The sequence below is a fragment of the Magnolia sinica genome, chromosome 2 (assembly GCF_029962835.1).
Source record: "Magnolia sinica isolate HGM2019 chromosome 2, MsV1, whole genome shotgun sequence".
Lineage (NCBI taxonomy): Eukaryota > Viridiplantae > Streptophyta > Magnoliopsida > Magnoliales > Magnoliaceae > Magnolia > Magnolia sinica.
In genome coordinates, this window is record NC_080574.1 from 111,767,671 (window position 1) to 111,839,759 (window position 72,089).

The 72,089-nt window shown below is 39.0% G+C and overlaps 2 protein-coding genes across 2 annotated transcripts; one reads left to right on the top strand and one right to left on the bottom strand.

Annotated features, from left to right (window-relative positions):
- Positions 1-17,320: 17,320 nt before the first annotated feature.
- On the bottom strand, positions 17,321-42,922 carry LOC131237386 (putative disease resistance protein RGA3). The gene is made up of 2 exons (XM_058235117.1): positions 39,634-42,922; positions 17,321-17,902 (listed from the first exon to the last, which is right to left on the bottom strand). Exon 1 carries the CDS (start codon positions 42,893-42,895, stop codon positions 39,680-39,682), a length of 3,216 nt encoding a protein of 1,071 aa, XP_058091100.1. The 5' UTR covers positions 42,896-42,922; the 3' UTR covers positions 17,321-17,902; positions 39,634-39,679.
- Positions 42,923-46,709: 3,787 nt separating this feature from the next.
- LOC131230202 (uncharacterized) lies at positions 46,710-50,316 on the top strand. The gene is made up of 2 exons (XM_058226016.1): positions 46,710-46,917; positions 48,827-50,316. The coding sequence occupies exons 1-2, from the start codon at positions 46,767-46,769 to the stop codon at positions 50,074-50,076; spliced, it is 1,401 nt and encodes a 466-aa protein (XP_058081999.1). The 5' UTR covers positions 46,710-46,766; the 3' UTR covers positions 50,077-50,316.
- The last annotated feature ends 21,773 nt before the right edge of the window (positions 50,317-72,089 follow it).

Sequence of the window (72,089 nt, forward strand, 5' to 3'; positions counted from 1 at the left end):
GTGTACATACCTTTCTTTGGGTGACTGGTTAACCCTTATTAAGGTAGCATTGCCAAATCTCCCTCTCTATTTCATGTATTTGTTCAAATGTCCAATGCCGATTTTGGCAACTCCAAAAAGACTTAGATGGGATTTCCTGTGGCATGGGATGAAAGATAAGAAAAAATTTCACTTGGTTAGTTGAAAGGAGGTTTGCAAGCATATTGATCAAGGATAGGTGAATATAAAAGATCTCAAAACCATGAATCGAGCTCTCCTAGGCAAATGGATGTGGAGACTTGGTACCGAAAGCGGGTCTCTTTGGAACAATCTAGTCAAAAGCAAGAATGGTTATTCGGAGAGGGGATGGTGGACAGAGGACTCTTCTAACTATAAAGCTCCGGCTCTTTGGAAAGGAATTCTATCAATGAAAGAGGAGGTTCTAAAGGTACTCGTATTGCAATTGGTAATGAAAATCACACCCATTTCTGGGATGATATCTGGGTGGGAGATGATGCACTTAGAGTTGCATTCCCACATATTTATAGTCTCGCCTTTAATAAGGACATCTCGGTGAAGGGGTGCTACTCAGTTATTGGGGAAGTGGTGGTGTGGAACCCAGAGTGTAGATGAAATCTTTGAGATAGGGAGATTGAAGAATTCGTAGTGCTTCCGAATCGTATCCAAAACAATAATCTGGATCAACTCAGGGCTGATAGTCTTTTTTGGCATTCCGACAAATTAGGTCACTTTTCGGTAAAGTCTTTATACAACATCCTTTTCAGCCTTTCCCTGTCAGTGGAAGAGGATTCGTTTTCCCATGTTTGGAAACTCCATGTTCCTCCCAAGATAGCGGCATTTGGCTGGTTGGTGGGCAAAAACAAGGTGCTCATGGTGGATGACTTGAAAAAAGGGGAATGTATATCACAAACATCTGTTTGTGTTGTATGGCAGATGAAGAAACAGTGAATCATCTTTTTATCCACTGTTCTTTCTCTTATCAGATCTAGACTCACATCCTTTCTTGGTTTTAAATGTCCTGGGCTTTTCCAGATTTAGCCTGTAGTCTTCTCCAAGCATGGTATGGCTCAAGGTGTGGAAAACAAAGATCCATAATTTGGAGAATTTCTCTCATGGCAGTCTGGTGGTCCATGTGGGAAGAAAGGAACGGAAGATGTTTTAATGGTACCTCAAATTCGATTGAGTGTATCGTGCAAAGGGTGATCTATTTCATAGTGGAATGGGGTTCTTCCATTGAAAAGATTCGAAGTTGTAATTTTTCTTTTTTTGGGTTCTTAGTTGATCTGCTTTCTCAGCGGATTTTCTTTCCCGCTTAGTTTATGTATTTCTCTTTTCTCTAATAAAGTTAACGTTACCTTTCCAAAAAGAGAGAGAGAGAGAGAGTAAACTAACCAATCGATAAAATGCTCGAAAGTACATCCGTATAGGTTAGACGTTCGATAAAATATACATGCGTCGGATGCCTATCATCAACCACAAATCACCTAAGATACGGTAACTAACCCATTCTGACTCTAAGTTGGAGATGCACATCCCGACAGCATGCGACGCGTATAGTTGCCAAGTAGCTGGTAAAATACAAAGAAAGGTACGCCTATATTAGTTAGGTACCCGGTAAAATCTTCATACCCATGATGCATTTCTCCAACTGACTTGCTCTAAGCTACCCACATTTAGTCTACTAAGCAATCCATTCATAAGCAACAGATTCAAACGACCTATTATGCAACAATTCATTACCCTAGCCATATCGGGCTGGGGGCTCGCATCAAGCTGATGTGTGACTTCTACAATGTCTAACTAGCTAGTAAAATATAAAGAAAAGTATGCTTGCACCAGTTAGGTGCCCAGTAAAATCTTTACATCTCAGATGCTCGCCTCCAACTGACACCAATCCTAATTACAAGCATCCTAATCTACAACCAATACTAACCTTAACTACAATAATCCAATAATGCAAGGAATTCCTCGTACTAGCAGCCCTTTCAGCACAAAAAGGGATCAACCCAAACGTAACTTAGGCCAATAAACAACAGGTCTCCTAAAGAAAAACGACAATGGGACAAGATGCTAAACAGGAGCCCTCCAATCGAAAAACATGGCTGCTAATCCAAGGCTTCCACCTCATGAATCCTAAGGGTAATGGTTAGATATGCATGAATGAATTTGTAAATATAATAATGAACACGCGTGCAAAATTTATATATATATATATATATATATATATATATATATATATATATATATATATATATATATATTGTCACGCCCCAGACTCGGTAACCGGACTCACAAGGAACCCGATGGCCGGTTCTGGCCGCAATAGCCTCCGTAGTACCCCATTCTCGGCTCCTGAGGTAGGTTCTGATCCTGGGATCCTACAAGAAGGATTTTCGTAACAGTATAATCACTTCCAATGCAAGCATACCCAAGATCACAGCAAGTACATCTGAGAATAACAAAGGCACACATCATAAAATCCACTAAAATTTTGAACTTTTACAATCATCCAAAAGGTCTAAAAGGATATACATGAGAATAAAAAGAAAAGAGAGAGAAATCAGCAACACTGGAGTCCTCATTGCTCAACTCTACTCCACGCTCTGCTGCTACGACGCCTACCTAGAGTCTCCTGCACGCATCAATCGTGCATAAGCTTATGGAAGCTTAGAGGGTGGTGTAAGTGTGTGACAATGATGCATAGAAGAATAGTAGGAGGTATAAGGAGAGAAGCATGATCAATGAACATATCACTAGTCTTACCAAGGCTTACCATGAATGCGATGCAATAAGTAATGGGTGTCATACCAAGGCAATGTATGAAGGGGGGCTTGTACAACCAATGCTAATGCGATGCAAGTAATGTCAGTGCTCATATCCAAACCATAAGTCAAGTACATTTTCAATCATAAGGAAATCACCGGGGTCCATTACACTGCTGAATGACTGCCGCTCTGCAGACCCCGCACAGTCAAACGAGCGTAAGAGACCTCACTACCCGCCTGTGGACAACCAATCACCAACAAGGCCTGAAGGTATCGAACCCATTTACGAGCTGGTCAGACTCAGCCTAGCAATGCCTCCTCACACCAGGCAGGTAAGGCCACACCCCTATCCAACTGACTACACGACAGTGGGAGTCATGGCCTAACGGTATAAGGCCCTCGTGCGCTCATGTATTCCACCCGGTCATGGCGTTGGAGCAGATCCTTGGTACCATGGAAGTTTTGGGAATTTCACCTATGTGCATCCTATACACCCGGTATGCTCAACTAATATTTTCGGTGTCCAGACATATGGCCATCCACGAATACTCCTGTGGAGGTAAGGCCCTGATGAATTAAGGGTGGATACCCACAAGCTATGCAATGCCAAATGCATGAATCACACAATCACCCATGCACCAATCTCAAGCATCCATCTCTCGGGGAGATACCAACATGTCCTACACAATGGCACAACCATGGCCAATCACACCTCAACTAAGCATGCACATGATGCGTATGGGAGTGGGCCATGAAGATGAATAGGGGTGTCAATGAGGTGAAGATGAACTCTCTACCTAACCATGAAGGGTCTAGGTACTTAACCAATTCCTCATAAGGAATACAACCTCTAGTGGGGGCCCATACACCTGGGGTAGCCCATAAGACTAAGGAGAACAATGGTATGGCCTAAATAGATGAAACGGGCCTAGCAAGGGTCTATGGTGGACCTTTAACCACCCATAGAAGCCCGTGGGCCTACCTTAGGGCCACCAATGTGGACATCCAACCACAATTGGTCCCCAAGAGGTAGCCCATCTCTAATTGATCATGGATCAAGGCCCAAGGCCCACGCAACATCAGAAATAAGAAACGGGCAGCCATAATCATATCACAAATACTCATGTTGGGCTTCAGAAAGGCGGCCCAAGGCCTATCTACAACATGGGTCCAAGGGAAACACACATAGCCCAACCCATATATACCGCTATGGGCCCATAGGGGAAAGGTTAGGGCCTAACATAAAGGCTACTAATCCCATATATTGTGGTGGCCTAGTGGGCAGCCCATTGGTCAAACCACATGGGCAAATGTCATGCTCTTAGTCAAGTAAGTTGGGCCTACAACCCGGCCCAAGTATTAAAGTTGATTTGGTGGGCAACCAAGGGCCCATCTACTTGTGTAATCCGGCCCATTAACCCAACACAATAGTATAGTAAAAATGGCCCAAGAGTTCAATGGGCCTATCTGGAAAGTTCTAGCCCAATTAGGCCTAAAGAGTTCAACAACTAGCTACATTCATGGACCCGATTAAATTCAACTGTGGTGGGCCTCAAAAGTGCATTTATCAAGCCCAACATTTAAGGAACCAAAGGTATAAATTATTCTCTCTAAGATCTTCACAATGTGGTGGGCCCCACTCCTCAAAATTTTAGCCTAAAGGCCAATCATAATTATAACAAGTTGCTGAATTTTTTTAACCCAACAGGTTTATGGGCTTATTGGAGTCCAGTAATTGTTTCATTTGATTAGGACATCAGCCCAAGTGGTCCAACTATCAAGTCAAAGGGCCCCACCACATAGGGTTACATCATACTACAGAAGGGAGTAGGTGGGCCACACTGCTAGACCAAAGTCCAGCAGGTAGCCCACATGGGGCGTCCCATATGGGCCTGGGTATTTGGCCCAAACTGACCCAAATTTGCAGGCCGCACCACAATCAGCTCGATTGTCCGTTGGGCCTAAAATTTTGCAGAGTGACACTTCTATAGGTGGGTCACACCTCCACAAAATTTCAGAATTTTTGAACACTTAAAAATATTTTAATTTATTTAAATGAAACAGACTGTCCAAAAAATTGGACTGATCTGGACACCATACTATAATGGGCCGGTCCAGCCACCACCATGGTATGTACATATGTCCATTGGCCCCAAAATTATGTAGGTGGGTCCTACCATGAGTGAACCACCTCTCTACAAAATTTTATGATTTTTGGATACTCATAAATATTTTAATTAAATTAGGAATTTCAATCTGTCTAGGAAGAGATGTTGTTGTCCATGCATTGTTTACCCAATAAGGTGGGCCCAACCTTCATCCAAGAGGGGGAAAATGGAGGTTTAGAAGTGTATGTTTTCCCTCCATACATGTGGGCTGAACAGCCCAACAAAGTGGACCGCCCACTCCTATGGGCCTCCTTTTGGGTACCATTTCATAGGCCATCTGAGGTATGAACCATCACACCTCACGGTGGGGTCCACACCTTCTCATTACACCCCATAATTATAAAGAAAATAATGGCAATCATGATCCTAAAATCCATGCCAAAGATTGAACATGACAGTCCATCAACAGTCCAGGTTTTTGGACAACAATACATGGCTGGACACATCAGCCTATATCTCAATAATCTCAGCCATAAAAAGGGTGTGTGGCCTTCCTCAGTGGGCCCCACATAAGTCCAGATCACATACTAGGACTAGGACACTTGCATGCATTAATTAAGGTGTCCAATGATCATGGAGTTAGGTGGTAAGAGCATCCCACCTTGCTGGATTTTTATTTTTATTTTTATTTATTTTGGGACATCCAAGGCCCACTATAGATGGGCCACACACACATTATCATCCATACATCAGAGAAAAGAGAAGAAAGAAAGAGAGTAATCCGGCCATGGGGGTAGGGCCCCGCCACTAGTGGGCCCTCCTAAGAGTGAATCATACCCATACAACTACATTAATTGTACATGCAACATAAAATCACTACATGCATGATCTATAATTGCTATGGATGGTTGGGATCCCATCCCAACATGATCCTTAGGGTCTAGATGACCTTAAGATGGAGTGGATCATTAAATACATCATGATGGGGTCCATGGAGAATGGCCCCATCATGGATCATGACATGCATATAGGATGGGCTAAAGGGCCACATCCATGGGATCAAATGGGATCCCCACCATGGATTGGTGGGTCCCATATGATCCATCTAGAAAGAAAAATATGATCAAAGGGTAGAAAAGAAGATCAGCAATTATAATCACCCACCTTAATGGATCCCATTCCAAAGTTACATCAATCTTCTCTTTATGCTCCAAGGGACATGTTTCAATGGGTGAGATGGATTATTGAAGGTTAGATGGGAGGGGATTTGAGGGAGAAGGGGCTGGAGAAGAGGGAAAATGGGGCTAGATTTTTTTTTAAGAGAGAAAGAAAGAGAGAAGAGAGTAGAGAGAAATGAGAGGAAGAGTATAGAAATTTGCTAGAAAAGAGAGAGAGGAAAAGTAATCATCACTCTCTCTTAGATAAGAGAAAAATCATCATAGCCTATGGTGATATAAACTATGTTGCTAGGCTAGAGTAGGGATGGGTAGTGTGTGGGTGGTGGGTGGTGTAGGATTTGGGGGTTTAGGTAGTGTATGGGTAGTGTGTGTTGGAATTTGCACAAAAGAGGATGGCCACCTTGAAAAATGTGCCCTCCATACTAGGTGGGCCACATGATCATGCTCAAAGGTTACAAATGAGATGCACATAACTTATGATCCACACATCGGATGAACACACAAGACGCATCGTTGGAACCGCGGCGACGATGTGGTCACAATGGCATAAGTCTCAACTCGATCCGAGTCGGGTCTTCACGACTGGGCTCATGAATGACCACAAACACTATCCAAGGGTTACGGGTCGCCGGGATTCGACCAGTAGGAGCGCGGGATCAAGATGGATGGAATGCAAACTCACACACACATATGCACACCTGCGAACTCGGGTCGGGTCTCACATATATATATATATATATATACACACACAAAGCCACCTAGTTTACATGCGTATAGCTCCTAAAGATGACCATAGGGCATACAATTTATTCCGAAATGGTAGACAACCACATATACATTCATAACTATTAATGGAAACGATCAGACTATATAACAATTCGTAGAATTGACAATTGTACAATTGATTGTTGACTAATCTAATTAATTAATTCCTAACAATCATAATCCATGATGCTTAGTTTACTTATCCAAGAAGAACAATTCACAACACACCACCATCAAAGATCATCAACAAAACATTTACACGCTCAACAAGAAACATACAATCCGTTACATAGGAAATGAACATCAGCTAGAACATCACAGGAAGTTTGAAGGGTAGTTCTTCACCTTATTGCGGTCCGGGTTTCTAGAGCACTACAATCCCGATCTTACTACTGAATGACGCCCCCTACGAATGAAAATTGAGGGTGTGGGGAAAACCAAACCCTAATTTCACAATCCTGAGTTAGAATCAAAATTCATCTATATTAAGCCTAAATTTGAAAGTTAACGAGGGGATTCTATTTACCGATATCCTAGGCTACATTGATTCGGTGTTGTGGCCCCGAATTGGGCCCAAAAGGACAATCCATCGTACGATGCCAACGAAGAACTCAAGCATGCAGCTTGGCAGCAACTATAGATCAGTCTAGCTCCAAAACCCTCACATGCATGCCCTAGATAGGACCTAAATAGCATGCATGCGCCGAAAAGTGCGAGGGGCACATAAGCACGATGACCCGCACCATTTCTCTCTCTCTCTCTCTCTCTCTCTCTCTCTCTCTCTCTCTCTCTCTCTCTCCTCTCTTTCTCTCAAACTCCCTAAAAATGAAAGAAAAGAACGGAAGTGCTATATATAGCTACAGATAAAAGGTTGGTGGGTGGCAAGGGTATTGAAATTCGAGAGCTGCCGGTCAGACCAGTTCTAATCGATTGCTTTGTCGGTCGAACCAACAGAGCACCAATTCCACAGGTTCTCAGGGTACATAGGTCAGTTGGACCGACTTAACTAGGTTTTAGGCATAGTATGGGCTTCCTTATCAGCCTAAGGTTCTGGGTCCTAACCCTAAGCTTTCATGGGTTGACCTAGGGTTCTCAGGTTAGGTTTAACGCGATTGCGAAGGTTACAAAGGTGGAAGGACAATCAAGTGGTCTGAGCGATCTGCGCATGGGTCGGGTACTCAACATGAAGTATTTAGGAGCGGGCTTTTCCTAATCAAACACTCGAGGACTAACAGACAAGATACCATGTGATTTGAGTCCTACAGGGCTCGACATAGTGCAATCAAGAGGGGTGAGGAATCCATTAGGCTTAGAGCTCTGAGACTAGGGCTTACTAGGTTATCCGGGTTCGTTTATGCATGGAGTCAGATCACGCCACAAGTTTCTAAATTGAGGATTCTGCTCCAAAGATCTAGGTTTCCATGGGGAGGACACATGCCCAAGCATGTATGATCACGTGATCAGATGAAAATTTTCCTAGTGATGCCCGAGGACATCTAAACCCGAGTATTGGAGGGTCGGGGCGTTACATTCAGGTTGGTGAAAATGGGTGTAAGAAAAACCAATGTGAACTTTGCCACCAGTGATGTGGATATGATATCAATGATCTTGGTCATAAATCATGATGACCATGGGACTTAGGTAGACATGTGATTATATTAGAGTTAATATGATGGAGTATCATAAACATATATAAACATGGTTAAAGGAGAGGCCTTAGTTGTCCTTAAAGACCTGAGATTGGACACCATGGCCATTAACCAAGAGATAATTGTGGTCAATAGATTTAGTACCCTGATATATTATGATCACCTAGCATGTCATATAACAAAGTTGTGATCATTAGTGTCATTGTGATGATGGATGGAGTCATCTTATGTGAAGGGATTGAGACAAGTAATGATGGAAAGTCTCCACCACTGAGCATGACATGATGAGTTGGTGTGCCTTTACCCTACCTCAAATAAGAGTGTTAGTATGGTATGAATAAAAGACTCCTAGGTGGACCTACTGGGCATTTACATTGGTGGACTTGGGTCAAGTCTCTAAGCAAAGAGGCCCAAATGCCTAGATTATGATCGACATGAAGATTCACGGAATCTGATTATTTCTTAGTCCCAATGATGTATGGGGCTTCAAAGTCATGATTATATGTGATTTGGCTCACTTTACAAGGCCATGATGTGTCCAATAAAAGTGAGTAAATTAGGCGCATCTATCAAGGTCTATTGAAACTCACATGAGTTAACAAGGGATCCATTGGTTTCCTAAAGACTTATTTATAATTTAGATGTCAAAGATTAAGTATCCATCAAGTGATTTTTTCTACTGGGCCTAGTGCTAAAAAGGTATTAAAAGGTTTTAAAATATTTTCAGCTGTTTTTAATCATTAAAAATATTTTGATTGCACTTGATGATAATCTAATGATCTGAATCTAGGGATCTATGGGCATTGGGTGTTTGGTGCATGGCTGTGGCAATGAAATGATTTGATATAGATGCATGGAATAAGATGGGATTAAAGAATTTTCAATGTAGTGTGGCATATGAAAGATGGTAGGGTGATAGCATACTATAATGGGTGATGCATTTTCCTTGGGCGCCACACACACACAGTCATCTCTCATCTCCCTCCCTCATTCCTTCCATCACACGTTTTACACATGTGGGTACACATGTATGAACGGCTCTTAAGACTCCCAGCCCTACTCTTTTTTTTTAACACACACCACGCACGCCGTAGTGGGATTTCACCACCTATGAGTATGGAACCCAAGACCTCGTGTTGAAACTCCTCGGAGCCTACCACTGAGGTAAGGACTCGAACCCTACTTTGAGGGCTCTTACCTCTCCTCTATTTACGATAGACTTGGACAAAGACTTCTTAATTTGGAAGAGCAACCTCAACAAAAATGACAGTTCTCATCATCTTTTATCCAAAAAAAAATAATCCTAAACGTTGGTTACTGAGTTTTTCTTTTCTAAAAAACTTGAATAGATCCATACAAATATTCAGAGTTTAATTTTATAATTTGAACTTTTCTAAAAGTTTTTATTTTTACTATCTTGAATAGATGGACGAACATGTATGCTGCTTGCAAGAATGATAATTCCCTGTCATTTCATCATCATAGAAGCTTACTTTTAACAAGTAATTCTCCTTCTCTATCCTATATTTTGCAAACTACTTCCTTTCCCCCCACAAGCATTGCATATACATCATCCACTAGCCGTTTAAGGGCAGACAAGAATGCGTATCAAGCATTAGGGGTGGAACCCGGGCAGGTTGGCCTGGGTTAAGGGTCAACCCAAGCCCAACCTGACCTAAGGACCCAACCCAAATTCCAACTTGAGGTCCTCTATACTCAACCCAGCCTAACCTCACCTGACCAAACCCGACCCAAAGTTGTTCAACTCAAAACCTAAACGGACCTAAACTCCGGTTGGGTCAGTTGGGTTCGGGTTGACCAGAAACCAATTTGCTGCCCTACCAAGTATTATGGTCAGTAAGGTGTTGAAGCCGCAGTCTTTAAATTTAGAAGTATCTAAGGGCCTGTTTGGCCGGCCGAATTGGACGGGATTAGGAGGGATGGGATCCAGTTTAAGGTTATGATGGCAGTTGTCAGTGGTTGTCTATATTTCCACCCGTTTGGTTTGCCAAATCCCAGGACGATGTTCGAAACCTGTTTGGATGGATCGGATTATCCTGCAGCTCTAACACAGGCAATGTTTGGGAACGCATGGGATTATCCTGTCCGTAGTTCAACCATTTTTTCCGCATAATCCAAGCAATTGGACTAGATTCTTATGATGGGTCTGGCCAATCGCTCCCACCTCTGTCGTCAATTCCTTCTCACCCTCTTCTATAACACTCTCGAGCTTCTTGACCGCAACGAAAGTAGCCATGGAATCTAATTGCATGGTTCCTTTATAAACAGTACCAAAAGCTCCCCTACCCAATTCTTCCTTGAACCCATATGTCGCTTCTTCCAACTATCTGTAAGTAAATGACCGCAAATTTGATCGCAGCATATTTGGATTGCGTTGAACTTTCAGTGATCTCTTATGGTATTTATATCAAACAAACAGAGAGATTGCTGGTGAGAATGCAACGTTGAGAAACATGGAGCTGCCTAGAATCATTGATCCAACAAAGACCGTCGTCGCTTGATCTTTCTCCTTCGAATCCGGAGGAAGTAGTAGTTGTGAATAATTCACCTTCAATACTTTAATGATAGATTTTCCGACAGTTCTAGTACTCGTCCTCCCATTTCAGAGAGGAAGCTTCTTCTTCCAACAGGTCCTGTCCCTGAAGATGGCAATCATACAATGACAATCATCCAAAACAAGCCTCTTTACATTTATCTTCCGTAACGGGTCTCATCTTTTCATAGTCATTCCCAGGAAAATCCACATCCTTCATCTCCTTCAGATCAAACAGATCCCTCTGCATCGACAGATCAAGCTTGCAAGCTTTGAAAATGCAACTGGGAATCCCTCGTCTTAACAACGGACAGGGATGGAGGAAGACGGAATGGGACTTCACTGTTTCCCAGGCGTATTGCTGAATACCACCTTATAACCAGGGGTTATGACGGTTCGGTGCAAATCGACGGTCCAAACACGGGCGTGGGTTACGGGGATGGGATCGCGTGATCCCATCCCTCTTAATCCCGTTCAATCCGGCCGGCCAAACAGGCCCTTAGCCTCAGGCAATTTGGATTGGGGTGGATGACCTGGATATTTCAATAACTAGGTAATAGAATACCTAGAGTATTATGACTGGTAAGAATTATGATTTCTGTGTTCCAGTAAGACCTCAAAGTAGATGAGTGTGATCCCTAGAAGTTGTGATACCTCAAGTTTTGTGTACCAAGGTGATGATTTACTATCAAGGCGTGTTTGGGAACAATGAAAACTTTGGAAAAGAAATTCATTTTGGACTTTTCTCCTCTGTGGAAAAATAAAAATAAAAATGTAGGTATGGAAATTGTTGTCCATCTCCACAGTTTGATTAAAAAGAATGTGGATGTTAATGTTGCTCTCTCTCTCTCTCTCTCTCTCTCTCTCTCTCTCTCTCTCTCTCTCTCTCACACACACACACACACACAAACGGGGTCCAAGCATAGATATATGAGGTTTGAAGAGAATTTTGTTTTGATCGATTACTTTTTAACATTTTCATGAAAAAATCCACTCCAAACCAAAAAATTGAGTTATTTTTGGATTATGGAGTTCCCCATTTCTTGATTCCATATGAACTTCCATGTTGACATATCGAATTTTCTCTATCAAATGGTTTTAATATGTGAAGAATCTTGTCAAGTAGTTCAGCAATTGCATTTAATCCAATCACTTGACCCGTGAATACAACACGTACATGGCATACAAAGAACACCAAGTGAATACAACACGTACATGGCATACAAAGAACACTTAATGAATATCGCTTTTATACTTGGTCATTTGGTAGCTTGTATTTGAAATGTGGTGTATACATGGGGGCCTGGCCACGAGCTAATTTCTGAGGAAACTGGATGGAAACCACTCTCAAAACTTGATTGAATAAGAATATCCAACAACACGTCAATTGGACAATAAAACACGGCAAAACAACTTCAACTATGTGTCATCAAATCAGAATATCCAGCTACATGTCAGCCAGACCACCAAATCACATCGAATCAGTAAGTAAAAACTCACGATTCTCAAACTGAGAACAAATATGAAAAGAGAGAAAAAGAAGTAGAGGAGAACAAAAGAAAAAGAAAGAGGAAGGAAGATCAAGAATGGAAGAAGGAAGAGGAGAAAAAAGGAAGAGGAAGGAAGATCACGAATGGAAGAAGGAAGGGGAGAAGAAAGGAAGATCAAGAATGGAAGGAAGAGGAGAAGAAAAGAAGATCAAGAAAAAGGAAGATCAAGAATGGAAGAAGAAAGAGAGAAACCTAGGGATAGTTTCTGCTCTAATCCCATGTAAAATAAGGAGTCCTAGGGTTGGACATCTAACCCTTGCTTATTTATAAGACTTAAGATATCCAAATTACATGAAATACCCTCGGGCTCGTTTGGGAGCTTATATTTGGAATGCATTAGAATCCAAATCACAATTACACTAGAATCAAGGTGATTTTGAATTCTCAGTTGTGTTTAACAGTTTGTAATTTGAATGCACTGGAATCCAAAAATTGTGTTTGGATGCTTGTAATTGGAATACATTGGAATTATTTAGAATATTCATATGAATTGAATTTGATTAACTAAATCAACTTTAATACCCCAAATTAGTCTCCATATGTGATATTTCATAGAATCAATCGTAATAAGCCCATTGAAATATACAATTTGGCCAAAAATGAAAAAATTCTAAACCTCGGTGGGCCACAAACGTAAGGATCACAAAGGACTCACCAACATTTGGACAGTTAGGATCATTCTACTGATGTGATTTTAGTGTTGTGGCCGATAATTGAATTGTTTTGGGGTATCATCAACGTGCCACAAGTATAGCAGATGGTAGCCTCGTGGCACCTTTGTTAACGTGTGACTCTCTTGCCTTCGAAAAGAGAGCTAGAAAAGGATCCAATTACATCTAAATCACAACAAAGAAGCGAGATTTCAAAACACAACAAAATTGTATTTTAAATATCTTTGATTCCATTTACTTCCAAATATATCGGCACCAAAAACAAAAAACAGTCATGAGGAATTCATTTACACCCAAATACATTCAAAACGGGGCCACCAAATGACCTGTTAAGATAAAAGGGTAAAACATGAGGGGGGGGGAACAGACTAGCCAAGCCCACATATACACTAACACAATGTGTTGCCAATTACAATGGAATCTTTCTGAATTGAAATCACTAGTGTGTTTCGCGGCCTACAATTGGAATCCGGCCAGGTAGAAATCGGAATCACCAATTTTGTGTTTGGCTCCTGCATTTGGGGGAGGGAGGGAGGGAGATGATTGTGACTTGCAAATTAGTGCCAATCAGAATCCATGTGAAATGGAATTACATGTTGTTCTTGTGATTTCGAAAAAAGTGCCTTTTTGTTCATTTAATGTGAATTGGATCCACGCTTCCAAACGACCCCTTAATATAGGAAAAATAGATCAATGTATATATGGATACATTACCTATCTTTGGAGTATCCGGGCATGATCGACTTTAAGATCCTACTATACAACTCCAAAAAAGGCCTTCGAAAGCACTCTTTTCAAATTCCCATAAGAGATGGTCACAACACTGCAACGAAACATAATATAAGCTTTACTAATGGTGGTCTGCTTTATGTGTCCAATCAGACAATAATCAGTAAAAACATAAACTCAAATGATAATACATACATGCAATGATTTTCATCTTCTAAAATTGGATGGGTTACCATTATCATACAAGGGAAATGCTATTACAACGTGTACTTCACAGAAATACTATAAATTACCATCCCCACCATACACGACCAACATGATCATTGGGACCATTGATATGTTAGGACACCGCATGGATTGTTACACTCAAAATCACAGAGAGTAGACAACTCCAACCATCAGAACGTGTGAGTTTTTCTGGTTGAATTTTGGCTGTTGCTCATCTTTTGAGTTAATTGTACCCTACTCAGGCCACTGATCGGATGGCTACAGTCCAATCACCTTCAATTAGCTTATCCACACTGTGTTCAGCAAATTCAATGGTCTGATTCCTGGACACAAGTGCCTTGCATACAATAAAGATGTTTTGATGCACACATAATGAAACTCCACAAAGTTCACACCACGATATTACTCAAAAAGTCTAATGATCAGTCTAAGCTAATGTAATACAGAACAGCCTGCAAATTAATCATCCATTTTCACTTAATGGAAGAATATTATCAAGAAATTGCAGCTTGCCACTCTGAATTTACTCAAATGTACGCATTGTGAAGCATATGGTGTTGATATGGGATAGAGTTCCTACTCAATATTGAAGCATCTCACATGGATACAACATGGATTCATTGCCTATTTTGAAATGTCTAGGTATCATGGACTCCAACAATCAAGATGCTTCTCTACATTCTTAAGGGGAGGTTTGCCAAAATACATCCCAACATATTGCATTAGGGTACCTCAGGACATTAGCCGTTGGATTGGGGTCCATTTCAATGAACCAAAATGTTTATATGATGAGCCTCACCATATATAGGAGGTAACCAAAAAAATAGAAAATTGTCAATTTTAATTATTTTCAATTCTTTGATTATACAGGGTTCATGAAGTCGGTCCATGTTCCAAGGAAATGAATCAGAGGATAAAAAGGGTTAAAATATTCCAAACTTAGAGATTTTATTTCTTGGATTTCCACCATCCAAGGTAAGGCCCATGATATAAGCAGCTTGAATCATTGGAAAATGATCCCAGATACAAAGGCTAAAGGCCTGATATATTCTAATGCAATATTGGGATGAATTCTAGAAAATGTGTTGCCATTCATCAACCATTGTTAGTCTTTCCCATATTTTACAACAACCACATGTGAAAGCCTAACAATATAATGGAAAAAGATCAATTTAATATTAAATCAATGTGAGAGAACACAAAGATTGCCAAAAAGAATGCAATTCAAAAACAAGTGTGGTTTCAAGCATGAAGGTCCCATTGCAATAGAAAGTGACAGCTCTGCAACCCATAAAGTGGAAACAATACTCAATAGATCAAAATTTATTCACAATAGGAAACTGATCAGAGGACTAAATATTAAGATTTCCAACATCTCAAAACCAAACAGGAAAAACCTCATCATTTGCTAGCAAGGCATTCCATAACGGTAACGGTGGTCATCACAGCCACCGCTGTTTACCGTTACAATACTGGCCAAAATAACCATTACGGCTTCTTCTTTTTTCTTTTTTGAAAAACCCTATTTCAGCCCTGTAAGCGATATGATCATTACAGAGGCATTATGGGTCTTCTTTTTTTCCGAAACGGTCATTATGGCCATTACAACCCCAAAATGTGTAACAGTTACCACCATTACCGTTATGTAACGGCCATTACAGCCGTTACATAACAGTTTTGGAATACCCTGGTTGCTAGTCAATACGAGAAACCTTCTTTAGTGAACAATGCATCTCTCTCTCTCTAACATAGGGATGTGTGGTATCTTTGCTTGATCTTTGATTCCTTCAGCACTTGCTTTTGTACAATAAGAGGGAAGTTGAAGCCGGATGCGGCTCACCAGCATCTAGGGACTGTTGACATTGCTTCCATTGGCTCAATGTGTTTGATAAGACCTCATTTGCTGCTCTAGTTGTTTTACTGTCCAAAAGAGCACAAATTTCCATAAAGTAGACAGCATCCAAATTTTGGTTACACTTACACTAATCAAATTCAACCAGAACCCATTCTGGGAAACTAAATATCCTTAGAAGGAGAAGAAAAGCTCAACAAAATGAAGTGACCATGCTCTAAAATAAATGCCAAATATTATCACAGATCCCTTAGATGTGGATGAATCATGAATACACTGCAATGGAATCCAATCAAATGATATATATATATATATATATATATATATATATTATCACAGATCTCTTAGATGTGGATGAATCATGAATACACTGCAATGGAATCCAGTCAAATGATCATACTCATTCTAGAAGAGAAATGGATATACGTACACCAGGGGAGCGATATATATATATCTGTGTGTGTGTGTGTGTGGGGATGGTTGGTTGTGGAATGGTACTATGAGGTCGACCGGTCAAGCTGTGTGGGGCCCACTGTGATGTGCGTCGAACATCTACCCCATCAGTCAGATGCACCATTTCATGGTGGGCCACGGGCTTAAAAGTCAAGTCAATCCATGACTTGCATGGGACACACCACATACAACAGTGGAGAGGGGTTAGCCTCCCATTAAAACATTCATAATCATTTATTGGGCCCACCGAGATGTGGTTCACAAATCTTGCCCATTCATTGTGTGTGTCCCACTTAGATGAGGGGTCAGACCAAGTTTCAGCTGCATCCAAAACTCAAGTGAGCCCCACAAGTGCTTTTATATGTTTTAGGCATTTCTTCACATAGTTTTAGATGGTATGGCTCACCTGAGTTCCGTATACGGCTGATTTTTGGGACATCCCATAATCTAAAGGGGACCCATCAAATGCACGGTGTTGATGTCCAACACACATCACAGTGGGGCCCACATAGCTCGACCTCATGGGAAGTTCCCATGAGGTCAACCTCATAGTACCATTTCCTTATATATAAACCAGGAGATGACCTTTCTAACTTTTCACAGAAATACTAGAGCCTTGCTTCTTTCACCAATTAAAGAAAATGATCGATCTCCCTACTGGGATTTCAACCTGTTACAATTGATGCTTTAAGGTGCACTTCTCCGGTGAGACATCCCATTGATTTTTTCTTAGCCCCTATGAATAAAGCTAGTCCAGCTTAAGATAGACATCACAACATGTATACAAATCATGTTACATGAACAACCAATACAATATGTAAAGATTCAACTTCTAAAACTTTCAATAGGAAAATTTTTCAACATGTCCACTCCATGTTAGATAAACATGTGACTATAATAGAGATCCTTGATGGCTTTTTCACATGCTTTTTCAGCAATTCATTGTATTAAACTGCCATGCCATGAAACAACATAAAAAAGACTAAGGCAATTTAAATGAACACCTCATAAGCTCAAACTAATACTCCATATTCAATTAATAAAGCATATTTAACCTCAAAAGAGAAAACTAATGGCTCTTGCAAAGGCACAAACCTGAGTGGAAACTATATTATATTTACAACAAAGTCATACCCAATAGAAAAGAGTAATTTGGAAGTTGGTCAGAGCTTTTGCATTGTTCATGTCACCTTTAATGTACTGATCTCAGACTAATCATCTTGAAGCTTATCTTCTCGCCCGAGTTTGAAGTTCTCTATATTCAAGATCTTCTAGAAGCTACAAAGAGGACATCTCTTCTTTTCTTCAAATGGAAGATTTTTTTAATGAGAAAAATCCACGCTTGGAATACAAAACTTTTCATAAATTCCCAAAGTAACAAAAGAAATCCAAAAGGCCCCCTGCAAAAAATTTAACCAGATTTGATTTACTGTATAGAAACTCACTTGGATGATAAATAAATGCTCTAACTAGTTTAGGTTGGAAATTCTGTAATGCCAAAAAAAAAAAAAAAAAACTGATTCAAAGAGATATTAACAGAGGGTTTCAAATTCAACACAATAATTATGATGTGAATTAGTGCACCTCCGATAAGGTAATGCAACAATGATCACAAGAAGCATATGATGAAGATGAGACCCCAAAAGCCAATTTGTGGGTAATACGGCCTGTCCGGCGAGCCCCACATGTCAAGTTACACTTACAGAGTTTTAAGAGATTGGGATCCTTTGTGTGGTTCTAGCTTGATATGAAGAAGTCCTTATTTATTAAAGATTTTGAATGGTCTTTAAAGGGGATATTAATGTTGGACGTAGGCCAGTCGGGCCCACTGGTGAGCAATCACTAGTGGGTGGGTCTCATAAGTTTAGGCTTCTTCCGGCCTCTTCCTTTCTATTATATTTCAAATTCAACTTTGAATTTGATTTTGGATGGGATATATGGAGAAGACCGGATAATCTGGTCTCATCCATATTCCATCTTTTCCTATATAAAGGATGAGACTCTCTCTCATAACATGAATCATTAGAAATACCGTGGGTATACAGAGATATATAGCGTGCATTATAATTTGTCCATTTTGGCTTGTCCTTGGGACTATCTAATCCATAGATCGTGATCCGGGGCCATCTATACCGTAGGATCAGAGGTGTGAATAGATCCATCTGCTCCAGTAGTAGATTGGCAGACCGTTGGAGCGTTAATCTTCTGCTTTGTGAGGGTTCCAAAACTCGTGTAGACTATCAGACCTTGAGGGCTCACAAGTTATTTATGTTCCCACTGTAAAATGCCTAAGGTATTTATGACTTATGAGAGTCCAGAGGGCTGGTTTGTAGTAAACACCCCAATACGCTGAAATGGGTGAGATCTAGGCCACTTGTCCAGTGGGTTGAATACATACCAGGAGCATGTCTCACTTAAATGAGCATATGCAGGGCCCAGCCCAAATTTCCATCTGATGGATGGAGGGTTTGGATATAACACATACCCCGTGATTAAAAAAACAAGACTTGTTGATCACTAGCTCTCCAAATAGATGTACGGTTTGAATTGGTCTACATGAATGACACGTGTGCACTTTCAACATGCCTATGTATAAATATGCATGCTCTTTTAAAGTATTTAAAGTTGACCATCCCTAAAAGAATAACCAAGAACAGAAGTGCACCGCATCTCCTCCAAATCTCAAGAAGGGGAATGGAAAGAAGAAGCAGAAAAAGACAAACATAGTCTGCTTTGTCTGTGGAAATTCTGGCCATTATGCTCGGCAGTGTGCCCATAAAAAGACGGTAATTCCTAGGCACATGATACTTTATATGTAGGCGTTTGTTCTGAAATCCTTTCCGTTGATACTATATCTAACAAGTGGATTTTGGATTCAGGCGCAACAAAGCATGTGACACAGAGTCGTCAAAGACTCGAGGAATTTCGACTTGTAGCCAAGGGAAGTTACAAGCTGTACATGGGCAATAACGCTGTTGAAGACGTACTGGGGATTGGCGTTTACCATCTCCGTACGCGCATAGGGTGAACAATAATCCTCCGTGATACTCTTTATGCACCGGGGATGTGTTGGAATTTAATTTCTGTTTCTAGGTTATTATTTAATGGTTTTGATATTCGATTTTTCGGGACGAGTTTTTTTAAGACTAAATAACCTCATCTTTGCATGGGAAAATTTATTTTCAGATTTATTTATTCTAGACATAGATTGTGATAATGCACATCTTGCTTTATCTGCTATGTCGAATGAAATTGTAGTATCTGAATCTCAAAAATGGCACGCAAGGTTAGCTCACATTGGAAAGGATCGTATGACAAGACTAATACGTTCTGGTCTGTTAAACTCCTTATCCAAAGTTGATTTGTCATTTTGTAAACATTGTGTGTTCAAAAAGACTTCAAATAAACTATTTTCTAAAGCGGCTAGGTCTAAGGGCACACTAGAGATAATCCATTCAGATATCTGTGGACCCTTCAATGTACATGCCAGAAATGGATGTCAATACTTTGTCACTTTCATTGACGATTACTCGCACTATGGATATGTGTATCTCATCTCACACAAGTCTGAAGCTTTTGATTGTTTTCTTAAATATAAAGCTGAGGTGGAAAATCAGCTTGAGAAAAAGATTAAAATCCTTTGATCTGATAGAAGTGGCGAGTATACATCTAAAACGTTTAAATCATATTGTGAAAACGTTGGAATTGTTCGGCAGTACACAATGGCTTACACTCCACAACAAAATGGTGTTGCAGAGAGAATGAATAGGATACTATTGGACATGATTAGATCGATGATGGCACAAGCCAATCTCTCTACCACATTCTGGGGAGACGCACTGTTAACAGCCGTCTATGTCCTTAATAAAGTCTCATCCAAATCCATTCCTAAGACCCGATATGAGATGTGGTCTGGGAGGATTCCTTCTCTAGCCAACCTACGCCTTTGGGGATCTTTGGGATATGTTTTGCTACCTACTCCGCATAAAGGTAAACTTGATAGTAAAACCATTGAATGCATGTTAATAAGGTACCCTATGCATTCAAAGGGATACGTTCTAGTTTATGAGGACCATGGACGATGGATTGAGATAGAATACCTTCATTGAAGATAGATACCCCAGCTGAATGCAGCAAAAGGTTCCAATAGAACTTTTTAAAATACCTGATGTGTCTCAGGAGAGTGGGAGTTTTACTTCTCAAGATGATGATGCTCCTATAGTTCGTCAGGACCGTAGGAGGACATCTCAGCAAGCTCCTGAGTTACATCAAAGCGAAAGAGGATTGATTCTCCGAAGATACTTCGATATTGAGGGGCAAACATTTTCTTGCGTTGTGGTTGATGATGATGAACCTGATTCGTATCAGGATGCCCTATTATCTTCTAACTCGGCCGATTGGGTGAATGTTATGGACGAAGAGATCGCTTCCATGGAGAAGAATAAAGTCTAGGAACTTATTAATCTGTCTTCCAATCATAAAGCAATAGGTAACAAGTGGGTACTAAAGATCAAAAGAAAGGCAGATGGTACAGTGGACAAGTATAAAGCACGATTAGTTGCTAAAGGTTTTACACAAAAAGAAGGCATTGATTACGAGGAGACCTTTTCACTTATTGCAAAGTTCTCCTCAATCTGCATGATCTTGTCTATTATCGCAAGTTTAAACTTAGAGTTATATCAGATGGATATAAAGACCACATTCTTAAATGGTGACTTGGATGAAGAGATATACATGCAACAGCCCATAGGTTATGTGGACAAAAAGCATCCAAAGAAAGTCTACAAGTTGTTGAAATCTATCTATGAGCTAAAGCAATCTTCAAGACAATGGTACATGAGGTTCCACTTAGCCATCACCACTTTTGGATTCACGATGAGTACAGAAGATCATTGTGTATACATGAAACGGTCTGAAATATCTTTTCTGATACTATCTCTATATGTAGACGATATCATGTTAGCCGGTAATGACATGCAATTGTTAATATTGACTAAAGGTTGGCTATTCTCGAACTTTGAGATGAAAGACCTCGGTGAAACCAACTTTATTCTTGGGGTAAAAATCATCAGGGATTGCCCTAAGAAATTTTTTGGCTTATCTCAAGTCACCTATATACAAAAGATCTTAGAGCGGTTCAGGATGGAAAATTCAAAAGCTGTTAAAACCCCTATGGATAAAGCTACCAAGCTAGACAGAATATTATGTCCCCAGACTGAAGCCGAGAAATTGGCTATGTCTTCAGTACCTTATGCAAGCGCAGTAGGAAGCTTATGTATGCTATGCTTTGCACCAGACCGGATATTAGTTATGCAGTTGGCATATTCAGCCGCTATCAGAGAAACCCGAGACAGTCTCATTGGCAAGCCGCCAAACGTATATTCCGCTATCTCAAAGGAATAAAAGACTTAATATTGTGTTATGAAGGCACAAGCCTCGAGCTCAAAGGATATTCTGATGCTGCTTGGGGTAATGACGCCGACGAGGGAAAGTCTACTTCAGGATATGTATTCTTACTCGGAGGAGGAGCTATCTCATGGACGAGTAAGAAACAGACATCCACAGCTCTTTTATCTATGGAGGCCGAATATATTGCATGTTGTGTTACAGTTCAGGAGTGTGTATGGGTTCGCAGATTTCTATTGAGCCTGAATGTTGTACCGAGTGTTCGTCAGCCTATATCGCTGAAGATAGACAATACTTCTACCATTGACTTGGCAAAGGACCTTAAACACCACCAGAAATCTAAGCACATTGAGATCAAGTATCATTACGCCCGTGATCAAGTGAGAAATAAGAAGGTCGCCCTCAGCTACATTCCTACTAAGGAGATGATGGCTGATCCCATGACGAAACCTATAGCTAGAGATCTATTTCAGGTTCACGTCAGGCAGATGGGATTGTGAAAAGCTTGAGTGATGCACTTATTTTGTAGTACCTTTGATCTTTCATTAATGAATAACACATTCCATTTATTCAGTATTGAACACTAACATAAACTAAGTAGATCATCAGGATTTCCCTTGAGATCATGTAGGATTTCTATTTTTGTCGGCAGGCCGGTCACCCACTCGCACGGGTTGACCAACCTCGAATGTACAAGAGAGGTACATTTGGGGTCATGTTCATACACTGAATCATGAACTTCTCTTTATTTTGAATAATAAAAGATGAGGATATGAGTGAGTCGTATCCGCCTACAATCTTTTAAGATTGAAGATGAGACTGATAAAGTCGAATAACATAATCGCATCATTCATTTATCATGCAATTAATGTTATGGCCTGAATTTAAAGCTAGGTTATGAGGTTATGAGATGAGTCGTACCTCATGTAGAATGACCTGCGTATTGTAAACCCGACATTCACCTAGTATTGTCTATTTTACGACATGGATTGTAGCCACGTGCTGGGACCTTTTACCTACAGATTGCTTTGATTCGATCTAATCATTACAACGTGCGAGTAGCCAGTCCCGTAGGTGACTCTTTGTGTCCTTAGCTACCCTCCTCTTGTGTATATGAGGATGAGATTGAGTGTCACTACTTTAGTGTACTATGACGAAAGGTCCTTAATTGGTCAGACTAAGTTACGCTAGGAAAGTGGCTTGATTAATTTCAAATTACACATCTGCGTGGGGAAGATCCCGTGATAGCTACACCAAGTTTCTAGAACTATAAATACACAATTGAAGACTTATCTGCAGGCAGTATCAAGTTGTTTTTATTAGACTTTTGTAAACAATATTTTTCTTTAAAATATATATATATATATATATATATATATATATATATATATATATATATATGTATTGCTTGAAATCGATTTTAGTCGAAGTTTGTGAAAAATCAAGTTTTCAGAATAACTCGATAAGTTGGATAAGTGCATATGTTAGCCGAATACTCCAGATCAGGAGTTAACCTCATCCGGTGTGGTCATGTGGACTAGGACAGGCATTGCAAAGCTTGGGTTATTGAGTACTAGTTAGGTGGTCACTTAGTACTTAAGCACCTGTGAGAAGATTACGGTGATCCAGCTGGTCTCACGCTTCTGATTCTTTTGATCACGATGTTTGGTCTTTGATTGTTATTAGGCAAGTTAGATGGACAAATTTTTGTGCCTATCCCACAATGTGATTGAGTGGGAGATGTTGGACGTAGGCCAGTGGGGCCCACTGGTGAGCAATCACTAGTGGGTGAGTCTCATAAGTTTAGGCTTCTTCCGGCCTCTTCCTTTTTGTTATATTTCAAATTCAACTTTGAATTTGATTTTGGATGGGAGATATGGAGAAGACGGGATAATCTGGTCTCATCCATATTCCATCTTTTCCTATATAAAGGATGAGACTCTCTCTCGTAACATGAATCATTAGAAATACCATGGGTATACAGAGATATATAGTGTGCATTATAATTTGTCCATTTTAGCTTGTCCTTGGGACGATCTAATCCATAGATCGTGATCCGGGGCCATCTATACCGTAGGATCAGAGGTGTGAATAGATCCATCTGCTCCAGTAGTAGATAGGCGGACCGTTAGAGCGTTAATCTTCTGCTTTGTGAGGGTTCCAAAACTCGTGTAGACTGTTAGATCTTGAGGGCTCACTTTCCATGCTTCCCAACAATTAACTCATTAATGGTTTTCTATTTTGAGAAATTTGTGTCTTAGAAGATCTTTAAGGGCATGTTTGGATACACGGAATCCAAGGAAAAAATAATAATTATGCAATGATGATTTCCTTGAGAACTATTGAAACAAGGAATCCAGTTTTGATTTCTTGTTCGAATAGCAAGTAGAAATCTCATATTCCATTCACAATACTCGCCTAGTTTCTTGCGCCAAGATTCCAAATTATAGAAAAGTATAATGATTGTTTGGTGGAATCCACCCTCATTTAAATTTATAAAAAATAAATAAATAAATAAATTTAAAAGGTGATGAGATTTTATTAAAAGAAAAGGCCCAAAGGGCCAAAGAAGCTTTACAAAAGCTCAAGCCAGTGCAAGAGAAGGGAGCCCAAACAATCAAGAAACTCACTCCAATTCATAAAATTTCACCCTTCTAAAGACTTCCAAAGATGACCCACTTCGGTTCTGAAAACAACGATTAGTCCTCTCCCGAAAGAGCCCAAAGACCAGCCAACATAGCTAACTTCAGCACGCCCTACCCTTCTTCCTTGGCCCACCTCCATGCCACAGGAGGAAGAAAACCTTGATAATCACAAAGACCGGTGAAAGAACCCCTCTTCTTTGCTATATGTTAACACATGAGAATGCAAACCGTACAGCTGTATAACCCACCTAAATAGATGTGGTTGTGGGTTGTCCGATTGTATGGCACACCTAGCTTCTTTCTCTTTTTATACTTAGTATTTATATTGGATTATGACTTGTTTAGAATATGAACATTCTTAATATGGGTATTTTTTATACTTTCTAGTTTTATTATTAATATAAAGGAGAAGCATGGTGATGTCTAGCTGCAACTCTTTTTCATCTCTTTTCCCAACTTTCTCCTCTCTTTCTTCTCCTCTTCTTCTCTCTTTTATCTATGATTCTACATGGAATCAGAGCATCCTTATTGTTGATCTAATCGATCTTTCTCCCTTCTACCCTATAATTCTTTTTCCTTTTTTATCTCTTTCATCCCTCTTGTTTTAAAAATATTTTAAGAAACCTAGAGTTTCTTTTCTTTTTGTAGTGATGGGCTTTTGTAATGGTTTGTGCATGAGAAAGGGATGAAGTGTTCATGATCATCACCTCTCATGTGTGGGACATGAAAACATGTGGGTTGATTGCCATCATCAGATTTCGTGTTCGTGATCATCAACCCTCGGGATTAGTTGGAATGTGTGGACGTGTGGACTGGTTATTCTCTTTAAGTATGGTGTGCATACCATGTAAAGTGTACAAGTTGAGTGTTCGTTGGTCGCAAAAGGTCAGCTGTGTTCTTATATGAAAGAGAAAAGTGATTCAGGATCTAGATTCATAAATCCATCTAAATTTTAGGAGTTCAAATAACCTCTATTAAATTAAATGTAACGAACAATCTTTAGTTGTCCAAATTCATCCAAGTGTTTCTAATTGCCAACGGAAAATTAAAATACTTGATCACTGAAAAGCCTGGTGAGAGTGTGAGTACGTATGATCAATGGATTTGAGAGAATGCTCAAATTATGTAGTTGTTGAATAGTATGGAACCTTCCATTGGTATGAATACAATGCTTTTGGATATTGCAAAAGAAGTGTGGGATGCATTACGAGAGATATATTCATTCGATAAAAACATCTCTCGGACGTATCAGTTATTTGAGAAAAATATTTGTGCTTTAACAAGGAGATAATATTAGGTGGATATTATTCAAAACAATATGGAATGAGTTGAATGTGTGCCAACCTCTTACTACTAATTTGGAGAAGTGACGTCAACAACAAGAAGAGTTTCGAATGTGAAATTTTTTATCTGGCTTAAAACGTGAATATGAACCGGTTTGTGCACAAATTTTAGGCAACAAGGACATGTCATCTCTAAATGAAGTGTATGCTCACCTTCAACATGTATCTCTTGGCTCTATAAGTGGAGCCAATAACAACTTTGCTTTAGCATCCTTTACTGATCGAGGCCGAGGTGCTGGTTGTGGTAATAGAGGCAATTAAGGTTGTAGACCTAAAAAGTGCACCCATTGTGGGCTTACAAATCATTCTATGGAAAATTGTTATGATCCTCATAGAAAACCATCATGAGCTAATTGGCCATCTCAAATGGAGAGAGAGATGGGTCTTATACAACTAGTTATATGTCTATAACTCAACAATCATGTATGTCTGGAGAGATGGTTACGCTTACTCAAGAAAAGTATTCTAAATTGCTGAAAAAAAAATACAGAATCAGCCCGTTCCTACTACTTCTGCAACTACTTCCATTCCTATGGCTACATTTGTGACCTCAAGTATGGCTTGCTTAGGATCTAAGTTTCCTACTACATAGGTCATTGAATCTAGAGCATCTGACCATATGATAGGTAAGTCCAGTGTGTTTTTCTATTAATACAGTGCCAACAGGTTCATTTGTCACTTTGGCAGATGTTACCTAGTCCAAAGTATGTGTAATATTCTTTCCTTCCATTATCATTTGTCATTTTGTCCATAAATTCCCTTTAAGTGTTTTATTTGTTAGCAAGCCCATCATCACTTAACTGCTTTGTGACTTGTTATCCTTCACATTGTGTTTTCTAAGATCTAAAGGCGAAGAAAAAGATTTGTGAAGGACATGAACATGATGGGTTATACTATCTTAATTGTGGCATTGTTGGTGCAACTGTATAGAAGAACATTTCTCCATATCAGTGGTATTGCCGTCTCAGTCATCCATCCTTAGAGATTTTCAAAGGCATTATTCCATCTTTATTGTTTGTGTCAATTTTAGAGTATGAAGTGTGTGAGTTGTGTAAACATTATCTTGTTAGTTTTCCACCACATGTAGAAAAGACTAGTTCAGTGCCTTTTTCTTTAGGGCATGTTTAGTTTGCCAATTTCCTACGAAATGCAAAGTAAATGAGCCATCATTATCATTTTCAAAGGTTTGTTTAAACATGAATTATGGCGCGTAAATTGAGAGTTAAATACACCTGTAAATGAAGTAGATAAAGTAAATTGTAATCAAGGTATTCAAAATTGGTTACGTATCAGCCGTAACAACCGATACATAATGGTAACGGTTGATACCGTTATGCGATATGGCCCCGAAACGGGGCTCCTCTGTTTTTTGGGTTTGGAACGGCCGTAACGGTAGTTACGGGCCATAACAGCCATTACGGTACCGTAACAATTGTTATGCACGATAACCATTAAAACAAAAAAACAAAACAAAACAAAACAAAACAAAAACATACATTTTTTTTCTTCTCCTCTTCTTCTTCTTTTTCTTCTTTTTGGGCTGCTACGGTTGTGGCACTGCTATAGATGCGGCGGCGGCAGTTGCTGCTACCCTTCGTCTTCTTCTCCCACCCACCCCCCCTCCCTCTTTTCAGTTCCCTCTCTCTTCTTTCCCTCTTTTCTTTTCAATTTCTCTCTCTTTTCTTTTCATTTTCCCTCTCATAGAAAAACGAATGGATTGCGTGGTTGTTTCACAGCCACGCACTTACTTTTTTAAAATACTCTATAGTGCACGCAACGCAGTGCACTTGCACTGTTTTGTTACATGGGGCCCACCTTGATTTATGTGTAGTATATCCATGTCACCCATCAGTTTTTCAGGTTCATTTTAGGGCACAATCCTTGAAATGAAGGGATCCAAATCTCAATTGGACCACACAGTTCGGATTGAATGCCCACTGTTAAAATCTTCCTATGGCCCACTATAATTTTTATTTTCCATCGAACCTGTTGGTAAGGTCACATAGACCTTGATGAAGGGAGAACACAAATAACAGCTTGATCCCCAAAAAAAATGCCTTAATAAAATTTTAATGGTGGAATTAAATCCCTATTTTGTGGTCCACCTAAGATTTGGATCAGCCTCATTATTTGGACCATGCCCTAAAATAAATCAACAAAAAGGGTGGAACACATGGATATACAACAAATGCATTGAGGTGTGCCCCACATTTAAAGGCATACTCACTAGTGGTCCACTAAAGATTTAGATCTACCTGAATTTTTGGACCATGGCTTAAAATGAGTTGGCAAAATGGATTGACAGCATGGATATACAAATACATCGAGGTGGCCTACCTGGCCCACTAGTGGTCCACATGAGATCTGGATTTACCTCATTTTTTTTTTACCATGCCCTTAAATGAGTTGTCAAAATGGATGGATGACATGGATATATAATACATAATCAAGTGGACCCCACATACATGGTCCTAAAAATTTATACATGAGGTATATATCAACTCAAAATTAACCAATTAAACTTTGGGACCATTGTTGCTAAGTCACAATCCCAAAATTAAATTGTTTGAACAATTTTCACCATTAGTTTGCAGACACTTGCTTTTTGAAATAGGACCATTTAATATTTTTCATTTTTCACTGTCTAATAAATGTCCACCAATCCATTAGAGGGATAACTGTCAATAAATTGCATTAATTTGAGGCTAGTTTAGGGCATCGAATGATCCCCAAATCAGCCTCGAATCAACAACACTATTTACCCCAATTTACATTTTTTTTTTTTAAGATCTATGGGGGAAAATGATATCAAATTGTTAGGTATATGAATTACATAATAGGATACAAAAGTCCCTAAACTCTATAGGTTGAAATGAAATGAATGTGAGTCACGAAGTATGCAATGCACTAGCACTATGAATAAAAGTAAAATTTGAAAATATAAGATGTTTTGATATTACATTCATTATAGTAAATTTATATAGATATTATATAGTTAGAAAACTAAATATAAACGGTTTGCAATTAATTTCAGGTTGTCGAGTTCATAAATCCATCAAACAACTCGATATAGCATTCTCACGAAAGATTGGACCGTTACACTAGCATAAACATGTTCAAAATTATAAATGAATGCATATTTGGAATATTTATAATTTTTTGAGTTTTCTAAATATTTGTTCAGATTTTTTGGAGCAACAATTTTTTTTTTTTACCGATACAAGGGCGTATCGCCCGTTACACCAATTCAGTGTATCCTTAACGGTGGACACCGTTACGCCCACCATTACCGCTATGGAACACCTTGATTGTAATCATTAAATTTTCACCTTGTAAAACTACCATTTTTGTAGTAATTTAGGGATGAAACAAATGATGTAACAAAAGATCATTGCAGTCAAATGCAAGTGATGTCACCACACAATTACAAGAGTAAATAATCATTACTCATTTACAGCCACTTACCATTGTAATTGGAAAATCAAACAGGCCCTTAGTCCATTTAGATGTTTAGGGACTGGTTAAAATTTTAGTAAATTAGGGTATAAGTATTTCGTCACATTTGTTGATGATTTTTCACGAATAGCTTGAATTTATTTAATGAAAGACATATATGAGTTACTCTATTTTGAGACTTTTTACATAAAAGTATAAAATCAATTTAACTCAAAAGTGTCTGTGTTTCGTTCTGATAATGCCAAGGAATATATGTCCCAATCCTTTAATTAGTATCTTTTAAAACGAGTATCATACATTAAACATCATGTGCCCACACACTACAACAAAACGATGTCACGGAACGAAAAAAATTGTTACTTACTTGAAGTGACTCATGTTGTATTAATTCACATGAAGGTTCCCAAAAGCTTTTAGAGCAATGAAATACTCACAGTATGTTCTCTAATAATTGAAGACTCTCAACAATTTTAATAGGTCCATCATCTCATGAAGTTTTACTTCCACATACTTCATTGCTTTCTTTGCCTCCCAAAGTTTTTGCATCTGTATGCTTTGTTCACCAATTAGAGTCGAGCCACGATAAGTTAGATCCTAGAACCATTAAATATATTTTTCTTGGGTACTCTCAAGCACAAAGAGGTGACCGTTGTTACAGTCCTTCACTTTGAAAACAATCAATTTGCAGATGTTACATTTTTTTAGTCCACTCCGTTCTTCTCAAAAGGCAGTAAATCTCCTAATGTGGAATTTGTGCATGTACCTCTTGTTGTTGAAGAAGACATCATCCAATCTCCTCTCGATACCGATTCCTCCATTCCCATTGTGCCTCCGCAAAAATTATATTCACGACAAAAATGGGAAGATAGTGCAGCCAATCATGATATGTCATTCGCCATATCTTTTTCCGAACATAGAAATCCAGTGAGTTCTTCAAATAAGTTTAATGTTCATATTGCCTTGAGAAAAAGTAAGCGTGCATGTACTGATTATCTTATCTCGAAATATGTCTCTTTCCAATGCTTAACTCCTACTTTTTGTAGATTTACCCTATCATTGTCCTCTCACTCCATTCTCCAATCATACCATGAAGCACTTTTAAATAAGAGGTGAAAGCAAGCAATGGACAAGGCAATGGCTACTTTTTATCAAAATAACACTTGGAACTAATCAGTATACTTGCTAGTAAATGTGTTGTTAGTTGCAAATGCATGTGCACCATTAAGCTTCATCTTAATGGTACAACTAAACGTTTAAAGGCTCACTTGATTGTTAAGGGGCATACCTAGACCCATAGAGTTGATTATTCTGAGATTCTCTCATGTTGCCAAGTTGAACTCCATTTATGTTATCCTCTTCGTGGCCATTAATCATTGTTGGCCCCTCTTCCAACTTGACATTTTTTTTTAAAAAAAATGCATTTCTTCATGGTGATCTTACTGAGGGGGTCTATATGGAGCAACCACCTAGATTTGTTTCTTAGAGAGAGTGAGACAATGTGTGTAAACTGTGCAAGGCGATTTATAAGTTGAAGTAGTCACCATGTGCATGGTTTGATAAATTTAGTAAAGTTGTGTTGAACTATGGCTTTGTTCAAAGTCATGATAATCATTCCATCTTTGTACAGAAAGAAACCTCAGGTTTTATTGTGTTAGTGGTATATGTTGATGATATTGTTATTACAAGAAGTGACAACGAGAAATTGAGAATCTTAAAAAGCAACTACAAATGCATTTTCTCAAAAGATCTTCATTATCTTTGATACTTTCTTGGTATAAAAGTTGTCAGATCCAAGGAAGGAATTAATGTCTTAGTGGAAATACATTCTAAATTTGCTCATGGAGACAGGTTTCTTAATACTGAGCTAATTGATACACCAATAGATCTGAATCACAAATTTGTTGGCGAACAAGAAGATGTAGTCAAAAAGCTAGGGGGATATAGAAGATTAGTTGGGAAACTTACCTATTTAACTATCACTCCGCCAAACACATCTTATACTGTGAGTGTGGTGAGCCAATTTATGAGCTCTACAAGAGTACCTCACATGGATATGGTCATTTGAATTCTACAATATTTTAAAGGAGCACAAGGATGGGGAATTCTATACAGACGAAACAATCATCTTCAGATGATGGGATAACCTTATGTAGACTGGGTAGGTTCTTTTACAAATAGTTGGCCTGCTATTGAGTATTGCACATTTGTGGGAGGAAATCTAGTAATGTAAAAGAGTAAGAAGCATAGTGTTGTAGCCTGTTCACGCACTGAAGCAAAATATAAAGCAATGGCTCATGCTACTTGTAAGTTAATGTGAATCAAGAAATTGTTACGGGAAATGAGGTTTATGGTGAATCTACCTATGCAGTTGTTTGTGATAATCAGACGACATCCCACATTGCAAACAATCCAGTCTATCATGAAAGAGCTAAACATATTAAAGTCAATCGTCACTTTATATGTGAGAAGGTCCCCGATGGTAAATTCTCTACACCATATGTTTACTCTCAAAATTATGTGCTCACCAAAGCCCTTCCTCACAATCAATCTACATGCATTACACTCCAAGCTTGGTGATGAGGACATCACTTCACGTACACTTTTGTGTACGTATCAAAGGAGGCAGACCGCACCGATTTCCTTGTGGCTAGGCAAGTACCCGTGATCGTGTTGAAGACCTCATGTGCATGTGCGAGCATCTGGAAGACCCCACACTAGGAAGTTGCACATGGGCTGCTTTATGGAGTGATCCAGACCGTTGGATTAGAGGGACGTGACGATCGGGTCGTTGTATCACATGATCGAGCCATTGATCGTAGATCGTTCACATTAGTTTTTCTCAACTTTTATCAGCTTATAGGATTTAGTTTTGTTTATGCTATGTTTGAACACCATTATGAGTGTTTTTAGTTAATTTTATTTAGACTATGGTTATTTTCATCAAAATTTACAAAACAGGGTGTTTATTGTAATTTTTGAATTTTCTTGGAGCTATAAAAGAGGGTGGGCGTGTGACCCTGTCCCTCATTGGATTTTGTGATTTTTTTTATTTTTTTTAAGAGAGAAAAAAAAAACTATTGCTTTCTTCTTATTCCATCTTCATGCGATTTGAAGATACTTCCATGCGATTTGAAAGGAAGATTGGTGTGAGGCTAATCTTATTCAACGGAAGTGTAAGGTCTCCATCTATCCCCACACCATCATCTCTTTTCCCCTCCATCAAGGTATTTTCTTCAAGTTCTTTGATTCTCTCATCCTAAGCCTTCATCTTCACGTAAACCCATCTTTCATTTACCTTCCATTCCCAAAACTATAACCCTAAACCTAAAATCCCTAACTTTCCTACTTTCCCAAATTACCCAAACCCTAATTTTTACCCTAGGTTGTATTAGGCCTTCTACGTTGAAATAGATTATACCCTATGCTAATTGGATGCCCCTACATCCATTAAACCTAGTTTCCTTTTATTTAATGATCTTGTGTTACGATGTTGGTAACTTAGCCTAGGATTATGCATGATGTTCTTTTGGTTTTCATGGTATTCATGATGATTATGGCAATGTTTGTGTTTTTTTGTTAATTGTCTTAATTTTGTTACTCGATCTCACATGTTATTTAGTCCATGCATTTGTCCTACATCACTTGGCATAGACAACATCCATGCTCTAGCCCAAGGGGGAGTGTTAATGCATGGGGATGTGGGTCATACAACTGTATGACCCACTTAATGGATGTAAATGTGGGCCATCCTACTCAACCCACCTAGTTTCTCTCTTTTTATATTTAGTGTTTATATTAGATTAGGACTTGTTTGGAATATAAATATTACTAGTAAGTGTATTTTTGTACTTAAGAATGTATTTTTGGATTAATGCAGGTGCATTTTCACACCAGGTTCGAGTGGGGATGTAGGGGCACACTCGGGGTGGGCGGCTCATGTGAGGCTGGCCCCACCAAGGTGTTCGAAAACGGTTACGTATCGGACATAACGGCCGACACGTAACGGTAACGGCCATGGCCATTATGCGTTACGGGGTCGTAATGGCCACCCCCTCTTTTTTGTGCCCGTAACGGCCGTTACAATCCATAAAATAGGAAAAAAAAAAAACTGTACATTTTTTCTTTTTTTCTTTCTCCTTCTTCCTCTTCTTCTTCTTTTGGACTGTTGCGGCTGCGGCTGCGACCTTCTTCTTCTTCTTCTTCTTCTTCTTCTCTCTCTCTCTCTCTCTCTCTCTCTCTCTCTCTCTCTCTCTCTCTCTCTCTCTCTTTTCTTTTCGGTTTCCTTCTCTCTCTTCTTTTCATTTCGGTCTTGGAAAAAGGAATGGACTGTTTTGTTCAAATTTATTTTTTAAAATGTTCCACGGTGTATGCTGCACAGTGAGCTTGCACTATTTTGTTACGTGGGCCCCACCTTGATTTATGTGTAGTATAACCATGTCGTCCACTATAATGTTTATTTTCCATCGAACCTGTTGATAAGGTCACATAGACTTTGACCTTTATGAAGGGAGAACACAAATAGTAGCTTGATCCCAAAAAAAAAAAAAAAATTGTCTTAAGAAATTTTTAATGGTTAGAATTAAATCCTTATTTTGTGGTTCACCTAAGATTTGGATCAACCTCATTTTTTGGACCATGCCCTAAAATAAGTTCGCAAAAAGGATGGACCACATGGATATACAACAAATGCATTGAGGTGGGACCCACTTTTAAAGGGATACTCACTAGTGGTCCACCGAAAATTTAGATCTGCCTGAATTTTTGGACCATGCCTTAAAATGAGTTGGCAAAACAGATTGATGACATTGATATACAAATACATCAAGGTGGCCCGCTTGGCCCACTAGTGATCCACCTGAGATCTGGATTTACCTACTTTTTTTTTCCAATGCCCTTAAATGAGTTGCCAAAACGGATGGATGACATGGATATATAATACATAATCGAGTGGACCCCAGTATATGGCCCTAAAAATTTATACATGACGTATATATTAACTCAAAATTAACCAATTAAATTTTGGGACCATTGTTACTAAGTCACAATCCCGAAATTAAATAACTCCTACAATTTTCATCATTAGTTTGCAAACACTTGTTTTTTGAAATAGGACCATTTGATATTTTTCATTTTTCACTGTCCAATAAATGTCCACCAATCCATTAGTGGGATAAGTTAATTTGAGGCTAGTTTAAGGCATCAAATGGTCCCCAAACGAGCCCCGAATCGACAACAATATTTACCTCAATTTAATTTTAATTTTTTTAAAGATTTATGGGGGAAAATGATATCAAATTGTTAGGTATATGAATTACATAAAAGGATATAAAAGTCCCTAAACTCTATATATTGAAATAAAATGCATGTGAGTCACGAAGTATGCAATGCACTAGCACTATAAATAAAAGGAAAACTTGAAAATATAAGATGTTTTGGTATTAGATTCATTATAGTAAATTTATATGGATATTTTATAGTTAGAAAACTACATATAAAAGGTTTGCAATTAATTTCAGGTTGTCAGGTTCATAAATCCATCAGACAACCCAATATAACATTCTCACCAAAGAGTGGACCGTTACACCACCATAACATGTTACAAATTATAAATGAATTCATATTTGGAATATTTAGAATATTTCGGATTTAATGGATATTTTTCCATAAATTTTTTACTAAAAAAAAAAAATTTACACCGTTACACACCTCATATCGGCCATTACGGCCCCGTATTGGCCGATACGGTGCATATCCGTATCGATAACGGTGGGCACCGTTATGTCTACTGATACTGTTACGGAACACCTTGAGCCCCATCCGTGTGAGGCAGGTGGCTCGTGTGAAGCAAAACCCATGTGAAGTGGGGCCCACGAGGGGAGTTCGGCCAAGGTCCTAACCCATGGGATGTGGGGCCTAGGCTATGAGATAAATAGATTGATTCGCCATGCTCTATTAGTACGAGCTTTTAAAGATGGAAGAGTAGGGATGTCCAACTCTTAACTCTTTTTTCTCTCATCTCCCAACTTTCTCTTCCCTCTCTTTTCTTCTCCTCTTCCTCTATCTTTAATCTATGATTCTACACTATACAAATAACATATTGTCACATAAAAGGAAAACCCTTTTCCATTTCTACTATTTAGTATGGAATCAATTGTTTCAAAAAATAAACTAATGGGATGATTAATATATTGAGGTATCTATAATAAGATGAGAAAAGAAATGAGCATTAGAGAATAAAAGGGAGAGACTTTAAGACCATATATATTTGGTATTTTTTTAATTCTTTTCTCAGTTTAGAATAACTGAGTTTATATATCTGTGTGTGTGTGTGTGTGTGTGTGTGCGTGTGTCTTTGTAAATGCCATATGGGAATATATATATATATATATATATATATATATATATATATATATATATATATATATATATATATTGCAAGGGAGAAACATTCTCTTCCAGAGGAAGACAGTCCTAAAAATGCTTCTATTATCTTTCTCATACATGCTGCACCAAATTGGTATTAAAGCAAGTTCAACCCTGGGCTCATTTGAGATAAATGGAGAGCAACAAGAAGAGTGTCTTAGAAGAAATTGGTAGGAGATAAGATCGAATGGAAGAAATTGTTCAAGAGATCCTAAAGAGATTGGATAGATTGATAATGTCTACACATTGTCAGAGAGAGGCTTCTCGTACGTGGTGAAGTGGCAACGTAATGGAATCCAGAAGTAGTCATTCTGATGGTATTCCATTTGATCGTCCACATGATAGGAGATTTGAGTTGCCCAAACTTTATGGAGATTTGTAGCGGAAGAGCTTCCATGGTTCATTGGCTTATTGAGAGCAATTTTTTTAATCAAGGTATTCTGTAACGGCAACGATGGCCATAACAGCCACCACCATTACCTTCACGATACAAGTTGTAATGGCCATTACGCACTCTTTTTTATTGAACAAAAAACCTGAAAAACCTATATCGGCCCCGTTATGGACTATTACGGGGCCATTATAGCCTTTATGAGAGGCATAACGGGCCGTTGCAGGGGCTGTAATGGCCCTTACGGGTCATCTTTACCTTAACGGCCGTTATGGCCTTTACGACCCCGTAACGTGTAACGGTTGCCACTATTACCTTTATGTAATGGCCGTTATGGCATACCATGTATTTAATAGAACGAGATGCTAGGGAAGAAGAAGGTTAAGCTCGTGGCAACCCAATTACGGGGTAATGCACTTTTGTGGTGGACTCAACTTCAAAAGACTTGTAAGCACATTGGAAAGAAAAACTTGTAGAGTTGGAAGATGAAGGTTAAAATGCAACAAAAGTTTTTCCCCTCAAATTACAAGCACAAACTCTATTAGAAGTTCCATTACTCACAACAGAAAAACCTAACTGTTAAAGCTTATCTAGAGTTATACTACCTCAAAATCCAGAACGACCTCAATGAAATGGAGCAATCGATAGAAAAGTATGTTATTTGGTTAGACTATTAGATCCAACAAAAGATTTCAATGACAAGGGTTTACTCCACGGATGAGGCTTACCAACTTGCATTGAAAGCCGAAGAAGACATAAGAGGGATGGAGAAGGACGGAGAGAGAGAGAGAGAGAGAGAGAGAGAGAGAAGAAGAAATTGGCCGAGATAAGATCGAATGGAAGAAGTTGTTCAAGAGATCCTGAAGAGATGGGATAGAATGACAGTGTTTACATGGTGTCAAAGAGGGGCTTCTTGTACACGTTGAAGTGCCAACGTAATGGAATCCAGAAGTAGTCATTCCGATGGTATTCCATTTGATCGTCCCCATGATAGGAGATTGAGTTGCCCAAATTCTATGGAGATTTAAAGCCAAGAGCTTCTATAGTTCGTTGACTTATTAAGAGCAATTTTTTTAATAGAATGAGATGCTAGAGAAGAAGGTTAAGCTCCTGGCAACCCAATTATGGGGTAATGCACTTTTGTGGTGGACTCAACTCCAGAAAGATCTAACTGTTAAAGCTCATCTAGATACTGGCTTACAATCTAGAACGACCTCAATGAAATGGAGCAATTGATAGAAAAGTATGTTATTTGGTTGTACTATTAGATCCAACAAAAGATTTCATTGACAAGGGTTTACTCCATGAATGAGGCTTACCAACTTGCATTGAAAGCCGAAGAACACATAAGACAGAAAGTCAAACCTGAATGCCCAACAATACCCTTAAACATTCAACACAAAAAGTCCCTTAGAAGCTATTGTATTGGTGGTTCAAGATTTAAGATCTGATATTGAGTATTCAGTTCGCCATGTTTTTCGAGAATTTAACTCTACTGTGGATTCTTTGGTGAGTCATGATGATGCAGGACGGATGGTCTAACCTAGAATGATTTGCGGAAACTAAATAACGAATTAATTCAAGTAATCAAAACACAAAATATAGCTACTCTATCACAAAGTTAAAGAAAAACCAAATATGTTCCAATTCAAAGCCAAACAATCCCACAATGCAGATCTAGCAAAATATGAATCGATTAGGATCTATGAAAGGTAGAACTTTCATCTAACATAAGGATTATTCTTAATTCAAAGGAATTCACTTGGTTTAGGTTTTGGCTTAGGGTTTTAGATTTTGGAAATTGGGGATTTAGGTCTAGGAATTTGGGATTTTTTATTTTATTTTATTTTTAAAAAAAAATTTGAGAGATTAGGAATTTGGGATTTAGGGTTGTGAGAATTAAGGTTTGGGGAAATAGGGTTTTAGGGTTTGGGATTGGAGTAAAGGACAAGGAGTAGAGACAAACAAGAGGGGAGGGGGGGGGTTCAGTATGGATAGGCGTACACGTTCATCCATACAGACAGAGATTTGGGTCAGGGTGGTCAGGGTAGGTTGGGTTGAGGTCTAGATGGGTTAGGGTTTGATTAGGTTGAGAAAAGAAAAAAAATAAGATGAAGAATAAAAGAGAAGATGGGAAATAAGAAAGCGAAGAAACTACCTTGAAGCAAAGAATGAGAAAGAAGGATAGGTTGGAATCACCCCATGGCATAACATCAAGTCCATTCATGGGAGGATTTTTTTTTTTTTTTTTTTTTGCTCAAAAGTAAAAGAGATAAATTTCATTCAATGCATATTAACCCTAGAGCATTCACATGCCCAAGGCTTTATTTTATAGTCTTTTGCCCTTATTACTCTAAAATATTCAAAAAACCCCATATTGCTAAAACATGTCCAAAATACCCTCTAAATCAACTAAAACATAAAACAACCCACAAAATAAATAAAATAACTAAGAAAACAATGAAACTAATGTCCCATGATGTCCACAGCCAAGATGGCCCAATGATCAAGATGGGCCAACGGTCCGGATGATCTAACACGCAAAATTCAATGGTCTGATGAAAGCATCCACTCAATGCAATGGTTTAGATGTCTCATATATGCAGCCCACATGCATCTGCCCAATGTGGGGTCTTCAAAGATGCATAAACATGCATGTGAGGTGTTCCAACATGACTAAGTACTCAATCTGAGCCTCATATAATGATCATCCAACCATAGAGATGCTAGAATTGGGGCCAAAGATCACCTCCTCCTCTGGTATACTCTGAATGGTGCTTGGATGTCCTCATCACATGATTGTTCAAATCTTTCTAGTTTCACATTTTATAATATGTGGGGGTTTTCTCATCCTATAAGAGTTCCTCTCTTCTCAGACAAAATGAGTTTACCTTATATTCGAGTTTGGTGTGTGTTTATAGAAATAGTTTAAATGGAGGAGGTTTTCGGCCCATAGCGCAAAACACAGGCAGTTATAGGAAAATTCCCTAAAACAAAAGGGCCAAGTGTACATTAGGTCCATGGATTAAGTAAAACCTTCTTGCAATAGAACACAAATTTGATAATCTAGTAAGTTGGATTTGTAGTTTTGTTGTGAGAAAAGCCTAAGACAAAATAAAATTAAAAACACATATACTAAAGGAGAAATCCAAAAGGGCAAGTAAAAACGATTTACCAAATTTGATTTGCAACCAACTTAGAAACAAATCCAGGTTATATGTATGCAATGTCTAGCTTAAAAGTTCAGTTCATGTTGAATTAATTGGGTGTGAGAGATATAGATATAGCCAATAGTGCAATTCCAAGAGAAGGAGAGGTAACGCTTTCAATCCTCAAGTTGCAATTGTAATGAAAAATGGCATGCCTCTTACAAGTGAATGTGACCCAATTCTCATAGATCAAGATATTCCAGAAACAAGGGGGAAAAAAAGGATAAAGAAGAAATGATGAGAATTCATTGAGAATACCTGCAGATGCAGTTCTTTGCTCTCCCAACATGCACCAAAAATCCTGTCAGTGCTGAGAAATCTTATCAAAATCGATCCGTATATCAGGGATGTGTGAAATCTTCGGCCAATATTCGCCTCCGTCCTTTTTGCACTGTTCCGTTAACATGGGACATCCAAACATAATAAGAGATTGAAGATTGGTCGGCAGCCCCTCCTCTGGCAAGGAAGAGAGTTGAGAGCAGGCAGCGATCTTCAAACGTTGGAGGGAGGTGAGCCTTTGCAGCCCCTTTGGGAGTGACTTGAGATTACCACAATGGGAGATCTCAAGAGACATAAGAGTGATGGGCAGCCCCTCTTCTTGTAACCCGACCCCATTCAGCAAAGAGGCAAGCTTAAGACAAGAAGAAATCTCTAACTCCTTCAATTTGGTAAGGGGTTGTAGCAATCCCTTGGGTAGTGAAGTTAGTTCACAAAACCCACTCAGGCGCACAAAGGAAAGAGATGTAAGCTGAGGTACAGATCTCAATACCATCTCACCACATGCAAACAGTTCTAATTTACAAAGACAGGGGAACAACGGAAGGGCAGTCAGTCCCTTGCAGTCTGAAATCTCCAGCTCTGTGAGAGTGGGAGGGAGGTGGGGCAATGCCCTTAGACGAGAGCAATATTGAATTGAAAGTCGACGGAGGCAAGGGAAGTCCCCTTCCTCAACGCTGCACCAGTCCTCCAAATTAGGCAAGCGTGTGAGTCGTAGTGCCTCTAATGACGGAAAACCCTTCACAATGCCATCGCCGCAGAACTCACGTCCCATGATTTTCAGTTCATCCATTCCGTGGACACAGAGATACTTAAGGAAACGTAGTTGTCCAAGAGATGGGAGGAGGCTACATCTCCTACAATTGTACATGTCAACACTCACTAGATTAGGGAGCAGGAGATCCCTCATCCAACTTGGAAAATTATTACCATTATAGTTTCCTATTGATAGCTTCTGCAAGTTAGGATGAGGTTGGAAGCCTTCGAGCACCTCCTCTTCGACTCTTTCGTTTCGTAGGTTAATGCCAACAACGTGACTCCATTCCAACTGCAACTCATGAATGCACGGTTTATTCTTGAAATTAGCCTCATGAGCCACATTTACATTGACCACATTCTCAAGCTTGGAAATCTGAAGAGAGCCTCGAAGGCTCTTCATGTCCTTCAACTCTCCTATCCCCTGTCCCCTCTCTCTATTCACAATGAACATTGACAGTGTTTGCAGAGATGTTAACTTCCCAATTCCTGGAGGTGTGGATTTTAATTTATGGCAATTTTCAAGATTTAGATGTTGTAGGTTAATAAGGTTCCTTGTGTCATTTGGTAACTCAATCAGCTTTCTACAACCTTTGAGTTTCAGTGTCTGCAGATTGTAGATGCTACATAAGGATTCAGGCAACCTTCTAATACGAGTCCAAGAAAGATCAAGGTATCGGAGATGTTTCAAATTGCCAATAGAATTTGACAACTCAGCAACGTTAATAGAACTAAAATCCAAAACACGCAGGCATCTGAACTTCAGGAGCATATCTTGAGGGGCCTGCTCAATTTTGGCTCGATAACTATGTATAAAAAGCAATGTACGCAAGCCCTTGGATTTAGTAAAGGCCTCAAAATCCATGGGTTCTGTATCATCATCCCAAGTCAGTGACATATGACGACACTTTTCAGGAATACTACACACCTTACCACATTCAATTCTAAAACACTCACCACCAGATATTGATCGTGACAGATCATGGATCAGATCATGCATTCGGTAACAATATTGACCTCCCCCAGTTTCATGCGAACACTGAAAGAAAGATCTAAACAACAGATCATCGAAGTATTCACGGACGGCATCTTCTATTTGATTCCCCTCCTTGTGCTGAACAAAGCCTTCTGCAATCCATAGCTGAACTAATTCTTCCTTCACGAATTTGTAACCTTTAGGACATATGGAGCAAAATGCAAAGCACTGCTTCAGATGTATTGGCAAATGTTGATAGCTCAATCTTAGAGCCGGTAAAATGTCGCTGTTTCTTTCGGGCAAGTCCCATATTTCACTTCTCAAGATATTTTCCCACTCTCTTGCACATCTCTTAGAAGACAAGAGACCTCCAAGTGCCTTTACTGCCAAAGGCAAACCTCGGCACTTGCCAACAATTTTCTTTGCAATTGCTACCAATTCAGGGTAAGAATCAATACTGTCATCTGCAAATGCTCGGCGTTCGAACAGGGACCAACAATCATCATCCGGCAAAACTCCCAAACGGTGGGTGAGGACCGTATTCATGACACTCGAAACTATTTCGCTTCGTGTAGTTACTAATATTTTACCTCCTTTCGCCCCAACTCTCAAGGGAACACGTAGCTGCTCCCAATCGCTATATTTCTCATTCCACACATCGTCCAACACAAGTAAAAATCTCTTTCCACTCACGGTCTCTTGAAGGTGCCATTGCATAGGATCTAAGCCGGAGAAATCACACTTAATTCCAGTTGCAGATTCTATAATTTGTTTCGTAAGTGTTCCGACATCGAAATCTTCAGATGCACACGCCCATGCCCGTAGCTCAAAGTGCTTCTCTACTCGCTCGTCATTGTAAACAAGCTGAGAAAGGGTCTTCTTCCCGAGTCCACCCATACCAACTATCGAAATGACCTGAACATCTTTTCTACTAGACCCAGACAACACCAACGATTCTATTATCTGTTCTCGATCCCTTTCCCTACCAAAAACATCGGACTCATCAATCAAGGAGCTAGTCTGCGGACGCGGTCGGAATTCAAGCCTCCTGACACTGTCTCGTGCTCTAAGGTGGAGATCGAAACGGTCCTTTGCGATCCTATCTAATTGCTCCCTAATCTCCTTTATCCTACGTGCCATGTCTCGTTGAAATGGATCTTGTCTTGAACTGAATAAAGATAAGATGGTGTCACATACCTTCCTTCTCTTGTAGGTTTGAATCCGGCCCTCTGATTTCGACCGTTGAGCTTCGATCGCGAACTCGTCCAGCAAGTCGTCGGCATCGTAAGCAACATCTTTGAGCTTCCGAAGCCAGTCCTTGGTGGCCTTAGATTCCACATGCCTGTCCTCAGCGTCTTCGAGCACAGCTTGAATTGCAGATAAGGTGCTCGATAGATTGTCGAGCTCCTCATCGACGCCCCAGCCCCATGCTTGCCGAAACTCTTCGATTGCTGCCGATGCTAAGTTTCCGACGATTGCATCGAGAAGAGGGGATAGAATTGCTTCAGCCATGGTGAAGTGAGACTCCCGGAAGTAGAGATTGCACTATTGCAGAGGTCTTCTTTGCAAGTGATGGCTTCCCTACACCCCGTCGGATAAAAATTACAGTGTATCGCGGATTAGTGGATGAAGCCCTGACCGTGGGGCCCACCTCTATGTATGTGTTATATATCCACGCCGTCCATATGTTTTTCCAGTTCATTTTAGAGTATGTTCCCAAAAAACTGAGGCAGTTCCAAATCTCAGGTGGGCCACACTACCCATATAACATTTCCTCCCATATTAGAACTTCTAGTGGTCCTAGTTGCATTGGTCCCCTTGGAAAGTCTGATCCAATCCAATTCATTGATCTAACACATTAGGTCTAGTCCATGTTTAAAGGGACTACCATGGAAACATTGTAACAATCCAATAAATATTAACCATTGATCAACGGACTTTAATATGATCATCAAGATTGTTTGCACAAAAATAGGTCCGATCAACAATTTGATCCATCTATTTGTTGGGGCTAACCATGGATTGCTTATGATTCTTTCACTTTTGTTAGGTAATCATAGTCATTCCATCAATAGCTTGGAAAAAAGATGGATATAGAAAATAGGACCAGATCAAGGATAAATTAGATAATTTGATTAGTGAAATTTTTGTGTGGTAGTCCATGAAATGTGTTCTGAACTTAATAGACGGTTCAGATTGATTGATAGAACTGTCCAAATGACCCAATCCTACTAAAAGTACTATAAGTTATAGTCATGTGGGAGCTATTTGGCTGCAGCAGCGTAACGGACGGACTATGTTGTATGCACGGGTTCCCTAATCCGAGGATCCGTGGTTCCGTATAGAGCTGTACACGAGCAGAGTAAGCTCGGTTACTCACTTGACTCGACTTGACTCGAAATTACTCGACTCGGCATAAGTTTGAGCCGAGCACAAGCATGAGTTTGATACTCGTTTTGATTACGAGTAGAGTACCAGGCAATACTTGACTCGGTACTTGACTTGTGTGCTTAACTTGTACTCAACTCGTGTGCTCAACTTGTACTGTGTGGTGTTGATTTATTATTATTAGTTTTTTATATAAATTGTTAATATATTTCAGAAATTGATATATATATTGCTAATATATATATCAGAAATTGTTAATATATGTTAATATAGCTAATACGTGTTAATATAGAAATTGTTAATATATTAATATGTTAATATAAAAATTGTTAATATATGTTAATATAGCTAATATATGTTAATACAACTAATTTATGTTAAATTTGTTGCTAGAAAACCCTGTTCGAATTGGGCACAAATTCGGACTCGGACTCAAACTCGACTCGAAAACTCGAACTCAACTCGGCTCGATTTCTGCTCATACTCGGACGAGTAGAGCATGAGTAGGGAATCCATGCTCGATGCCCGAGAAAAGCCGAGTAAAAGTAGGACTCGGGCAATGCAAGCCCAGCATGAGCTGGGCAATACTCAGTTCAGTTCGACTCGTGTACAACTCTAGTTTCGTATTACAGGCCTTGGTGGGAAACCACTTACCGGTAACTAGACCCCAAGCTCTGTGGGCCCCACCGTGATGTTTGTATTATATCCACTCTGTCCATCTGTTTCCCCAGCTCATTTTAGATTAGGCGCCAAACATGAGGGAAATCCAAAACTCAGGTGGGCCACATCACAGGGAAATGTAGAAAAGAAAACACCCACGGTTAAAAACTAGGAAGACACTAACTCAAATTTAAAGGTCCATTCCGTGGGTCTTGAATTAAATATTACATTAATTCAATATTTTAAATTTTTGATTGGTGGACATTTACTGAATGGTTGCTTTTAAAAGTTGAAATAATCCCAATTTCAATAAGCAACGGATGTCTAGTAAATCGGATTTTACAGTCATTCGATTGATCTAATTTTACAGTCATTTTAGATATTGCTATTGAAGTAGTGACGTCACCACATTCTATAAGATCCAAAATGATATATCTGTTGTATCCATACCGTTCATCCATTTGGAGAGAACATTTTAGGGCATGATGAATAGAATAAGGCAGATTCAAAGTTTAAGTCCACCCCACCACATAAAACAGTGGGGACAGTGACAACCCACTAGTGAAGCCTTCCTAGGGCGCACCATGATATTTATTTGCGATACAATCCGAGTTAACACAGACATGGAATAAGGTAAAGCATAAACATTAGCTTGATCAAAAACTTCCCCGTGGCCTAAATAAGTTTCTAATGGTAGGCGTTCAATCCCCACAGTTTTCCATGGTGGGGTCAACTTGAGCTTTGGATCTTTCTCACTCTTTGGTTCATGTCCTAAAATGATCTCTCCAAATGAATGGACGGTGTGGATACAACAAATACATCATGGTGGGCCCATAGAACGTGGCCACGTCACTTCAGTAGCGAGACTGCTGTTAGCAAGTTCAGTAGCTAATCCGCGTCCATATCATACAAGGATGCCCGCCACGTGTCGTAAATTCGTCGAATGGATGCCCGACAGTGGACCGTCTTTGTTATCCAACCACACGGTGGGCCAATCAAGGAAAAGTCAGATTTGAGGTTTTTAAAAGTAATATCACGGCTGATTGGGACTTGGATTGCGTCCAACCCCGGCCGGACCATAATCCGTCCAGGCAGGGCTCCGTGAGGCTTACCTTGATTTATTGTTTTATCGACGCCGTTCATAGTTTTTCTCAGATCATTTTAAGATACAATACAAAAAATGAACCATGTACAAGGCTTACATCGACCACAAAGTGGTGATTTAACATCCACCGTTAAAAAATTCTTAGGAGCTGGAGAAGTTACGGATCAAGCTGATATTTGTGTTTTCACTTTATCCAGGTATATATGACCTTATTAATAGGTTGGATGGTAAAACAACATCACCTTGGCCACTAGAAAGGTTTCAACGGTCGGTGTCATTATCACTGTAACTTCCTTTGGTGTGGTCCACCGGAGCTGTCTACTTGACTCGTTGATAAGATTATCCCTTAAAAATGATCTGATATAAGCAATGAACGGCGTGGATAAAACACTTACATCACGGTGGGCTCCACAGAGCCCTGCTCGGACGGATTACTGTCCGGGCGGGTGTAGGACGCAATCCGCGTCCGGCTGATTTTGCTACTGGGAAAGCACCTAATGACGTACGACCTACGAAAATTAAAGTAACTACTTTAACGGCCGTCCGAATGAAGAAAGAATAGGTGGTCCCCAACATGCGATCATATACGTTTGAGCTATGAGGGACCCACATTGATTTTTATGTACCATCCAAACCGTCCATCAGATTCACCTTCTTATGTTAGGCCCAAAACCAAAAATTCCACGTCACCCAAATCTTAAGTGGACCAAAACATGGGGAAAATGAGGAGCATGGGAAGAGGGATACCCACAATAGAAACTTCCAGATTGTATGTATGGCCCAAAAATTCTGTGTATTTGCTATCCGATCCATTATCACACGCATCTTCTCAGGATGAAGAAGAGCCATCAAATCCAGTATATTTCATCTTTCAGGTGTGCCACACCGCATGCATTTACATGTTTTAGGGGTGATTTTAGATTGTTCTCTGTCTCGTGGCCCACCTGAAAATTATATCACCCTGGTTTCTGTTTTTAACGGTGAAAATGATGTGGCGAAAATGATTCACGGTTTGGATTCCACATGTACATCACATCAGATACCACGTGGCACATGGGAACTTTGGAGTAGATTGCGATCATGGCCCATGGAGAAAGCAACGTATACGTGTTTAAGAGGTCAAAGACACTACTTTCATTTTTATTTTTATTTTCCTTCTTCCAATCTCCTTCTCCTCTTAAACTGGAAATGGCAGCCTCATTGCTATGAGAAAGAAAAGAAAAGGAGGCCATGGAGTTGGAGTTGGAGGTGGGCCTTAAAATTACACAACCGAGGGAAGATCTGACCACTCACTTCTTCTTCTCTACAGAGGAAGGCAACAATCCTCCCTTCAAATACACCGAAACCAACACCATGTTCCTACTCATAGCCAATCTCCCAGGTACGTCTCGAATTTGTCGCAATGCTTATGAGATTTGCCATTTTGGACTTATCATTTTTCGCCCCAATAAATCATAACCGTTCATTTGGGGGCCGGTGGAAGTCTCCCCAGCTGGATGGTCCTAACTGTCCAATTGGGCATTTGTTAAATGCCAACAACTAGCTGCAATGGTACATTTGAAAGACAATGATCAAGTGGCCAGGAATCTGATGAGGGAGATATTGGACCATGGCCCATTCCATCATCAGGCCCACCAGATGAACGGTTCAAATGATCTAAGTTTGGTCCTCAGTTTGTATCCGTACCACCCAATCCAACAATACATGAAGCTCATCAAAACATCTCTACGCAGCTCCATGATCAAATCTATTGACTTGGTAGGCCATTACTGAGTCATGGTCTGAAAAAATGACAATCTAACTACTGAGGGAGGCATCTGATTGGTAGCCTTCAAATGGGCGGTTAACACAAGTTCAGAAAAATATGGGCCCATCACAAATAGTCCCAGCATTGGTTAAGTCCTTAACTAAGAGGACTGAACCCTCCTCGTGGGCCCCAAATCACATGGGTTCCGCCTCACATGGGTTGTGCGGGCCATCCATCCCGAGTGTGCCCCTACATCTCACAGGCCACCTCACTCGAGCCCGGTGTGAAAATGCCCCCGCATTAACTATCCAACCACCAAATTTTTTGGTTCCATTTACTAGTAGGCTAGGCTAGTAAGCACAGGCTTATGGTTTGTGCAAATCAGTCAAATGCTTCAGTGATACGGACCATTGCTATGTCCAAACCTGTTGTAGATGGGCCATGCCTGTATAGATCTCCCAAATGAAAAGATCCTAGCCATCAAAAATGTCCCTCTCTTGTATATTTCGCTTCTTAACTACTTATTTTTCGGCCAAATAGACCATCCACAGCGGGACCCAATAGACCAAATTTCAAATCACTGGAATATTATGTGCTGAGGATTCGTGGCACTCAGTGGGCATTGGACCGACAATCCTGATTACCCCTCATATTCTGTTATGTGTATGGTATTCGGAGGCGACGGGATTTCTGCATTTCACCCAACCTCCATCAAATAAAATTGCCTCCCACTCATGGTTCTGAGATTTGGCAGATTGGACCAACTTGTTGGGTCCTTGACGCAGGGAGGGACATAATGAGGTTGATCACCATCTTCCTCAGGGGATAATTACTCCAAATCCATGGAGCTTTCTAGAATCCTCATAGAGCTTCTTCGAATCTACTAGAAATAATTCCTAATAAATTTGAAATAACTTGATTGATGATAAAAACGTGACTTACTATAAATGGTAAACTTACTATTTATAGACAATTTCTATTCCTACTAGACTTCATGGTTTTCAGCCAAAAATAATAAGTGTAACCAACCACATTACTCTCCTAACTTTTCTAAGTCATTTTCATGACTTCTTCAACTCAAAGGACAAAAAGTTATACTCGAACTAAAACTTATTATTTATAGTAAAAATGAAATTAAATGGGACTTTTGGCCGTCAATCTGGTGAAATCTTGCAAATCTGGTGTGGGCAACCTATCATAGCAGAGTTGGTTGGCTTAAGTAGGTTCTCCTACCACAAAATCATATATAATATGTCGAAAAACTCATCCCAGTTTGCGAGATACAACTGATTTAAGGTCATGATGGTCAGAATCGTTTCCACCTCCGATTAGGCCTTCTCTGGTCCATCTTTGCCATGAGAGTGTCTGTGACATGCTCTACATCAGTCCTGAGCTGGGTCATGACTCAACAGAGTCATGGGTGCACTGTCAAACCAGATCGGGTCGAACCGAGTCCAATTCGACTCACACAAGTTGCATAGGATTCATCTGAGTCTTAAATCCTTGATTCTACTCATCACAGCAACAAAATTCATCCATGCAGGTTTCAAGAACAATCAAATCAATATACAGATCGACAGAACGGGGACTAGAATCTCAGTAAGTGGAGAAAAATGGGTTCAGGAGATGGTGATGGTAAGATGGCAGATGTGTAAGAAGGACCCAAGGATCAAAAGCTTCCGACGGGTCTTCCGAATCCCTGACGGCATTGTCTTGGATCACATCCAGGCAAAGTTCGATGAATTGGACTCGATCTTAACTATTTTCATGCCCAAATCAAAAAAAGGAATTTGGGGGATCAAAATCGAAGAGATTTTGGAAAAGGATGAAGAAAAAGAGCAAGAAATCAATGGCACAAGCATTGAAAGAGAGACAATTGCAAACAATGTTGATAAAGATATACCAAAATGTCCTGAACGAGACGGTTTTAACGACCGCGAGATTGTGGAGGAATCGAAAGAGTTGAAAATGGAAAACAGAGAAGAAACAGATTCGCTCAAACAAATCCAAGAAATGTCTGAAACCGAACGTGAAAAGGAACCAGAAGAAAGGCTGGATCAAGAAGTTCCTCTACTTCGAATAGCCCCAATGCCGGAGACTCATGTGCCAACAACACCAGATATCGCACCTCGAACAGAAACACCAAAAATCCAAGACTCAAATGAAGTAGACAAAAACCATCAAATGAAGAAATTTGAAGAGATTCAAGATGTAAATCTTCCTGAATTGAAATTTCAAGATTTTGATTCTACAGCGGAATCAGATGCAAAACTTCCTGAAGTGGAAACACCGAAAAAAGTAGAAACTGAAAAAATAGTGGAAGAACACAAATCAGAAGAACATGAAGGTGTTCATGTTCCCCAATTATCAGAACCAGCTCCAGAAACCTTGGATTCCATGGAAGCTGAATCAAACATTAAAGAAACAACAAATGCAGCTTCGCCTGGACGAAAGCTAGAAATTCCGAAAGCTGAAATGGAAATTGAAGAAGTAGGCGATGATCGAGGACGCAATGTAGGTGAAGATATGGGAATTCCACAAAAAGAAGCAGAAATTAAAGAAAGAAGCGATCAGGGAGCGGAATTGGAAGAAGGCAAAGAAGAGAAGCTGGATCATCAGAGTAAAGAAATTTCCAATAATCGAGAGAGGAAGGGGAGGCACTACAACAAAAGATTTTGCAATCCCTGTTGCTTGTTTGTAGGATCGACCTTCGTCATCTCTCTTGTAGTGATTGTGATTCATCTGATAAAAGATAAACGAAGTAATCGGGCAATCCATGATAAGAGAGATTGATGGGAGGCGATCACAGCCTTATATTCCGGCATGGGATGCATATGTGAGATCCAAGACACTCATTAGGTGGACCCCATAGTGATCATTCTTTAGACTGAAATCAGGCCAATTCACTTGTTGGATGTTTCGTTAGAAATCTATCATGAGTAAGTCTAGAAATTAGTTTCTGAAAAGTCCATTTTATGGAAATGTGTTTTTCAAAATTCTGTTTCTGGAAACTAATTTATCTGGAAATGTTGTTTGAATGAAAGTCTGTTTTTAATCTTTTTCTCTATGTTCTTTGGATGCTCATGTCTGAAAATCATTTTATGATAACTCTATTAAGTATAATGTAGTTATCGACATTCCGATGTCTTTTGAGCCATATGATAATATAGTATATGTCATGGAATCGCCTTGTTAGGCCCAAATTTTTGTTAGATGATATGCTAGGATCTTCCAATTTGAAAGATATTTCTGTCATGGAAAATTGATGAAGAACACATTATGAATGACTTAGTGACCCAAGACATTCCACAACGGTAACGGCGGATGTAATGGTGGACGTAACGGCCACCACCGTTACCATTATGATTAGGGTCGTAACAGCTATTACAGGGCCATAATGGCCATTACAACCCCCAGATTAACTATTATGGCTCTTATATATATATATATATATTGTGTACAGAACCGTTATAAGGCCATTACGACCTATTTTTTCTGTAACAGCTATTATAGCCGTTTAGGCCCTGCATGACCATTACCATTATGTAACTGGTTTTGAATATCTTGTCATGGACAGCCAAAATCAAAAGAAATCATGTTAGAAAGTTCAATCTAAACAAAAAGGACCTAAACACACATGATCGTCACTTTGTGACCTATTATTGAATTCGTGTCTATGATACATAACTTTTGAGGGATTTCTCGGAAAAAGATTGTTTGCAGGGGGACGTTCGCATTTTTGCTTAATATTTGCTATTTTTAATCAGTTTTGTATTTTCTATTTATTAAGTTTGGCTCGATTTTTACTTCTTTACTATTTTTAGTAAGTTTTACTATTTCAGACTAAAGTTTCATATTTTGAGTACAAACATCTTTAGTTATATAAGCATATGGTAAAAATAAAATAAAATTTCAATATGCAAGTATAATCCTTGTCTAGAGATTTTTCTTTCCTTATGGATTGAAGGACTATTGTAAAAGAAGACAATGACCTCTTCCCTTTATTCCATGCATCTGCTACACTACAAATCAACTTCCACTTGTTATAGTTGGAGAGTTGGGAAAAGAAGTACCACAATATTCCATATTCAACTGAAAGATTGCTTGCTCGGCGCGAATCCTCCCCCACTCGCACTTCACAAGCAACACATTAACTAATCTAGCATATGTGTGGGACATCAGAGAGGTGACCATGCAAATGACATGGAGTTTAGGCCAATCCAATACTAGCAACATGTTCTTCAAAACCATCCATTGCTTTCATAGGTAAACTGATAAGAATACCAAAGATATACATGTCATTTACTGACACAATCTTCAGAGACATGCACAGTTATACATAGCTGAATATAGAGCTGTACAGGATCTCAGTTAGCTCGGTTAACTCGCTCGACTCGACTTGGAAAAGCTTGACTCGACTCAGCTCGAAACTGGGTTTGAGCTAAGTCGGTTGATTTTTTAAGCTCGAAAAGTTTTCGAGCCAAGTACGAGATAGACTGACTCAAAACTGGGTTTGAGCCAAGTCGAGCTGATTTTTTGAGCTCGAAAAATTTTCGAGCCAAGTATGAGCGAGACTGACTCAACTCGGCTCGGAACTTGACTCAGATCGAATATGTTTGACTCATATCAGGTTCACTTAATATAAAGATTTTGTAAATATTTATATATTTAAATACTACAGTGCAGTCATGGTTTTAAGACACAGACAAGTACGGCGCAATTCATCCTATTTAACTTAGACTCAGTCAACTGATTTGGTTGGATAGCCTTACTCAACTATATATACTTACAATTCACCCCTAACTTGGGGTTCAACTCAATACAAAACAAGTGTAGTGAGTATTTCAAAATTACAAGAAAGAATATTTTCAAAAGATAAAAACTTGTGTTGCTTTTTGTTGATGCAGAAAACTAGTTAGCTTTCCCTGGACCTTTGAATGCCTGCACAAGAAACGTACGAAGGAGGCCTTGGCTTAAACAGAGGACCCTCCAATGCCAAAGTCAGGTCAAGGAATCTGGGTCTAGTCGAGGATTGAGTTTTTAGGCCGAGAGTTGTGTGTACTTTTCTTTGTAGAAGGGACATGTATATATAGAGTTCTTGGAAGCAGTGTTGTATATAGTAATGAATCTGCCACCCGATGTCGTATCACGCCAAGAAGCTGATTTGGAGGGGGCGCGATCGTTCTCCTGGGATTCTTGGAGAAAATCCAGGGTATTTCCTGGTAGATTTCAGGCAACGGGTGGCCCACTAGGTCAGGGTGTAGGGCCGAGCTCGACTTCAAACTTGGGCCGAGCTCGTCCTTGAACTTAGGTGAATCGAAGTTAAGATCGAGCTTGAGATTGAACAAGCTGAGCTCGAGGTCAGTTAGACTAAGCTCAAGGTCGGTCAAATTGAGCTCGAGGTTGGTCTCGAATTAGGGTTGTAGTTAATGATGGCTAGATCCAGTTTGACTTTAAGGTTAAATAGGCCATGGCTTAGCAATCCTTTTGATGGAAGTCGTCCTCCCATCCTAAGTCATCATGGTTGGTCCATTTTTACCCACAACACTTTTCATGTTTTCATAGTCGAATGAGGAAGTGGAGAAAAAGGTGTTTATGAAGTATTGTTTTTATAAGACTCTTATGTAATATGTTATACGATGCCCAAGCTCATATGTGCACATGACCGCCGCCTGATGAAGAAACCTAGTCCAGAAACCTTTAACTGGACATGTACCATATTCATCTAAATTATTTACTTGCTATAGAATCCAATTAACTTTATTTACTTGCTATAGAATCCGATTAGCTGGGGAAATCTCCCCTAAAAGCCTTTAACTGAATATGTATTCATTTAGAATATTCATTATTCGATTATTTCCTGCATCTGTAACCTATGAAATCTGATTAAGTGTAGAGTTCCAAATTATTTGCTATTCTCATTAATGGGCACTTTGGTTTGAGTTCCTGTACATGTATGACTTTGGAACATTCACTTACACCTTGTGAATAGCAAGGCCTACTATTTTCAGGTGGTGGACAACCCATGCTTTTTCGGCCCATTATATTACTGGCATAGAATGATTAGGTAACTTTATTTATTCATGGGTTCTATTAGACATATATAACTGTAAAAATCTACACACCATAAGGTTTTATATTAATCTATAGGCTTGCAGCCCAATATCATTCACGGCAGAACCCGGCAATACACATACCTAGGCATAGATACACTTATTAGAAACATCTTTTAAGAATTCAAAAGGGAGAGGTTTTATATTTCATTTTATTTTATTTTATTAAACCGTACAATCAATGGCCAGAAAAATGGTGGGCCATTATTGATTGGACTGGAAAAGGACCAGTCATTTATTGGACAGTCCATGTGGGCTCCACATCTTGTCATGCTCACAGAATCACTTTGGTCAGACATCCTAACCATTTGATCGATGTCCAAGAAAATAGACGGTCCATAAAGCTTAGTGGAAGAGAACCCATCATCTATGACTGTAGAGTTTCGATCATCAATCTAGAGCGTCCATGTTTAATTAGCGATACCTCTCAAGGATCACTTTGATCAGACTCATTCAATCAATGGAGGAAAATGGACTCTCAAGAATACTATCTGAATTATCTTAATCACCCAATGGCCACAAAATGAACGGCTAGATTTACTATGTTAGAGAAATTCTGATATCACGCTGTCCCCAGCTTTGATTGATGTTGACAATCAAGAATCACTCACACTAACTGATCCTAGGCGTTCATTAATGGCAAGAAAAATTGATGGCCCACATTCACTATACTTGAAAATAGCAAACGGATGTCGATCAGGTGGGGCCCACATATGATTGCTAGTTTATCCTGACCATCTTATCAAGGACCAAGAAATCGAATGGTCGAATTATATTAGGTTGGATGAACCATCAACTAATAATGGCAAGAAAATGTGTGGTCCGTATTTATATTTATAGTACATGGGACAATCATCGATCTAGATTGTCTATCATCTTATCATCTTGTACCCACCTTGGATACGCCACAGGCTCTCTCTCTCTCTCTCCCTCTCTCTCATCATTTTAACCCGTCCAATCAATGGCCAGAAAGATGAGCTGATTGATGTTGATTGTATTGGAAGAAGGTTCGACACCATGGATACGGACGGATGCCTTTTGCATGAAGTTCCTGCGGCTGGGATGCAAGGTAGAGTCTACTGTGATGTTTATGAGAAATCAACGCCGTTCATCTATTTTTTGAGCTCATTTTAGGACATAGGATAAAAAATGAGGAGGATCCAAAATGCAATTGGGCCATACGAGAGGAAATAGTGGGAATTCAAAAACCACCGTTGAAATATTTGTATGGCCACAAAAGTTTTGCATCCGTCTATGTTTTTGGTTTTTTCAGTTCATCCCACTTAAAATGATCTTATAAACGGTTTGGATGGCATATAAATATCAAGGTGGAGCCTAGGAAGGTTTCAACAGTAGGCATTCCTTTCCCCACTGTTTCACCTCGTATTGCCCACTTGAGTTTTGGATCCTCCTTATTTTTTGTCACATGCATTAAAATGAGCTCGAAAATTGGATGGACGGTTTAGATTTCTCACAAACATCAGGGTGTACCCTACCTTGCATCCAGCACAGGAATTTCCTGCTAAAGGCTTTCTCAGGAAATCCGCGTACGACATGGAGTATCCATGTGGGCCCACCTTTGATTGAGAATGATTCTCGGAGAATCACTTTAAGCTTATGGAGCTGCACTAACTGTCCATCGTGCTAGGTACATCGCACACTGAGAGCCACGTGGGTGGAATTTTCATGGGATCCACTCCATCCATTAGGTACGCTGCCTTGTATGGATAAAAAATCATGACCATCCATAACTCAGTGTACCACACAAGGAAAAAATTGAGATGGACGCTCACCAATAGCTTTGGGTGAGGCCAAATGTCAATAAAGAATTACCCAAAAATCAGTATACCAAAACTCAGGGGGTTATAAACATGGAGAGGAACACACATGATGGACGGATGAACTTTATGCATGCTCAGTTGTTTCCCATATGCTAGAGAGATTGACCCTGGTAGGTACCTATGCAATGTACGCAAGCATTTTTCCAATGGAATGGTCATAACCATCTGATCAATGGGCCATCTAAACTGATTATATGTTATCTCAAAAGGACTAAAAACTGAAAAGAAAAGGATGGTGGTGGTTGTGTGTATCTGCAAACCTCTTCGGCTTTATTTGAGCAATAGCATAGAGAAAGGGACCAATACAATCAGGTCACTATCTTTAGAATTAATTTCACCACTTACTTGTATTGGATTCATAGTAGAAAAGTCCCCAGAATTTTAATTGCCCACCTCATATGTATACTCAGCTCTGATTGCATCGCCAAATCGAGCAAGAAAATTACTAAATAATGGCATTTCAAGGATTTGAAAATTGATGCAAAGAGACAGGTGGTAGTTGTCTTTCTCCTCCTTGTTTGGCCTCTTCTATGGTCTATATAGAAAGAATCTGGATTCTATGCTTACCACAAACAAGAGTATTCTGTTTGTTGCAATATGATTGGGCCACATTATCATAGATTGTATTTAATGTAGCAGTATGTGACAATGTCAAAAATGATGTAACCAATCACAATGCAGAAAAATAAGAAACGTTCAAATAGAGGATCCGGATTCATATAGAAGAGTCCAAATCCTCTGCTTGCATCAATCACAATCACAATGCAGGAAAATAGAAATAAAAAGAGGGTCCGTATTCATATATAGAGACTCATTTTCTTTAACCATCTTAGATAATTAAAATATTAAAAAAAAAAACATTTCAAAAATTAAAGAGAAGACTGTTACAAAGACTAAAGAGAATACATGTGCACAACATTTGATTTTAAAATTTGAAAAATTAAAGATTAAAAATTTTACATGTAGCAAGCAATATAATCCACCATGCTGAGCTTGGTGTACGCATGTGAAAAATTGGACAGAAAATGCTCCTTAATGTACTATCTCCAAAAAGGGCTCAAGATTCTAAGAAAGCTCTGTTTCTTATAAATGTTATTAAGAGCTCTTTCATATCCAATGTGGGAACCACATGAGCTAAAAAAATATCACCATGTTTATTTTGAAACCACTAGAAACACAATAATCTCTCCCCTGTTTCAAAACAAATTTTTTTATATTTTACAAAAAAAAAAAAAAAGAATTAGTAAAAATATGAATAAATATAAGTATTTGAGAATTTGAACTTTTATTCATAGCTTAACTTCATTCTTAGAAGAATATTAGTGGATTGAGTCATCAACTGTTTTTTTTTTTTTGTTTTTTTAATTACTCATATTTTTCAATCACTAGATTTTCATAATCAACTTGTACATTATAGACATACAAATTCAGCCCCACTGTATGAGCAAGCCTCTAACTAATACCCCATCATAATAGCCATATAATCATACTTATCAAGAAATTTAATGCAACTATTTCATTTTGGATACTAATAATAAAAAAGACTTATGTTTTGTTTTCTTATATTATTCTAAATTAGTATCCAAATTTAATATGTCATCTAATAAAGACATATAATAATTGTATGCCTATACATATTTTTTTGGTATATACATTTATCTCCTCCATTCTAAAGCCATGTGATAAGATTTTCTTGTCAAACTTCCTGTGCCATATAAATGTTTAACTAGCTTACATAATTTACTTTCTTCTCCTAGTACCACAAATGCTTAAGGTTCATTTATATAAATTTCTTCCTCTAAATTGTTATTTAGGAATGTAATTTTTACATCTCTTTATTGAATTAATAGCTTATAGATAGCAGGCAACACTACAAGGATTCTAATAGACATTATTTTAATACTAGGTAAATGTGTCATAAAAAAAAAAAAAAAAACTTATTCATTTATTTTGTTTATACCATTTAATGACTAATATGGCTTTATGCTTCTTTATAGAACCATTTGCCATTATTTTGATTTTAAGTTCTTCAAACCTTGAGATAGATTAACAAAAATTCATGTTACATTAGAAAGAATATAATTTAATTCATAATTTATTTCTCCATTTCAAATGGAAGCATCAACGGAGGTCATTGCATCTTTAAAAATTATAAAGTCATCTTCCACCATGTAAGTCTTAAAATTGGGCCTTTTCTAGAGATGCTTCCAGTAATCTTTATCTCTTAGCAAAAATATAATGGTAAAATTTGAAAGGTTATTTATAAAAGTGACAAAATATGACTTACTAGATATGGTCATTGTGTGTGTGTGTGTGTGTTTTTTTTTTTTTAATCATATATATTTGAGTGTACCAAATCTAAAAATTAGTATCTCAATTGACATTATGAAAGAAAATTTTAACGCTTCTAGATTTGGACGCTTTACCGCCTTTGTGCATTTCATGTCTCATGGTAAGGATAGAACAAAGTTTACCCATGTTTTTCAACATGTTAAAGTTAACATTGTTATGAGATGTCTTAAATATGTACAAGAGACAGAGGTTTGAACCAGCTCCAATTTATACAGATTGGTCTCTGGATAATTTTGGATAGTCTCGATCAATCGAAGTCTCAGCTCGATTAATTGACATAATTCGAAAAATACTTGTAAACTTTCTAAATAGTTTTGAGCATGCTCAATCGCTCGAACATGGGTGCTCGATCGCTTGAAGGTGTGCTCGATCGATCTTGATCAATCGATACTTAGATTGACGACGTGCTCAGTTTTACAAAATCGCACAGTTTATTTCCTATTCAGGGCCCGACACTACATATATGGGTGTAAGCGCTAAACATTTCTAGGGTTTGGGGAGCAGAAAATGAGGGTTTTTTGATTTTGTAAGTGATTCCATTTATTGTACTTTTTCTTTCATAGTAATTCATTGTTACTTTGTGCTGTGGTTTTTTTCTTTAAGGATTTTTCCACATAAAATTTGTGTGTGCTTGTGATTGTTTTGCTTATATTTTCTTAATCTCCTGTGATTTGAATTCGGAGTTTGCTTTTGCGAATTCCTAACAAACATATCCTAAATGTTTATGCTATACATCCAATGACTCAATAATCCAACTAAAAGAGCTAGAAGCGTAATTGTTACCAATAAAATTCAATTTAAACATCCCATCAAAAGTAAGACCTTTTTCCAACAAATACCATTTTTTGGGAAATAACAAATTGATTATATTCAATCATGAGTTTAAACCCAGCCTTGTTTAGTAAATACCAAAGACTAACTTTTTCCTCATTTTTAGTGCATGGGCTACCTTGGTGAGGATGATGGTCTTCACTGAAGTAAACTTTAGCTCAATTGTTTCTCTATTAATGGCTGTGTGGTTACATTCATTATTAGAATCAATTTGAATCATTGAAAATAATCAATTTGTTTCTCTATTACCGGCTGTGTGGTTACATTCATTATTAGAATAACTTTAGCTCAATTGTTCCTATATATTAAACAAGTTTCTATCAAAATAACATGAATACATGCTCTTATACTCATCACTCTTTCTCCAGTTGACCATGTTAACCTTATAAATGATTGGTACACCGGGGTCTTCTATCATATTTGCTTATGTTCATGGCTTAGGCTATGATTGTTGCTGATTAATAGGAGTTTTTTTTTTGGTGATGGTAGCTCTGTCTTACATAATGTCCAAGTTTACCACACACATAGTATTCACCACTCTTCTTTCCTTGATCCTTGAGTTTTTTCTAATGTTGATTTTAGTTTGGATTTTTGAAATTTAATTTTCATATTCTTCTTTTTAGGAGTTAGATGGCTATGTTTGCCACATTGTAGTTTTTCTTTCTTTTTCTCTATCATGTTTACCTTATACCTTAGAGTTTGTTTTCAATCTCTCAATTCTGTCTCTAAATCTAAACTCTTCATTAATGCATAAGTGGAGCAGAATCTTTTAAGGTAAAAATATTTTCTTTTATGTTTGGGAGTATTCTTGTAATCTTCCTCAACAGTTATTTCTTCAACTTCCCTTGTAGTTTATGCACTCAAGACAACAGAGACTTCACATCCACCATTTGATATTTGAAATATTTGTTCACAATATATTTTTTAGCTCTTACTTCACTAATTTTAAGTCTAATAATTTCCACCACTCTCGAGCAATACAAGTTTCAAATTGTAAGTTATGGATTTGATCAGAAACCAAATGAGGGTATGATTCTTGCACATATAGTCACTCTCTTAAACCACATGTTCTTGCGGCACTAGATTGAGCAAAACCATGGAAAACTGGTTGCATATGGAATTGAAAATTGTTGGAAAGAAAGGGAGAGAAAGCAGTGGATTTTCTCGATATTAATTCAGACTCTTCTATGGTTTAAATAGAGAACAAAGACTCATTCTCTATAATGGCCTGAGACAATTAAAAAATAATAATAATAAAATAAAATAAAGAAAAGCCTATTTAAAGATTAAAGAAAATAAACTATTAAACAAACTTTTAATTTTAGAAATTTGAAAAACATTAAATAATTTTACACATGTCAAGGAATATAATCACACACCACAGGCTATGCCTAGGGGTGTACACGAACCGAGCTAGCTTGATTAGCTCGCTCGACTCAACTCGAAAAAGCTCGATTTGACTCGGTTCGAAGCTAAGTTCGAGCCGAGTCGAGCTGATTTTTTGAGCTCGAAAATGAGTTCGAGTCAAGTTTGAGCAGGCCCCAGCTCGACTCGACTCAGATCGAATCTAGCTCGAATTGAACTTGGATCGAACCAGTTTGGTGACTCGGTTACTTTGGCCGGTGGCAAGGAAGGTTTGGCCGGTGGCAAGCAAGGTATTTACGTTAAACAAATACCTTTTTTCTCTCTTTTTCAAAAAATTTCTTTTTTTCGGTTTTTATGTTACTTAGACGGTGTTTGATAAAACACTCGTAAAACCATTGCCTCCGTTTGTAAAACAGTGGATTTTTGAAGTTGCAATTTAGAAGTTTGTGGAAATGCCTTAATGGCGAACTCGGCCCGAGCTGGTCCGAGCTGCTGACCAAATCAAGCCGAGCTGGTCAGTCAGGCTCGAGGATTGAGCCGAGCCGAGTTCGAGCTGAGGTCAGCTAATGTTCTAGCGTCGAGCTGTGGCAGCTCGACTCGATGTACACCCCCAGCTATGTCGCATCCTGGCCTAGTGCATGCCTGCGAGTGTGAAAAATTAAATTACACAGGACATGCTTACCTTCCCTCGTGCGGAAACGGATTGGCTACTCCCCTTCCACCAGCCAATGGCTGGTGGTCCGTGCTCTGTGGCCCCCAGCATGATGTATGTGTTTCATCCATGCCATCCATCTATTTTTTCAGATCATTTTATATAATGATACCAAAAATGAGATATATCCCAATCTCAATTGAACCACATTATAGGGAAAAAGTGTTGAATGAGCTCGACCATTAAAAACCTTTTATGGGACCATAAAAGTTTTGGATCAAGCTGATTTTTGTTTTCTTCCTTTCATCTGGGCCTGTATGACCTAATCAACATATCGGATGTCAAATAAACAGTACAGTCGGCCTTAGGAGGATTTTAATGGTGGATATCCAATCACTATTGTTTTCCTGTGGTGTGGTCCACCTGAGATTTATATCCCTCTCATTTTTGGTATCAAGCCCTAAAATGGATGAACGGAATGGATGAAACACATACATCATGGGGGCCCACAGATCACCGACCATCAGCCACCGGGCTGGTGGCAGGGGGAGTGGCCAATCCGTTTCCCCTCATGCTCCTCAGTGCATAATCTCTGGAGGAAGTTCAATGCCCTAGGAAGCTCTTTTTCAGGCGGTGCTGATGAACGGTGAAATTACACAAATGCCCTCATTATTTATTTATTCTTTAAAAATTAAATAGCAGAGAATTGTTAGCCAACAAATGGTATATATATTATTGCACATCCAATCCATCTAACAAGTGCAGCCCACTCCAATTAGCAGATAAACTTTAAATTTAAAAAAAAATGATACATCCAATCATAAGGTGGGCCAAACCATTTAAAAAATAAAATAGTATGTACCACTCAAAAACATCCAAATTCAAATGTAGCCCATACCGATGATTCAATCAGCCAGATTTCTGGTTCGTATGATCACCATGGTGGGGCCCACATGTTGTACAGGTTGGATGTTATGTTATACCACGGAAGCCCCACAATTCTCAACTTCACTACATTTTCAAGAAAAGAAAAAGACAAGGGCATCTTGGTAATTTCTCTCTGACACAAAAAATTGTGGACCACACACTACACATGCCCATGGAATATTCAACACGTGTGCAGAAACAGGGAGTTCGCAGGGTGGTCCCCAAGGTGAATATTCCATGACGTGGACCAATCAGGATACAGGAAATCAGGAATTTACTGTTTGTTTCAACCAGAGGATCCGGATTCACATTCCATATCCAATAAATCATACTGGTCCATGTATCAGGTGGGGTCACACAAATGAAAATCAACCGTCTACATTCAATGTTGCAAGTATTGCTAGCCCACCTGATCAGTGGGCTGACCTGACTCATTTCTAGAACAAGGCCCACATGAACTGTAGGTACACCCAACACACGTGTGGCATTGGTATGCGCGCTGTATTATTGTGTGGCTGTTGAAATGGAAGGTCGGTTGTTAGCTTTTTAGAATGGACCAAAACATTGAATGTGATAAATGGTACAGACGCGTTTTCATCACCAACAAGTGGGGCCCATGGCCCATTGGTCTACTGAGCCACCCACCATGGATGGAGAATTCACCAAATATATCACTATTAAGATCTTTTTACGTTCAATCTCTACCGTACATAATGTAAGGACTCGGATATCATTTTTGCCCGTGTGGTATTTCTGAAATTTCAAAAATCTGCTCCAACGGCTTGGATTTCACTCGACTCCTTTTTCATGCACAAGTGGCCTGCACCCACTCTTCTCTGCATGATGACCGTGTAACATCCATCCATTTTTCTCTCTCCCTTCATCTCTCCACATGCATGCAGGTGCACGTGCCAATTCCCCTCGTATGTATAATTGTTGTTTATCTCTTAACCCTGTCAACGAAATTTTTGAGAGAAATCAATCTAAAGTGTGGCACAGAACAGATCAATGGTCTAAGATTAATGAACCATTGACCCCACTTGTAGGAATCTAAAACCTGTTCATTGGACAAGGGTTCAGATCTTCGGTGAATTCTTCTTTTTTTTTTTTCTTCACACAACCCACCCACTTTATAAGTTAACAGCCTGATTTCAGGCCCAACCATCAACATGGTGCACTCAATCTCAAGGTATGCATAACCGTATCAACCTGGGCAAGCAAGAGCCCTGTAATGGCTTTCTTTTAGGTGAAAATTTTATTGGTAGTTATTTATTTATTTTTTAATATGGTTTAAGGGGCATTATTTATTTATTTATTTTTAATTGGACATGGTGTCATGGGCCATTCTTTGGTAAGAATGGCGGGTGTGTGCAGTATCGGCCTGAATGCTGAAAGTCGACCAAATAAGCGGATGAAATTGAAAAACAAACATGATTTGGTGTATAACAAGAGAGAGAGAGAGAGAGAGAGAGAGAGAGAGAGAGAGAGAGAGATGAAACAATGAAAAAAGAAAAGTTTGTTGGTTTACACATTTTGATATTTCCAAAATGATCTACACTCCATTTCAAATCATCAAATCCAACTCAGATTTTGTATTTGGATCCTCAAAATAGGCCTATATGCAGTCCAAAATTAGCCATTAAGATTTCTTCATTGTTGAAATGAATAAAGAAGTGGAAATTTGATAAAATTGAAAATAAAAAGTTTCTTAATGGGTCCTTTTATGGCATATTGGGCTGTTAAGGGCTGTATCAGCCCTGTAACGGTGATATGAGGCATATAGGCTCCCACATAGCTCGATACAGGATGATACGGCAGATTTTTTTCATAACAGACCAATTCAAATCATATCACATAATGGAGGTGACCATTTCCTTTATTAACAGCCTATACAGCCATAATATAACCGTTTTTTAATACCATGCCCAATCTTGTTGCAAGGCTCTGATTAGCTAGAGACGTGGCAGGTGCCAGCATGCATTGTAGTGTGGGCGTAGCAGAAGCTCTAGAAATATCATTCAGGTAGGAATGTGAATTTAAGGTCAATGGGCCCCACCAATGCAAGGCTCTCCTCATCCATAAATTAGCAACTCAAAACCAACACCATGTGTCAGGTGGGCCACACTAATCAAAAATAAACGAGTGGACCATATCACAACATAACAAACTATGAAAGGAATGACAGGGCAGGCCAAACTCACATTATTGCTTCATAAAAGAGATGTGATTACTGACGGAGAGGAGGGACCTACACCTTTACGCTTTAAATGCCAAGATAGCTGGCGTGGTTTGTCTTCCTTTCTTTTCCTTTTCACATCATCTGCATTTGCCTGCAGAAACTCATGTTAGGAGAAACTACCACAGATACTTCTTCAAATATAACAAAATAAAACAGCAGGTGGCATAATCAAATTACAGGTTGGCCAATAGCCCCACATGCAGCCTCTCTCAACCTGCACCTTTACATGCAGCTCATATGCCAGCCCAGCAGGTGTATGAAACACCCAAGATGTACATATGGCAGAAACAACCTGTGTGACCTCGCAGCAAAACCAGGCAGGCCACATAGCCCAAAACTGTATGAAAATGCTAGATGGTTTTTGAAAAATGATACAACCATCCTGTCTAATCAGTAGGCCGGCCTGATTTTTGGGCCAGGTCATTTTGGCTGTGAGACCCATCACAAGAAAATCTCAGATGTGCCATTGGTACCAGTGCTGCATGTAAAGGTACATGTGGAGAGGAGATTTTACATTAAGAGATAATTCAGAGGTCAAGATAGCTTAATCCATGTAGGACCCAGCAGCCCACGGTCCATCCTTGGTCAGAAAAAGACAAGTATTTGATTAGTCTCATGTGCAAGGCCCACAAAATATTCCAAGATCTAGTTTCCATGTGGCTGCTGCTTGTGAAGGTTTCAGAATGTGAAATGCAGAATCAAATGAAAATTGCGTGCTTCACACCAGATGCATGTCATCACTTACATCAAAGGATTGTAATTTGTCTTCCACAACTCAAAACTACCAAAGCCAACCTGACGACAGAGAGAGAAAACAGCATCTCCAATTAAATGCCACTAGTACAATAAGCACATCCACAATTTCCATGGTTAATGAAAGGAAATGGCTTTTAAGAGCTGGTAAGGTAGATGGAATGCATATGAATGACAACTAATGGCAGGCTGGCTGATGATAGGTGGTAGAGGATTGAAAAATGCGTGGATCTGTTCACCATCAATAAATGTTCCAACACGGCCACAGGCAAACTATATCAACATCAGTGTAATTATGACTGAAAAGCATTTTTTATGGATCTAAAGACACCAAACGCATGGTTTCGAATGTTCAACACAGACATGTGATTTGAAAGAACTCGCAAAACTGCTGCCGACAACTTGATCGGGTTAAAGGTCAGCATCACTAGTTGGTAAAGCTACTTTCATGGTTCAGAAAGATAAAGCATGAGGAAGTCAATGTATGATAATTTGAGTTTACAGCCAACTGACATAGGACAAATTTCTGGACTGCTAGGTTTCAGGCAAGAACTCCAAAATAAACGATTTCAGTTCAGTAATTATATATCCCAAAAACAAGAGTTTTTATACTTCAGAAAAACCATTATTGAAAATAAATTAATACAATTAAGGAAAATACTACCCTAATCTCTTTATACTTTATAGCTTAACAATAGGAAAGGTTTACATCACTTGGGCCAATTGGTGAATGGAGATTATAAAAATAAAATAAAAAAATAACAAGTCATTTTTTACATTTATGAAGCTTTTCTTTAAACCTTTTTTCTTTGACATGAAGCATGACACTGTATCTTTCAATGGAAACTCCACAAAGCTATGAAAGTGGCTGATATTTAGACATTTTTTTACTCTTCAATTGGAATTGAAAACATTGAGAAAGGGGCACCTTTTCACTAATCATATGCCACTTCTTTGAATTCCAAAACTCCATTGACCAAACAGAGCCTAAAATTAAACCTAAAAAACCAAAGCTGACTTTCAGAGTTCGGAGAGAATAACTTCACTGAAATTTAGTTCAGCTTGAGTAGCTATTTCATGACCCCACAAGAAATCAAGGACCAAGCGAAGTTCTAGCTATGTGATCATGACAGCATCATTCTTTTCTAGATAAAGTTTGGCAAGGACAAGTTCTGCAATCAAGTCTCTGCTCTTCACCTTATTTTCAACTGCATTTCCTTCTCTAGTTTTGCCTTAAAAAAGCTCCTTTCTCATTCTCCATAATATTTCATTCCCCTCGTCGCATCTAGTCATCAAGCTCTTTGTCATGGAGCTCCCCAACAGATCTGTTTGCTGTTGGGCCACAGGGGTTAGGATCATCCCTGGAGTTTAGATAGTATTTTTAAAGAGATTAGATCTCTGGCTGGGGGATAAAACATTTCATTTACCCTACAACCAGCAGTCCTAATCCAGTAGTGCTCAATTTGGGCATCTTTCGGGTACTGTACTTCCCTATCTCTGTCTCAGGAATTCCGTCCCTGTTCCTTAGTCTTCAATGAATATTGTTGATCTTTCAAAAAAGTAGTCATCAAGCTCTTTGTAACTTAAAATTGACAACATCCATTAAAGCATCCTTCACATCTAATGAGTCACCAATTCATTCATTCCATCGATCATCAAAACCTATACTTCTACAACCAACATCACAATCAGCAAATACTGTTGATCAAAAGAAAATAAAGTTTTCCGTCTGCATTCCATGTGGGTTCTTCATTCACAATGTTTACATTGTCTCATGCCGCCTCTTTCTCCACCTAAATCAACTCATTCCATGACCTTATGATTAAGAGACATGCCATGGACCAACATACATGACGCTCATCGCAAGACTGTCATCTAATTTAAACTGCAGCATAAAGATCACTGGAAAACTGATACATTAGATCATTGGAACCTGATGCAACCCACTTAATAGGCCTTCCAAATCAGAATTTGAAGATTGACACCGAAGTACAGAACTGACCTCTTCTTCTTCTTCTTCCTCTTCTTCTTCTTCTTTTGAACAGTGCTCAATCCTCAAATCCTTATGGTCACAACAAAGTCACCTTCTGGAAAGCACAACTTTGTGCTCCAATGTTTGTTTCAAGCATTACATAGTTTTTTTTTTTTCAGACCTTGCCAAGATCTACAATGACTATATATAACTACTCTGTGAGATCACTTGCTTGAGAATAGAAGTTGAGTGTCCTTCACCTTTGTCTTACAATAAAATGTAAGGAGATGAAAGACAGCCTTATGACATTAATAATGAAAATCATTCTCCCCATGTTGGGAGGTTTCATTCTGCAATTGTCCATCGAAGGGGGTGTCTGTTTTTCTATGTACCAGTAAATGGTGGTAAATAAACAATTATTTACAGTAGGAATTACAGAAAGCCGCCTCATGTGATGTTGATAATTATGGCTGTTTCGGCTTTGACACTAATACCAAGGAATAAAGACTAAAATCCATGGAGCCCATAGTGATGTAAGTGTCTGATCACACCGTACTTCATCAGCTCATTTTCGGGCATGAGCCCAAAATAGAGGCAGATCCAAAGTGCAAGTGAACCGCACTACAAGAAATAGGGGGAGTTAAATGGCTACCATTGAAAACTTCTTGTGGGCTATAGAAGTTTTGGACAAAGATGATATTTGTGTTTTCCCTTCATTCATGTCTGTGTGACCATATGAACATGTTGGATGAAAGATACACATCAGTGGGGGCCCTAGGAAGGTTTAAGCTTTCAACTGTGGATGTCATTATCTCCTGTTTCATGTGGTGTGGTCCACATGAGCCTTAGATCTGCGTCATTTTTTGGCTCATGATCTAAAATGAGTTGGTAAAACAGATGGACAGCATGGATCAAACACATACATCACAGTGGGACACACTGATTATCCTCACGAAATCCCCAAGTGAACATGGTTTTTGAGGCGCAAATCCCTCACTATTTCCTCCACTTCCAAATTGTAGTGAAAAGTAATCATTACTGATTTACCACCACTTACAGTAGGAAAAAAAAAAAACACACACCCCTTAAAAGACCTAAGCACCAACAGCCATTGACATTTCCATTCCTCACTTCATCAACTATTGACTTCACTGTGTGTGCGTGCGTGCGTGGGTGAGTGTGCGGGTGCGCGCGCGCGTACATGTGTGTGCGTAATCTACAACAAATGACATCAGCAATGAATTATTGAATCTGGTGAAATAAATCCATCAAAACATAGTCCACTTTGAGCAAGTAATTGACGACCATTGCATGAAAAACCAGAGAACAGAGCTAGAATGGAATACCAAGTTGGCCCCACATCAAGTTGCAATTGCACAAAAAAGTCCCTTGGGCCTGGGAAGAATCACAAGTGAAAAAGAAAATGGGGTATGAGGCCATAGAGTCTTCTTCTTCTTCTTCTTTTTCTTTCTTTTTGGAGAGAACGAATTTTATTAAAATGTAATTAAAGAGAATGGAGTTCTGAATACAGAGCACCTCAAGGCTAGCACCTTCCATTGCAACCTTCTCTACCCATATGTTTAAACAAGATAAAAGATCAGGGATCTTATTAGGCCAAAGGTTCATTCATCATTATCCTATTTCTTATGGCCTATGGCCTAGAACCACATTTCAAAAAGAAAGTCACAAGACAGTGCAAGTGTAAATGTACAAGTGGCTATTTTGCTGGAAATTTACCAATTTTTTTTACTAAGTATCATCTTCTTCACACCTTCCTCACCACTGCCCCAATGCAATTTGTCCCATTAAATACCATCCAATCTCTACTGCATTACCAATTTTTCCAGTCAATAACAACAGTTAATCATATTTCTGCTCCAGAGGTTTGCAAAGACAATCCAGACAAGTAAAGAGATGCATTTCTGATTATAATCTTTCGTTTGTACTAATTTAAAGCATCTATATAAGACCCATGAATGTCAGGGTTTGTCCATTATACTTGTCTGGCATTTACACATTCTAGCATTGCCTAAATTGCAGACCAGTTGGTGTAGTGATAATATAGTTTCAAGAGGTGGTTTGTTCCAAATAAGCAAAGAGAAAAAGTTTGATTCTCAGTAGAGTGTGATGGGTGATGCTCAGGCAGTAAAATATTACACACGTAGTGTATGCATAACTTAAATTGAACCACCCAAACCATGATTCCCAATTTTTGAGTCGTAATCCAAACAATACACTGATTTGATCTCCTAACTGGCTCACTAGTGGACATTTAGTGGACAGTCAAAATGTAAAACATTCATTGGTTGTAATTCAACAAATAAATGCCCATTAATCAGAGGTTAGGATCCTTCATCAATCTGACTTTTGGATGATGACTTATCTACAGTGGGGTCCCTTTATCTGGACAGTTTAATTTGACTTAATAATGCCACTTGTACAATTTCTGAGCCATCATACTCTGTCATGGTATCAAACAACCAACCATAGGCAATATGGAGAAATCATATATTGCCTAGAGGGAGAAATCTAAGCATCTGTATAGACGTAACCAGATGGAATACATCTTTAACTTGAGTTAATATATGCCACGTGTACAATTGCTAAGCCACAATCACTCTGCCAGCATATCAAATTACCATGCATAGGCAAAATGGAGCAATCTAGGCTTCATAGCATAAGTACAGTACAGAGCTTGCCTAAAGTGAGATATTTATGTATCTTTACAAAAGAAACCACGTGAAATACTTCTTTCAATGATAATTTAGAGATACTACCGAAGCAAAATGCCTGCACTCTATAGATGGTTGTCTCACCAAGTTAGGGTCTTGAGATCATCTCTTTATATTGGACTCTTAGTCACTGCCTTAATGGATTGCTGTATTAATTGGCACCTTGGGCATTTCTAATAAAATTGTTATCCTGTCCAAAGAAAGTACGCTTTCGAGCTGGGGTAAAAGCAAAGATGAATTTCACGTGGAAAAGGACCATCTGAACCTTGGAGAGGGTGAACATTGATTTTTTATGCTCATAAATTTTTTATTTATTATTATTATTATCATTATTATTTTAAAAAGGTGAATGTTGAAACCACAGACCCTAAAGTTGTCCACTCTCTCCACAGATACAAATACTATTGCTGGATTAGTCCTAAAGTCCCCTCCAGATACCCTAAAGTTCTCCACCCTCTCTCTCCACAGATCCACAGATACTAATACTATTGCTGGATAGGTCCCTCCCTCCCTCCTCTATTGCTGGTATTTGAAAAAATAAAAAAGGGTAAATATTGACATCAGGTACCCTAAAGTTGTTCTTCACAGACACCTCAGAGGAAATATCGCTGGATTGCCCTCCCTCCTCTATTTCTGGAATTGGAAATGTGCAGGTGATTATGTCTCCAGTCAATCAGGTTTTGCTTGGCATATATAGACAATGTGATGGGGCCATAAGTGGGATCCCTCAGAGTCTTAACATGATTTTACTCGTGAGCAGTCACCAATCCTTGCCGTACCTGTATCCTAAGTTGTATTTTTAGGATCCATTGAAACTGACCTCTATTGTACCCAATATCTGCACCTGCACTCAGTAACATACATAGAATGCATGCATCGCAAGGTGCAATGATCTTGTTAGTGCCTTGGTTGGCCAAAAAGATAATCACTCTGCATATGAATTGACCAAATCAGATGGCTGGCCAAGGTATTCCAAAACAGTAAAGGTGGCCACAACGGCCACCACCGTTACTGTTACCATATGGGCCATAACAGCTGTTACAGTTTTTTTTTTCTAAAACCTATTATGGCCCTGTAACGGACCATTACGAGGCCGTTAGGGACTGTTACAGGTAACGGTTGTTACATAACTGTTTTGGAATACCATGGGGCTGGCCCCACAGGTGATCAGATCAGATCAGATTGGTGGGCCACACAGTGCTCTCATCAGATTATGGACCCCACATTGTGCATTGTTCATGCCTGTACAGTGTTCATGGAAGAGCAATGTTACCATGCATGCACTGTTCATCTGTATAAACGCATTGGTTAGGCTCAATTGTTCTTCTAGAAGGTTCCTATTTTACATAGCAGTAGCTTTCCTTTTAATAGTATTCTCTTATTATCGTATTTATCTTTCTTGAACTTAAATTTGGAAGTAGATTCATAGTAGGAAAGCTGTAAATCAGACCTAGCCTACATATACAGGGCTATGCGTATGATATAGACATGTTTTGTCATCTTATTATAGCAATGATAAAGGAAAAATGATTTCTCATCATTTTATTTATTTGTCTTGAACATAAATTAGAAAGCTGATTCACTGTAGGAAGGCAAGAAATCAGGATTTGCCTAAATATACAGGTCCATCCGTATGAACTACTCATGTATGGTATCTGTTGAACAAAATTCAGAAGTTCGCATAAATAATTGAAGTCCTTTTAGAATAGAGACTCTTCTCATTGTCTTTTTAGTGGTGTGATGGCCCTAGAAAGCTGTCAAAACTCTTTAAACAGTCCCTATCACCCATCCCTATCTTGTCTCTAGTGCATTGGATTTTCTTGAGACTTATCTCTATGATTATCTCTCATCTTCTTGGAGCTAGAGCATATATATATATATAAAAAAAACTAGTGTGGCGTCAAGTTAGAGATTATGGGCAAAATTGAATGTGAGTTGGAAATGGCATGCGAGTTGAGAATATGAATCGCCGAGTTGGAGATGAGTTGAACAACAGCGAAAAGGCTCTGTTTGATGAAATGGCTGAAGCAACATCTGAAAGGGGAGGGAAAGGCTGCGGTGAAACAACTTCTATATTCACGGATGGCTCCATCAGGGCCCCATTTGGATGTATCTCCTGTAAAAAGGGTCTCTGCACATCCTTCTTTGTTGACATTTTCATCAAATTGGTTTTCGGCAAGTAGGCTTTCTAGCACCCATTTCGATGAGCATGGGACGGGGACCAGACAAGGGTATGCAAAAGTGCATCCAAACACATAAGGCAAAACGGAATTTGGCTCAAAATGGCACTTATCCATTAAAACGCCCTTTTGACGGTGCATCCAAACAGGCCCTTAATGCCTCCAAGACCCAGGATTACCGCTTTTAGGATAATGCATCGGGTACTAAAAATCCCTCTGATGACAAATTTCTATCCTGCCATACACAAAATAATTGATAGAGCAAAGCATCACGGAAGGCCAGAGGAGGAACACAATGCCCAACACAGAGATGGCCTTCCATCACCTCCTTTGCTAATTTGCCGGAAAGATCATTAGCCTCTCTACCAGCAGGGATAAACAAAAAGTTTAACCTAGAAGATAACTCGAGAATTGCATCAAACACCAGAATTCCAAAAACTAAATTATTTGGTAATAAGTTTTTGTTAGAGTCACCTGCAACTATAAGTTTCCCTAAGAAAGAGAGAGACACATCAAGAAGAGCTCGAATTGATGAGTTTACAAAGAATAAATTATTTTCAACCAGTGTTCGAAGTATCGGTATCACTACAAGTTTCATTGGTTGGGGATACGGAAACAAAATCGATATGACCGATAATACCGCCGACAGATGAAAATGCAGGGAAGCATTGGGAAAGCATGGGGAAAACGGTGGAATTTCTCAGTGAAACTTCAGCAAATGCTAAAATACACATATTTGCATATTTTAAAATTTAAAAAAAAAAATTGTAAAAAAAAAAAATGCATAAATAATAAGTTTCCATTTAATGGGGACCTAAAAGCATGTGTTGTCGTAAGAAACCAGTCCAA

Bases quoted from the DNA above. Each gene is read 5' to 3' on its own strand.
- LOC131230202 (XM_058226016.1), top strand. From the start codon at position 46,767: ATGGAGTTGGAGTTGGAGGTGGGCCTTAAAATTACACAACCGAGGGAA. The intron at 46,918-48,826 runs GTACGTCTCGAA...TCATCCATGCAG, and splicing joins ACTCATAGCCAATCTCCCAG to GTTTCAAGAACAATCAAATC.
- LOC131237386 (XM_058235117.1), bottom strand. From the start codon at position 42,895: ATGGCTGAAGCAATTCTATCCCCTCTTCTCGATGCAATCGTCGGAAAC.